Raw genomic sequence first — 61,864 nt, 5'->3', positions numbered from 1 at the left:
CATTGCAGCGTTATCAGAAACGCTATTGATTTTCACTGCTATGCAGACGATACACAACTTTACATTTCTGTGTCACCAGAGGATTTTAGCTCCACTGATATATTTATTAGACTATATTAGTGATGTAAATACTTGGATGGCTCACACCTTCCAACCAGCTAACTCAAGACAAGACCGAGGTACTTATTGTTGGAGCCAAAGCACAGAGAGAGAATCTGGCCGCACATTTTAATTCACAGGTTTAATAATAAAGATAAAACACCAGGTAAAAATCCTAGGTGTCATTTTAGATTCTGAACTCAATTACGAATCACACATTAGGAATGTGACCAAAATAGCTTTTGACTACCTGAGGAACATTGCCAAGGTGCGGCCGTTTCTCTCTCAGGCTGATACAGAGAGACTCATCCATGCTTTTATTACAAGCAGGCTTGACTACTGTAATGGTCTCCGAATAGCACACATTACAGTTCCGTATGGAACAGCGGGGACTGTGGAGCGACACAAACATACAAACACGCAATAACATACGCACTATACACACACGCATACATGGATTTTGTGTTGTAGATATGTGGTAGTGGAGTAGGGGCCTGAGGGCACACACTGAAGGTGTTGTGAAATCTGTTGTGAATGTATTGTAATGTAAAAAAATATATATACAGTGGGGAGAACAAGTATTTGATACACTGCCGATTTTGCAGGTTTTCCTACTTACAAAGCATGTAGAGGTCTGTAATTTTTATCATAGGTACACTTCAACTGTGAGAGACGGAATCTAAAACAAAAATCCAGAAAATAACATTGTATGATTTTTAAGTAATTCATTTGCATTTTATTGCATGACATAAGTATTTGATACATCAGAAAAGCAGAACTTAATATTTGGTACAGAAACTTTTGTTTGCAATTACAGAGATCATATGTTTCCTGTAGGTCTTGACCAGGTTTGCACACACTGCAGCAGGGATTTTGGCCCACTCCTCCATACAGACCTTCTCCAGATCCTTCAGGTTTCGGGGCTGTCGCTGGGCAATACGGACTTTCAGCTCCCTCCAAAGATGTTCTATTGGGTTCAGGTCTGGAGACTGGCTAGGCCACTCCAGGACCTTGAGATGCTTCTTACGGAGCCACTCCTTAGTTGCCCTGGCTGTGTGTGTCGGGTCGTTGTCATGCTGGAAGACCCTGCCACGACCCATCTTCAATGCTCTTACTGAGGGAAGGAGGTTGTTGGCCAAGATCTCGCGATACATGGCCCCATCCATCCTCCCCTCAATACGGTGCAGTCGTCCTGTCCCCTTTGCAGAAAAGCATCCCCAAAGAATGATGTTTCCACCTCCATGCTTCACGGTTGAGATGGTGTTCTTGGGGTTGTACTCATCCTTCTTCCTCCAAACACAGCGAGTGGAGTTTAGACCAAAAAGCTATATTTTTGTCTCATCAGACCACATGACCTTCTCCCATTCCTTGTCTGGATCATCCAGATGGTCATTGGCAAACTTCAGATGGGCCTGGACATGCACTGGCTTGAGCAGGGGGACCTTGCGTGCGCTGCAGGATTTTAATCCATGACGGCGTAGTGTGTTAATGGTTTTCTTTGAGACTGTGGTCCCAGCTGTCTTCAGGTCATTGACCAGGTCCTGCCATGTAATTCTGGGCTCATCCCTCACCTTCCTCATGATCATTGATGTCCCACGAGGTGAGATCTTGCATGGAGCCCCAGACCGAGGGTGATTGACCGTCATCTTGAACTTCTTCCATTTTCTAATAATTGCGCCAACAGTTGTTGCCTTCTCACCAAGCTGCTTGCCCATTGTCCTGTAGCCCATCCCAGCCTTGTGCAGGTCTACAATTTTATCCCTGATGTCCTTACACAGCTCTCTGGTCTTGGCCATTGTGGAGAGGTTGGAGTCTGTTTGATTGAGTGTGTGGACAGGTGTCTTTTATACAGGTAACGAGTTCAAACAGGTGCAGTTAATACAGGTAATGAGTGGAGAACAGGAGGGCTTCTTAAAGAAAAACTAACAGGTCTGTGAGAGCCTGTGAGAATTCTTACTGGTTGGTAGGTGATCAAATACTTATGTCATGCAATAAAATGCAAATTAATTACTTAAAAATCATACAATGTGATTTTCTGGATTTTTGTTTTAGATTCCGTCTCTCACAGTTGAAGTGTACCTATGATAAAAATTACAGACCTCTACATGCTTTGTAAGTAGGAAAACCTGCAAAATCGGCAGTGTATCAAATACTTGTTCTCCCCACTGTATTTGACCCAAGTCTGAATCACACATATAGCCTCATCTACAAATCTACCCCCTCAATGCAAGATCCTACTGTACATACTGTACCTTCCTGGACATGAACTGTAGCTGGACCAACCGGTTCTTCAGCTGCTGTCTCAACTCACCCTGCTGGCCTTTAGCAGTGTTCTGCTCTCCTTTCTTTATGGACAGAGTTCTACACAAGGAACTCACTGTACCTGCAGAGTACAAATACAGTATTGATTGGGATAACATACAATAAGAGTGTCGCCTTTTATTGACAGGATTGTTCACACCTATCCAAACCTTTCAGTTCTCAGAGTACATAGGGGTTAAGGGGAAAGGGGCAAGGGGGAGATTTGGGATTGGGGGCTCCTCCTCCCACAGTTTAGGCTCTAAAGCTGTGTTTGATATTGTATCTCCTCTCCTACACACCAGAAGAGATCACATGATTCTTCCTGGCCTCCTCTAAGTCCCTCATCAGTTGTTCATTGGTTCTCTCCACTTCTCTCATCTGTTCAGTAAGTGATACTCTGTTGTCTTCCTCCTCACTGTCCACAGCATTCTCTGTATATCTGAAGAGCTGTGTTTGAGGCCATGTTCCAAGACTCAGACAAGGCCACCATGCAAGATTAGATCAGTTTTAGGTCTTATACCAGATGGTAACATTACGTGTAGTCTTTATATCAATTATATCAAAACCGACCAGCAATTGATTTGATTGTGCCGGGCTGGTATCAGACTTGTTTAAAAAAAAGACAGCGAGTAACCCGCATCTTTTGTTGTCTCTCTCCTCCCTGCTGCAGCAGCCACCAGTGTTTATTGTGCTGTTACAATATCATTTATCTGACCGTTTGGAACAATGTAAACACTAAATAAATTATAAGTGTACCAGAGAGTCTGTTGTAAAGTTTTTTTGTTAAGCCTTTATTACAGCAAAGACTAAAAACGGTCACATTCGTGAATGTAATTTCTGTAATAGAAGGGTTTATTTATTGTTTAAGCTAATTATTCAAGGCTCGCTTTATTTTATTTTAAAACTAAAATGCTTGATTGCATTTCAAATCATGAATGACTCGTATGCTGTGTGATGACATGAACGAATGAATGATTGATACAGTAGCCTATATAAGTATTGAAATATAGGCCTAAGTAAGTTAAGGTATTAAGACTAAACAGGAGGTGCTCTTAGGCCTACAGTGATGGTGGTTATAACAGGCTGCTATACTAAGCCTACTAATGATAATGACATTACATATTATTATAATGATGATCATAATAATAACAATAAGGAGATCAAGAAAAATGAGGATTATTTGTAACTCAGCTGGTAGAGCACGGCGCTTGTAACGCCAAGGTAGTGGGTTCGATCCCAGGGACCACCCATACACAAAAATGTATGCATGCATGACGGTAAGTCACTTTGGATAAAAGCGTCTGCTAAATGGCATATTATTTATTTATTTATTATTATTATTATAAATATGATTTCCGACAGTTGGGAACAGTGTAAACAACACTAAATCAATTATAAATAATACCAGAGAGGCTGTTCTAACGAAAAAAAAAAGTGTAAAGCCTTAAATTACAGCAAAGCAAAGATTAACAACAAACAGACGCAGGATCGGTCTTATTTCTGTAGATATAAATGGATGCTGTATAAAGCCAGGCCCATTTAACAGTTAGGCTATTGATTATAGACCTAATTAAGTTGGGGTTTCCTCTCTCCTCACTTTTCTTAGACAATAAGGCAAGAGCTTTTTTCTCATCTCCTCATTCTGCTGCTGCCTCCGCAGCATTGTTCTCAACACCAATAAGCTGGTTAACTTTGCTATTATACACACAGCAACTTGGTCTAGGAAAAGGCACCAATTCAACAGCGCACTGATGTGTTTCAGAACCGCAGACAGCAACCACTAGCCAATGCGGGAGAAGGCGCATGTTATAAAATAATATTATTTTGATTAGTGTTGCACCATTTGTTCATATGTAATATAACCATATACAATTTCAGTAGCACATATCTTAGACTGATGGACTGTGCCATCCCCACGGCCTCCACAATGGATCAGTCCACTCAGAAAGGCACGAATCCTTGGTTGACCAACAGCCTATCGACCAGTCGACTAAATGGGGTCAGCCCTAATAGCAAATAGGGACGCACGATATATCGGTAAGCATATCGGAATCGGCCAATATTAGCTAAAGATGCCAACATCTATGTCATCAACAGCTCTATGTATAGTTTAACGCCGATGTGCAAAACCGATGTCAAAGCTGACGTGCATACCTGTATAACGTAGGTAGATTACGTAATGGCGCAACGAAAAATACAGCGCTACACGTGCAACACAGCATTCCTAACCTAGCCCACAATGTCTGCTGTGTGGATCTATTTTGAAGTTTCAAAGGAAGATAACAGAAAGGCCATATGCAACGTTTGTGCTGCTATTGTTTCCTGAGGGGAAAAACACGTTTTAATGACTCCAACCTAAGTGTTTGTAAACTTCCGACTTCAACTGTAGAAATCCATAATGCAAAAAAGGCTCAAACAAAGCAGAACAATGCAAAATAAAAGGCTACTTTTAAAAACAAAACTTAGATGGGTTTTTATTTTATTTTTAAGCAAAGTAAAAGGGAGTTGTACTCCAGTCTAGTAGGTGGCGGTAATGCAACATTTATTGGATGCCAACCGCCGTTAAACCTCATCGAAGAAGACATTGTTGTTTTGTCTGGCGACATCCGGGGGTTTCCCACCTTGACCTCGCTCTCGTTTCAAATGGCGCCTGTGTGACTAAAACATATACCACAGAAACAACAAATATTTGCGTATACTCCCGAGGTTTCCACAGCCACAAAGTCAATATTGGCTATTTCATAAAATGTCATAAAAAAATAAAAAATGAATAGGTTAATTTAAGGTTAGGCATAAAGTTAGCAGTCTGGTTAAAGTTAGGTTTACAATCACATTTTAAGAAGATAATTGTAGAAATAAGCTGCATTAGTGACTTTGATAACTATTGACGAACATACTCGGTCGCCATATTGGGCTGCAGCTACTCAAATGGTATCCACGGGTTCATCTGACTCGGGTAGTAGATAAAAGGGCTTCGTTGTCAAAATCCCGAAGTATCCCTTAACCATTTAGAGTTAAAACATGCTCTCAAACACAATTTAAGGCGCTCTAGATTATAGCCTCCATAGTTATACTGTAGCCTACAGTGTAGGGCTTTCACTCACTGCTGTACGGTATATACAGCAGCCGTTCGACGTCGCTAAATCCAGTCAACTCACAAAATTATTGCATGGCAGTGTTTGACGACAGAACAAACAAAAATAATGTTGCAAAATACGACATTATGCACATTCAATCAATATTGAATAATTTCACCACACACTGCAGTCTTACCTGATTTAAGGACTAGTTGGCTATCACTTTCGTTTGAGGGCAGGGTTGCCAATGAATAAATGACTAAAATGTAAAATGTTGCCAGGTCTAGCTAAAAATCGGGTGCAATGAAATGTGTTCAATTTAAAATTGAACAATTGAAAGCGAAAAGTATAAACAAAAATAATTACATCAAAAGCAAAACCCAAAAACTTGCAAACAACTAATTTTAAAGCGAGAGCAAAACTATATGACAAATGATTTTATTTTATAACTCGTTTTCAGTTAAACTTGCCCCAAAACCAATCCTATTGAATTAATTTTGCCTACGTTCTTGCATTTACTACCTTTTGTTTACGCTACTCGTATCTTTTCTTTCGACGTCAGATTTTTCTTCTTCTTCGTCTTCAGTGGGGTTTATCGACGGTTGGCATCCAACATTATGGTGCATTACCGCCACCTACCGTACTGGAGTGTTGGCCAGAGGCAGGGATAAACTAAATCCTACCTGCCAACCCCGTTTCTCTTAAAAAATATAATATTTTAGACTATATCTAATGACGCTCTACTCAATATACTCTTTAAACTAATTTCCTGTATCCCCTTCTCCCTCATACTAAATCTAATCCTCTCTTTCCCTCTGATACTGCCCACACTGTACGAATACATGCTCCACAGTCTCTATTTCCTGACAATAATCACACTTTCCTGATGGATGCATTCCTATCACGTTTAATGTCTTATTCAACTGGCTGTGTCCCACTCTTAATCTTGTAAAAATAGCCTCCTCTCTTCTGTCCCTTCCTGCTGTCCTCCCCTCCCCGACTTTCCTATGTACTTGAAATAAATGCCTTCCCTTATTATCTCTATTCCACTGCTCCTGCCATCTCTTCACCATCACTGTATATATCAGTCTTTTTGCCTCTGCCTTGCTCATTGACACTTCAACATCAACATCCCCACTACTAAGTGCTTGTTTAGCCTGTTCATCTACCGCCTCGTTCCCCTCCACCCCCACATGGGCTGGAACACAAGTAAATCTTATCTGAATACCCATCTGTTTAATCCTGCCATGGGTTTGTAGCACCTCATAAAGCAGGTCTTGTCTGGTCTTAACACTGCACATGAATCAGAGCAAATAACTACTCTGTCTGGCTTAAGTTCCTCCACCCAGTGCAAGGCCAACAGTATGGCCATCAGCTCCACCCACTGCAAGGCCAACAGTATGGCCATCAGCTCCACCCACTGCAAGGCCAACAGTATGGCCATCAGCTCCGCCGTATATACAGCCAGATGATCTGTAATACGTGACTTCCACCCCACATTCCTGCACTACAAATGCTGACCCAGTACGTCCTGTCCTTGGATCTTTTGAACCATCTGTGTAAGTGGCCACAAAATCCTGATACAGTTTCCAGACGCCTCTTAAAGAAATCAGCTGGATCAACACCCTCCCTATCTTTCTGTGGTCTCTCTAACACTTCTAGCTCAACTACTGGAGGCGGGAGTAGCCATGGTGGATTTACAGGAATAACTACCGTTGGACTAAACTCCCTTCCATACAGTCCCATCTCCTTCGCCTGGGTATTACCCACCCACCCAAAGCTCGTGTTCTGTCTTCGCTCATGTTCCCAGCATGCCTGTAAAACCCCTTTCGCAGGATGAGACACCCTATGTCCTTGTAGGTTGACCCAGTAATTCATTGCCAACCGCTGTCTCCTAATCTGCAATGGCATATCCCCCATCTCCACCTGTAATGCAGCCACTGGGGATGTCCGAAACGCCCCACTACATATTATGAGTCCTTGCCCCTGTATGACATCTAGCCTTTCCAGTGAGGTCCGGGCTGCCGAACCATATGCTATACTTCCATAGTCTATTACAGATCGGATCAATGCAACATAATGGTCTTCAATGAGGAACGCCCAGCCCCCAGGGCGGTGTTTTGGAGTGACGGTTCATCTTAACCCAATCAATGAACATGATAGACAGGATTTTATGTATCGCGAACTTAAGCCAGCAGACTAAACTATGTAGTTAAGTAACATACTTCAAAATTGTTACGGGTCAATATACACTGAATAAAAATATAAATGCAACATGTAGTGTTGGTCCCATGTTTCATGAGCTGAAATAAAAGATCCCAGAATGGTTTTTATCTCAAATTTTGTGCACAAATTTGTTTACATCCCTGTTAGTGAGCATTTCTCCTTTGCCAAGATAATCCATCCACCTGACAGGTGTGACATATCAAGAAGCCGATTAAACATCATGATCATTACACAGGTGCACCTTGTGCTGGGGACAATAAAAGGCCACTAAAATGTCCAGTTTTGTCAGAAACACAATGCCACAGATGTCTCAAGTTGAGGGAGTGTGCAATTGGCATGCTGACTGCAGGAATGTCTACCAGGGCTGTTGCCAGAGAGTTGCATGTTCATTTCTCTACCATAAACCACCTCCAACATTGTTTTAGAGAATTTGGCAGTACGTCCAACCGGCCTCACAACCGCAGACCACATGTATGGCATTGTGTGGGCGAGCGGTTTGCTGATGTCAACCTTGTGAACAGAGTGCCCCATGGTGGGGTTATGATATGGGCAGGCATATCTTAAGGACAACGTGCATTATTGCATTTTATCGATGGCACGTTTGAATGCACAAAAATACCATGACGAGATTCTGAGGCCCATTTTTTTTAAAGGTATCTGTGACCAACAGATGCATATACAGTGGGACATTTTTTATTTAGTCAGCCACCAATTGTGCAAGTTCTCCCACTTAAAAAGATGAGAGAGGCCTGTAATTTTCATCATAGGTACACGTCAACTATGACAGACAAATTGAGGAAAAAAAATCCAGAAAATCACATTGTAGGATTTTTTATGAATTTATTTGCAAATTATGGTGGAAAATAAGTATTTGGTCACCTACAAACAAGCAAGATTTCTGGCTCTCACAGACCTGTAACTTCTTCTTTAAGAGGCTCCTCTGTCCTCCACTCGTTACCTGTATTAATGGCACCTGTTTGAACTTGTTATCAGTATAAAAGACACCTGTCCACAACCTCAAACAGTCACACTCCAAACTCCACTATGGCCAAGACCAAAGAGCTGTCAAAGGACACCAGAAACAAAATTGCAGACCTGCACCAGGCTGGGAAGACTGAATCTGCAATAGGTAAGCAGCTTGGTTTGAAGAAATCAACTGTGGGAGCAATTATTAGGAAATGGAAGACATACAAGACCACTGGTAATCTCCCTCAATCTGGGGCTCCACGCAAGATCTCACCCCGTGGGGTCAAAATGATCACAAGAACGGTGAGCAAAAATCCCAGAACCACACGGGGGGACCTAGTGAATGACCTGCATAGAGCTGGGACCAAAGTAACAAAGCCTACCATCAGTAACACACTACGCCGCCAGGGACTCAAATCCTACAGTGCCAGACGTGTCCCCCTGCTTAAGCCAGTACATGTCCAGGCCCGTCTGAAGTTTGCTAGAGTGCATTTGGATGATCCAGAAGAGGATTGGGAGAATGTCATATGGTCAGATGAAACCAAAATCGAACTTTTTGGTAAAAACTCAACTCGTCGTGTTTGGAGGACAAAGAATGCTGAGTTGCATCCAAAGAACACCATACCTACTGTGAAGCATGGGGGTGGAAACATCATGCTTTGGGGCTGTTTTTCTGCAAAGGGACCAGGACGACTGATCCGTGTAAAGGAAATAATGAATGGGGCCATGTATCGTGAGATTTTGAGTGAAAACCTCCTTCCATCATCAAGGGCATTGAAGATGAAACGTGGCTGGGTCTTTCAGCATGACAATGATCCCAAACACACCGCCCGGGCAACGAAGGAGTGGCTTCGTAAGAAGCATTTCAAGGTCCTGGAGTGGCCTAGCCAGTCTCCAGATCTCAACCCCATAGAAAATCTTTGGAGGGAGTTGAAAGTCTGTGTTGCCCAGCGACAGCCCCAAAACATCACTGCTCTAGAGGAGATCTGCATGGAGGAATGGGCCAAAATACCAGCAACAGTGTGTGAAAACCTTGTGAAGACTTACAGAAAACATTTGACCTGTGTCATTGCCAACAAAGGGTATATAACAAAGTATTGAGAAACTTTTGTTATTGACCAAATACTTATTTTCCACCATAATTTGCAAATAAATTCATTAAATCCTACAATGTGATTTTCTGGATTTTTTTTCTGATTTTGTCTGTCATAGTTGACGTGTACCTATGATGAAAATTACAGGCCTCTCTCATCTTTTTAAGTGGGAGAACTTGCACAATTGGTGGCTGACTAAAGACTTTTTTCCCCCAACTGTAGGTTCATATTCGCGCTAAGAAATAAGCAAGCAGCTTAACTCAGGAATATTATAAATAGCGCAATAACATTTTATTTTATTTATTTATTTGTTTTTATTTTTTATCTGTCAACATAGCTCTCATTTATAAATTCAATGGATCTCAATCAAATAGTTTCATAGGCCCAGTGTTATCAATTCCTATAGACACTCCCCCGTTTGCGTTGTTTCCAACGCAAACAAATTTAGAAATTTAGAACGGATTCTCATCCCACAGCAAATAACAGCAAGGCGCACACACAGGTTCTAAACGGTGCATCCCCTCAACGCACACACAGCCACACGAACTGACCAGCGCCCAAAGTTGTGAGAAAGCCTTATCTTATCTATCTTATCTTATCTTATCACCCTTATCTGCCGGCCTCTGGAGCGAGAGTCAGCTCGGAGCCCATGATGGAACGCTGATACATACGCAACTCGTCCCAAAGTCCTCATCGCCAATTTCTGTGGTGTCAAGACAACGATGCTGATATGCTGCGTTGACAAGGAATCCGCTGACACTGAACTTGATTATAACTTTTATGATATCAAAGATTTCAGCATCAATTTACAGACTTCTGCAGAAATCCGGAGAACAACTAACCCAATCTCAAATATGATTATTCTCCTCGTCCTTTGTTCAAACCTGGTATATATCCTATGTAACATAATATGGCGTGCTTTGAATAGACCAATCCCTGACCTCCACATAGCAAACTCTCCTATGTTTCAGGGGGCCCCTATAGTAATACCTTCCAGATGTTTCAGCAAAGCAGAGTAAAGTTCATCTAACACACAATATGCAACCTCAGCCAAAATTATAGACGGTCAGATACTACAATTGTCTTCTAGCAGACCCTATTTCTATTGACAGGATTAAACAAAACCCAATTATTACTCTTACATTGAAGACATGGAGGGAGGTTCAACGCCAATATTAACATGAGTAATGACATTTATAGACACTGGCCTATATTCACAACCCAGCCTTTCTTCCTGCTACTAAATGTATGTCCTACGGATTAGAGGAATGGGAAGAGAGAGGGCTTTCTAGACTCTCTCAACTATTCAAAGGTTACATTTTTTAAAAATATATAATTTCAAGAAATCCAGGAGGAATTCATTATATCCCAAACAAATTTTTAGTAAGGCAATTCATTGTTAAAAAAGGATTGTTACAAAAAAATGACTGAGCCGATTACTCCTATTGAAGAGATGATTGAATTACTTTATCAAGGGGAAAACATTGGAACCGTTTAAAATTTGTATCACAATATCATTAACATGCTAATATTATCTTTAGATAATCTTCGTAACTCAAATTATATGTGGTTAGGTCTATGCGGGGAACTTGCTGACATGGAGAGAACCACATCAATCTTACAACATAGACAGCATAGGTATGAAGGTATCTGGTCAGAGTTCCTGGTCTTATTCTGTAAATTCTGTTTTTTTGTTTGTTTCTGTTGTTTTTCTTTGGCTTTATCCAAATTGTATTCTTATTCAGACTCTTGAAGTATTTGCTCTATACAGCCAAAATGTACCCTTTACATGTGAATGTAAATACGCTCCTTTGTAAAGACAGCAAAGATATGTTGTGTATGTATGGTACATGTTCTTGAATACAAATTAATTTTAAAAAACAAACTAAAAAAACAATCCCAATATGAATGAAGAAAAGATCCATGGAAGGGTGATCCAAAAGGGAATGTTAGTTGGGTGTATCTATACAGTGAAAAACATATCCACATTTGGCTTTGTATTCACACTCATTATTCCCTGCTCTTAAGCAAGATGGCTGAGCTCATTACATTTTCCATGGTCTTAATAACTTTTATGGAATAAGTTTTGACCAGTTCAAAGCCAGGCTGAAACTATCCCCCAAAAGAGTCTTTATCAACAGGATCATATTACCCTTTCAGGTTAGAACGGGCTTTAAACATCAAGGAGTAAAACTGTGGGTTAACTGAGACGTCTATGGGTTAACTGAGACCTATTCTTAGTTTTTCTAGGAACGGATCTGCATGTAAGTCCGTCTCTCGTGAGGTATTAGCTACAATATCTGTTGTACAGAAACTATTCCACAATGGGTGGTCCCACATACACATAGTTGTGCAGTAGACTCATCATTCTATAAAAACACCTGTTGCCAGTCAACATGCATGAGGACCTGTCTAATCTAGTCTGCCTGTCCTCTGATCATGCGGGTAACATCAGTGGATAAATCCTCTATATGTTGTCAAGGGGGAAGGATAACGATAGAAACAGAAATACAGAGTGTAGCGGATCCTTGAGTCCTTCTCTATCAGGTGGACTAGAAAGTCTTTAGCTAAAAAACACCACAGGGACACACACACAATGATTTATTTCTCTCTCATCTGAGAGTGGAGGACTACCGTACCTGAGTCGAAGATATCGTCGAGAAAGGGGGTGGAGAGAGAGGAACATGTGAAATGTCAAAATAATGATAGACGAATGCTGCCAGTTAAACAAGATGTAAAAGGCTGATGTCATAATTGGAAAAAACAGGAGTAGTGATAAAAAAAAAAAAGATAGTTACATATAGGGATATAATTTTTGAATATACACTACCAGTCAAAAGTTTGGACACACCTACTCATTCAAGGGTTTTTCTTTATTTGTACCATTTTTTACATTGTAGAATAATAGTGAAGACATCAAAACTATGAAATACAGTGGCTTGCGAAAGTATTCACCCCTCTTGGCATTTTTCCTATTTTGTTGCCTTACAACCTGGAATTAAAATGGATTTATTGTGGGTTTGTATCATTTGATTTACACATGCCTACCACTTTGAAGATGCAAAATATTTTATTGTGAAACAAACAAGAAATATGACAAAAAAACAGAACTTGAACGTGCATAACTATTCACCCCCCCAAAGTCAATACTTTGTAGAGCCACCTTTTGCAGCAATTACAGTTGCAAGTTTCTTGGGGTATGTCTCTATAAGCTTGGCACATCTAGCCACTGGGATATTTTCCCATTCTTCAAGGCAAAACTGCTCCAGCTCCTTCAAGTTGGATGGGTTCCGCTGGTGTACAGCAATCTTTAAGTCATACCACAGATTCTTAATTGGATTGAGGTCTGGGCTTTGACTAGGCCATTCCAAGACATTTAAATGTTTCCCCTTAAACCACTTGGGTGTTGCTTTAGTAGTATGCTTAGGGTCATTGTCCTGCTGGAAGGTGAACCTCCGTCCCAGGCTCAAATCTCTGGAAGACTGAAACAGGTTTCCCTCAAGAATTTCCCTGTATTTAGCGCCATCCATCATTCCTTCAATTCTGACCAGTTTCCCAGTCCCTGACGATAAAAAACATCCCCACAGCATGATGCTGCCACCACCATGCTTCACTGTGGGGATGGTGTTCTCGGGGTGATGAGAGGTGTTGGGTTTACGCCAGACATAGCGTTTTCCTTGATGGCCAAAAAGCTCAATTTTAGTCTCATCTGATCAGAGTACCTTCTTCCATATGTTTGGGGAGTCTCCCACATGCCTTTTGGCGAACACCTATTTTTTTCTTTAAGCAATGGCTTTTATCTGGCCACTCTTCCGTAAAGCCCTGCTCGGTGGAGCGTACGGCTTAAAGTGGTCCTATGGACATATACTCCAATCTCCGCTGTGGAGCTTTGCAGCTCCTTCAGGGTTATCTTTGGTCTCTTTGTTGCCTCTCTGATTAATGCACTCCTTGCCTGGTCCGTGAGTTTTGGTGGGCGGCCCTCTCTTGAAAGATTTGTTGTGGTGCCATATTCTTTCCATTTTTTAAATAATGGATTTAATGTTGCTCCGTGGGATGTTCAAAGTGTCAGATATTTTTTATAACCCAACCCTGATCTGTACTTCTCCACAACTTTGTCCCTGACCTGTTTGGAGAGCTCCTTGGTCTTCATGGTGTCGCTTGCTTGGTGGCGCCCCTTGCTTAGTGGTGTTGCAGACTCTGGGGCCTTTCAGAACAGGTGTATATATACTGAGATCATGTGACAGTTAGATTGCACACAGGTGGACTTTATTTAACTAATTATGTGACTTCTGAAGGTAATTGGTTGCACCAGATCTTATTTAGGGGCTTCATAGCAAAGGGGGTGAATACATATGCACGCACCACTTTTCCGTTATTTATTTTTTAGAATTTTTTGAAACAAGTTATTTTTTTCATTTCACTTCACCAATATGGACTATTTTGTGTATGTCCATTAAATGAAATCCAAATAAAAATTAATTTAAATTACAGGTTGTAATGCAACAAAATAGGAAAAACGCCAAGGGGGATGAATAGTTTTGCAAGGCACTGTAACACATATAGAATCATGTAGTAACCAAAATATATTTTATATTTGAGATTCTTCAAATAGCCACCCTTTGCCTTGATGACAGCTTTGCACACTCTTGGCATTCTCTCAACCAGCTTCATGAGGTAGTCACCTGGAATGCATTTCAATTAACAGGTGTGCCTTCTTAAAAGTTAATTTGTGGAATTTAATTCCTTCTTAATGCGTTTGAGCCAATCAGTTGTGTTGTGACAATAGATAGCCCTATTTAGTAAAAGACGAAGTACATATTATGGCAAGAACAGCTCAAATAAGCAAAGAGAAACGACAGTCCATCATTACTTTAAGACATGAAGGTCAGTCAATACGGAACATTTCAAGAATGTTTAAAGTTTCTTCAAGTGCAGTCGCAAAAACCATCAAGCGCTATGATGAAACTGCCTCTCATGAGGACCGCCACAGGAATGGAAGGCCCAGAGTTACCTCTGCTGCAGAGGATAAGTTCATTAGAATTACCAGCCTCAGAAATTGCAGCCCAAATAAATGCTTCACAGAGTTCAGGTCACAGACATCTCAACATCAACTGTTCAGAGGGAACTGTGCAAATCAGGCTTTCATGGTCGAATTGCTGCAAAGAAACCACTACTAAAGGACACCAATAAGAAGAAGATACCTGCTTGGGCCAAGAAACACAAGAAATGGACATTAGACAGGTGGAAATTTGTCCATTGGTCTGGAATCCAAATTGGAGATTTTTGCTTCCAACCGCCGTGTCTTTGTGAGACGCGGTGTGGGTGAATGGATTATCTCTGCATGTGTAGTTCCCACCGTAAAGCATGGAGGAGGAGGTGTTATGGTGTGGGGGTGCTTTGCTGGTGACACGGTCTGTGATTTATTTAGAATTCAAGGCACACTTAACCAGCATGGCTACCACAGCGATACACCATCCCATCTGGTTTGGGCTTATTGGGACTATCATTTGTTTTTCAACAGGACAATGACCCAGCACACCTCCAGGCTGTGTAAGGGCTATTTTACCAAGAAGGAGAGTGATGGAGTGCTGCATCAAATGACCTTGCCTCCACAATCCCCCGACCTCAACCCAATTGAGATGGTTTGGGATGAGTCGGACGGCAGAGTGAAGGAAAAGCAGCCAACAAGTGCTCAGCATATGTGGGAACTCCTTCAAGACTGTTGGAAAAGCAATCCAGGTGAAGCTGGTTGAGAGAATGCCAAGAGTGTGCAAAGCTGTCATCAAGACAAAGGGTGGCTGTTTGAAGAATATCAAATATATTTTGATTTAACACTTTTTTGGTTACTACATGATTCCATGTGTTATTTCATAGTTTTGATGTCTTCACTATTATTCTACAATGTAGAAAATAGTAAAAATAAAATAAAAACCCTTGAATGAGTAGGTGTGTCCAAACATTTGACTGGTACTGTATATCATATCGTATCATTTTGACAATAACGCAATATTATTTTTGTGCTAGATAGCTGTCCCTGCACCTTCATAGCTTGTTCTCCATCATCTTTTTAAAATAGGGAGCCAATTCGTTTTCAGCACTTTTATTTCCATGACTGATCAAAACTAATTTTCTCATGGCTCTCTGTTGTCTCTCTGCAGCAGACATATGGTGAGCAATATGTTTGGGACATCGAATCGCAATACATTTAGTATCGGCACCTAAATATCGTGATAATATTGTATCGTGAGGTCCCTGGCAATTCCCAGCCCTAACCAGGAGTGGACAATCTTAGGCCCATTTCTGACTAGTCCACAATCTTTATCAATTTCTCTCATCCAATCATCAGTCATTTGTGTAAGTGTCGTGCATGTTGAATGCCCTGCTCTAGAAGCGTGCTGAAAGTCTATTACATTTATTTACTGTAAAATAGCATTGTATCTGCTCAAACAATTTTCACTCCAAAAGTTTACTAAGGGTTGGTAACAGGCTGATTGGTCGGCTATTTGAGCCACTAAAGGATGCTTTACTACTTCCCTCCAGCTCTGAGGGCACACACTTTTTTGTAAGCTTAGATTGAAGAGATGGCAAGTAGGAGTGGCAATATCGTCCGCTATCATCCTCAGTAATTTTGCATCCAAGTTGTCAGACCCTGGTGACTTGTCAATGTTGATAGACCCCCCAAAAAATTAACCTCTTCCACACTCACTTTATGGAATTCAAAATTACAATGCTTGTCTTTCATAATTTGGTCAGTTATACTTGGATGTGTAGGTTCGTGTTTGTTGCTGGCATGTCATGCCTGAGTTTGCTACTCTTGCCAATTAAAAAAATAATTGAAGTAGTTGGCAATATCAGTGGGTTTTGTGATGAATGAGCCATCTGATTCAATGAATGATGGAGCTGAGTTCACCTCCAAAGCTTTTAACTAACATTCTTTATATCATTTATTTGTTTCATAGTATTAGTTTATTTTTGTTATGTTTAGTCACATGATTTCTCAATAATGTAGTAGGTTTGCCAATCGGTTATGCAGCCAGACTTATTTGTCATTCCTTTTGCCTCATCCCTCTCAATCATAACATTTTTCAAATTCCTCATCAATCCACCAGGGATTTAACAGCTTTTACAGTCATTTTCTTAAATGTTGCTTGCTTATTAGTAAGTGGAGTAGTGATTTCATAAATGTGTCAAGTGCAGCGTCTGGTTGCTCCTCATTCCATCAGGCATGAGGGTTAACCTAATTCTCCTAACCTGCTGCATACATTCTTCTAACCTGCTTCTAGTTGTAGCTGTGTCGACGTGGTATGTTTTTAGGGAATCTCAAACGCATTTGGGTCACAAACATCACATCCGGTTGGGCCTCCCTAGTGGCAAAGTGGTCTAAGGCACTGCATCGCAGTGCTAACTGTGCCACTAGAGATCCTGGTTCGAGTCCAGGCTCTGTCGCAGCTGGCCGCCCATGGGAGACCCATGGGGCGGCGCACAATTGGCCCAGCGTCGTCCAGGTTAGGGGTGGGTTTGGCCGGCAGGGATGTTCTTGTCCCATCGCGCACTAGCGACTCCTGTGGCGGGCCGGGTTTAGTACACGGTCGCCAGGTGTACAGTGTTTCCTCCGACACATCGGTGCGGCTGGCTTAAGCGGGCATTGTGTCATCGGGAGAGGCGAAGGTCGAGAGCCGTGCGTCCTCCGAAACACAACCCAACCGAGACGCACGGCTCTCGACCTTCGCCTCTCCCGATGGACCTAGACTGTAACTACCAATTGGATACCATGGAAAAAGAGGAAGCGAGACACCCCACTCCCGCAATATTTTATCTTTACATTACAGTAAATTATCTAAGCAGCCCAGACCAAGCTGCTATTGCACTGGTGTCTCAGGGAGAACCCCCCCATTAAGCAGACCCCAACTAACAATTTTTTCCAGTGGTAAACAGTGAACTATGTTCATTTATCCACCATCCATCTTTGCTGTCAGTGTCAAATATTGGCCCCGTTGAAATTCTTTAAATGTGCATCCTTCCATAAAACCCATGTGGAGCATGGAAGGACTGTCCAATCAGTAAGTCTTCAAGGAAGGATGCACTTCTTTTAAGGAATGTAAACATAATCCTTCTAGTTTGGAATATCTGAAGAAATTCTGAATTGTTTTGGTCCCATTGAATTTAGTCTATAATACACGTCTGAAATATCAGGAGGTTCAGTATACAAATGAACTTAACTGGCCCTTGCAGTTTTCACATTTTGCTTCAATCAATTTGCTTTATTCAATTGCATTTTTACAATGTAGCTAACGTCATTGGGACACGTGAACATAAGAACATTACGAAAGTTAAAGTTAGCTGGCCTAATTCTATTCATTTTATTGCGTATCCTTACAGTGCATTCGGAAAGTATTCAGACCCCTTTACTTTTTCCACTTTGTGACGTTACAGCCATATTAAAAAAAAATGTCTTCTTCAATGTACTCAATCTACACACAGTACCCACTAATGACAAAGCAAAAACATGTTTAGACATTTTAGCACATTTATTAAAAATAAAGAAAACGGAAATATATTACATTTATATAAGTATTCAGACCCTTTACTCAGTACTTTGTTGAAGTACCTTTGGCAGCTATTACAGCCTCGAGTCTTCTTGGGTATGACGCTACAAGCTTGGAACACCTGTTGTTACGAACCCAGTGGCTTTAAACGTCTAGGGTGGATGGACATGAGACCCGTAACATAATTCATGCAAATTAGGATGATGACATGGAACAGTGAGAACAAAAACTACACGACAACCATAAACTACCGTCAAACATAAAATGTTAATTTTTAAACACATGGTAAAGGTTTGGGAAAAAGGGCTGAGCAGGACCCAAGAAATGAAACAATAGTGTAAAAAAAACCTAAACTGATCTTGCCTGCCTCAAGAACCGCTAAGCTACTGCTAATCATACAAAAGTACAGTGGGTGGTCCGCTCAGGTCTAACTAGTGTTTTTAGACAGATTTCTTCCTACGGGTAATGTACGCCCAAGGGCAACTTGCTTAAACTCCCCTTTTCCCAGAAACACAAAGTTACCAAACAGAGTAATCAGCAAATGAGTGAGTACACATAAACACAGGATACCACAGTATCCATACTCACATACGGAAATAGTCTCTCTAACAACAAACACAACTGACCGGCTTTTAAACAATGGGATGTGTGATTGAAAAACCAGCAACAGGTGGTGCAATGCAGAGGAATGTTCACTGATTGGTCCACCTTAGCAATCAGCTGACACCTCAACGACCACCAATCAGGAACATACAGGACACCTGTGATTAGGGCAGAAGGAGAGGAAAAACACAAAAAGACACAGGATTCCTGTATCCGTAACACCTGTATTTGGGGATTTTCTCCCATTTTCTCCCCTTCTCTGCAGATCCTCTCAAAGCTCTGTCAGGTTGGATGGGGAGCATCACTGCACAGCTATTTTTAGGTCTCTCCAGAGATGTTCGATCAGGTTCAAGTCTGGGCTCTGGCTGGGCCACTCAAGGACATTCAGAGACTTGTCCCAAAGCCAATCCTGTGTTGTCTTGGCTGTGTGATTAGGGTTGTTGTCCTGTTGGAAGGTGAACCTTCGCCCCCAGTCGGAGGTCCTGAGCGCTTTGGAGCAGGTTTTCATCAAGGATCTCTCTGTACCTTGATTTGTTTATTTTTTTTTATTTCACCTTTATTTAACCAGGTAAACCAGTTGAGAACAAGTTCTCATTTACAACTGCGACCTGGCCAAGATAAAGCAAAGCAGTGCGATAAAAACAACAACACACAGTTACATATGGGGTAAAACAAAACAAAGTCAAAAATACAACAGAAATACATATATACAGTGTGTGCAAATGTAGCAAATTATGGAGGTAAGGCAATAAAATAGGCTATAGTGCAAAATAATTACAATTAGTATTAACACTGGAATGATAGATGTGCAAGAGATGATGTGCAAATAGAGATACTGGGGTACAAATGAGCAAAATAAATAACAATATAGGGATGAGGTAGTTGGGCGGTCTAATTTCAGATGGGCTGTGTACAGGTGCAGTGATCGGTAAGGTGCTCTGACAACTGATGCTTAAAGTTAGTGAGGGAGATAAGTGTCTCCAGCTTCAGAGATTTTTGCAATTTGTTCCAGTCATTGGCAGCAGAGAACTGGAAGGAATTGCGGCCAAAGGAGGTGTTGGCTTTGGGGATGACCAGTGAGATATACCTGCTGGAGCGCAGACTACGGGTGGGTGTTGCTATGGTGACCAATGAGCTAAGATAAGGCGGGGATTAGCCTAGCAGTGATTTATAGATGGCCTGGAGCCAGTGGGTTTGGCGACGAATATGTAGTGAGGACCAGCCAACAAGAGCGTACAGGTCACAGTGGTGGGTATTATATGGGGCTTTGGAGACAAAACGGATGGCACTGTGATAGACTACATCCAATTTGCTGAGTAGAGTGTTGGAGGCTATTTTGTAAATGACATCGCCGAAGTCAAGGATCGGTAGGATAGTCAGTTTTACGAGGGCATGTTTGGCAGCATGAGTGAAGGAGGCTTTGTTGCGAAATAGGAAACCAATTCTAGATTTAACTTTGGATTGGAGATTCTTAATGTGAGTCTGGAAGGAGAGTTTACAGTCTAACCAGACACCTAGATATTTGTAGTTGTCCACATACTCTAGGTCAGACCCGTCGAGATCCTGATCCTGATCCTGACTAGTCTCCCAGTCCCTGCCCCTGAAAAACATATCTGGATGGTGCCAGGTTTCCTCCAGACATGACACTTGGCATTCAGGCCAAAGAGTTCAATCTTGGTTTCATCAGACCAGAGAATCCTGTTTCTCATGGTCTGAGAGTCCTTAGGTGCCTTTTGGCAAACACCAAGCAGGCGGTCATGTGCCTTTTACTGAGTTATTGGCTTCCGTCTGGCCAATCTACTATAAAGGCCTGATTGGTGGAGTGCTGCAGAGATGATTGTCCTTCTGGAAGGTTCTCCCATCTCCACAGAGGAACTCTGGAGCTCTTTCAGAGTGACCATCGGGTTCTTGGTCACTTCCCTGACCAAGGCCCTTCTCCCCAGATTGCTCAGTTTGGCCGGGCGGTTGTTCTAAACTTCTTCCATTTAAGAATTAACAAATGTGCCAGCCTCCAAATGTCTAGATCACGTCTAGAGTCTAGATCACATTTCCCATGTAGTGGACATAAATTGGGCCCTACTGCCTAGTCTAGTTTTCAAGCCAATGAACCACACATTAGACTGGATTGTTCTGATGAATGTCCTGGAGGGTTGAATCTGGTAAGCATAATATTCATAAGTAGTCAAGTTTACAAAAATATGTAAAGTAATAAATTGGTTCAAATCTGGCTGAAATTCATGAACTCAAGCATATGATTCCGATAAGTTATGATTCCTTACCAGTTCCCACAAACAGCATTGATGTTCCCTCTGTGTCTGATACCTAGTAAAAAGAAACCTAAACTCAATAAAACATAAAAAACCATTGGGGTAATATAAATTCCTGTCAGCCATCTCCTTACCACATTGAGTATGATAGAAAATACTGTGGGTGTTACTCATTGACATACCTCTGTAGGGCTTTGTGTCTCTGGAATGGTCCTCTCTGGAAAGGTACAAGAATTAACATTGAGACAAAAACTAATTTAGAAATCGATAACATACACTGTATGGCATTGTCATGATTTTCAAAACATTCTTGTGTATTTCATTAATCTTGTGTGCTCTAATATTTATTTTAATTTATTTCAGTCAGTCATATGCCAAGATGGCGTAGCAGTACGGTCGTGTTCTCTTGTGTGTCCATGTAAATAGCCTGTTTTTTGTATTTTTTTGTATTTTACGTATATATTTCCCTATCACACTTTTCATCCTTCTACTAAATATACTTTCCTGCAACCCGCCTCACTCAATGTGGAACGGATTATATTATTTACTCACCTTTATCTAGAATCTCCAGTTGAAACTAGCCAGCCAGCTATCTAGCTACTTGCTATTAGCCACCGTTAGCAGTTTTTCACCATTGTCCATGGCCTACAATACCTACCAGCCAGCTCTAGCCTGGACTATTATCGGCCAGTCTGCACAGCGCGTTATCGACCCAGAACCTATCGGATTTTCTGCCGGAATCACTGGACCTTTAACACTGGATAATCGCAACTAGCTAGCTGCAACCAAATGAACGTTGTTGTTGGCTAATCAGCCTTGAGCTAGCCTTGAGTCAGGCACATCTCCCGGCTATCTACCTCTCTGTCAACCGGACGGGACCTCCTAGAGTCGACACGGAGCCCCGCCGATCCATCACGACTGGTCTGCCGACGTAATCGTCTGTGGTTTCAACAGGCTTCCCGTTGCGACGACCACGAAGATCCATCTGCTAGCCCCGGCCCGCTAGCACACGCAAACAACAACCGTGCTTCCTGCTCGCTGTGCTGTAGCACCAATTCGAACTGCTCTCGGACTCACATATTGCTGTTCACTGGACCTTATGATCACTCAGCTGCACAGCTGATGCCTGCTGAACTGTTCCTTTACACGGTACCCTGTCCTGTTTCTGTTTAGCCTCAGCCCAAACTTTATCGCCATTACCAGTTGTTGTCTTAGCTCTCTCTAATAACACCTGTGATTGCTTTATGCCTCTCTCCCATGTCAATATGCCTTGCCTATTGCTGTTCCAGTTAGTTCTTATTATACAATTTCACTGTAGAACCCCAAGTCCCTCTCAAACTGCCTCAAATAGTTCCTTTGTTCCACCCACCTTACACGCGGAGACCGGCTCAATCGGTGCCTCCAGTGATGCTCTCTTTCATTGTTACCCAACGCTTAGGTTTACCGCCACTGTACTCATATCATATCCTTGTCTGTACATAATGCCCTGAATGTTTTCTACAACGCCCGGAAATCTGCCCCCTTTATTCTCTGTACCCAACGCACTAGAAGACCAGTTCTTAAAGCCTTTAGCCGTATCCTTATTCTAGTCCTCCTCTGTTCCTCTGGTGATGTAGAGGCTAACCCAGGCCCTGCAGCCCCCAGTATCACTCCTACTCCCCAGGAGTTATCATTTGTTGACTTCTGTAACCGTAAAAGCCTTGGTTTTTTGTAACCGTAAAAGCCTCCTTCCTAAGTTTGAGTTATTCACTGCGTTAGCACACTCCGCCAACCCTGATGTTCTAGCAGTGTCTGAATCCTGGCTTAGGAAGGCCACCAAAAATTCTGAAATTTCCATTCCCAACTACAACATTTTCCGTCTAGATAGAACTGCCAAAGGGGGTGGAGTTGCAATCTACTGTAGAGATAGCCTGCAGAGCTCTATCATACTATCCAGGTCAGTGCCCAAACAGTTTGAGCTTCTACTTCTTATAATCCACCTTTCCAGAATTAAGTCTCTCACTGTTGCCGCCTTGCTACAGATCCCCCCCCCCCCCAGGTACCTGGCCCAGGTATCCTGGATGGATATCGATCTCATTCTGTCAGTAGAGGATGCCTGGTTGTTCTTTAAAAGTAATTTCCTCTCAATCTTAAATAAATATGCCCCATTCAAAAAAATACAGAACTAAGAACAGATATAGCCCCTGGTTCTCCTCAGACTTGACTGCCCTTGACCAGCACAAAAACGTATTGCGGCGTACTGCATTAGCATCAAATAGCCCCCGCGATATGCAACTTTTCAGGGAAGTTAGGAACCAATATTTACAAGCAGTTAGGAAAGCAAAGGCTAGCTTTTTCAAACAGAAATTTGCATCCTGTAGCACTAACTCCAAAAAGTTTTGGGACACTGTAAAGTCCATGGAAAATAAGAGCACCTCCTCCCAGCTGCCCACTGCACTGAGGCTATAAACACTATCACCACCGATAAATCTACAATAATCGAGAATTTCAACAAGCATTTTTCTACGGCTAGCCATGCTTTCCACCTGGCTACCACTAACCCGGCCACCAGCTCTGCACCCTCCGCTGCAACTTGACCATGCCCCCCCCCCCCCCGCTTCTCCTTCACACAAATTCATTAAAAAAAAAAAAAAAAATATATATATATATATATATATATATATACACACATTTTAGCAGGCGCTCAAACCCACAATCCTGACATTGCCATGCTCTACCAACTGAGCCACACGGGAACTTTACTGATACTCCCTGTATATAGCTCTATTCTTCTGGATTTTATTCTTGTGTGTTACCAAACTGCATCGTTTGGAAGGGCTCGTAAGCAAGCAAGTCTACACTCGGTGTATTCGGCGCATATGACAAATAACATTTGATTTAGTGCTGGATATTTCTCACTTGTTCATCTGGGCAATTAAAACAATAAATGAAACTACAATTCCCCCAAATAATCTCACCATATACATGATATTTTCTTTTTTTCCTTCTAGTTTTCATAATAGCCGTCACTGCTGCTATCACAGCTAGTACCACCACCACCACCACCACAACAGGATATATTATTGCAGCTATGGGAAGGGAGGTCTGTGGTCCACATTCAGAGTTGGATGAATGAGTTCCAGGTTTAATTTGCTGAAGCTTCAAGGTATCACATCTATAATAAGAGAAACAGACCACTGGTAACTGACAATTTGGTCACCAAACTTTCAGTTTTACATTCCTATGTGAGCATATTATTGTAGTATTTAGTTTATATTTTGAGGGAAATAACCATTTACTTACTGTGTGTATGGCTGGCAGGATGTAAATGATCCATCTGAATAAGTATCACCAGTGCAGTCAGCACACACAGTATCTGCAGATGTTGTTCCTGCACAAATACATGTTGAAACGTTAATGAAAAATTTGCATTCGGTTTTTCCCCCAACTTCTTTAATTCCATTAACTGTTAGTGATTATTCACACTGAAGTTAACAACTTGACTCAATTGAATTATGACAACACAATTAGTATAATGAGTGAGACAGAAGACCAACCTGTGTGGCTGATGTATTGACCAGGTTTACAGCTGCTGTGTCTCTGGGCTGCTCTACAACCATCCTTAGTTGGGTCTAGACAGTAGAACCCCTCCAGTGTCCCACAGACAGTGTCTGATGAAGGTCTACATGGCTGCTTTACCTTCAAACCCAAACCTATGGAGAAAACATGTCACCTGTTATCTGAAGCTAAATGTAAAGCCTGTTGTATTTCATTAAAACAACAGCTGATATAGTAAAGTAGCTCAGTGTTTACACCCAGAACACAGAATTCTCACCTGGATCACATGTGGTACAGTTGTTGCATGTTGTTTTCCCACTGGGCTCATCAAGGAATGTGGAGTCAATACAGGGCACACAGGAAGGTGTACGTGTAGATTTAGTACAATGACTATTTACACGATATCCTGTTGAAAAGAAAACCAGAAAATAATTACGTTTTGTTATTATTATTATCATAATTATTATTGTTTATTATTATTGTTACATTTTACATTTTTTGTATTGTCATTATTATAATTAACCCCTCATAAAAATACGCAATGTCCTTACCAGGCCAACACATTATGCAATCTCTATCGCCTAATTTATAGATGGGGCGATCATATGTGAAACAGGGTTCAATGTTTAGAAGTATAGAAGTTATATGTTGGTGTTGATTATGTATTAATGTCTGGTGATTCATATGATGTAAAGAGACGGTCCTTACCTGGCCAACACATGGGACAACATTCATCCCCTATTCTGTACTTGGCTCTACCACATGAGATACAGGATCCAATGATTCCAAGCACCAATATAATATGTACCTGGAAGTAGAGAACATTTTAGAAATAAAATCGCAAAAATCTAAGCTGATGGTGTTTATTCATAAAACCTACAGAAGTAGATAACAGAATTCTAACCTAAATATTCCCATTTCAAATATAATTATTGTAATTATGTGGGACCATTTTAAACAGGCTTTTGTGAGTGTGGTGGCACCCCCTGGTGTGCTTATTTTGTCTTTAAAGGTGTGACACCAAAGATAACCTAGGTCAGCGTTGAAAATGTACTTCTCTCCCCCACATTTTTTCTACGAAGGTTTCAGTAAAATGGACATAACTAGTAGGCTAATAATAACTGATTTATATTTTATAGAGGAAATATTTAAATAGAGAATTGGTTTTAAAACATGCCAAGCCACAACATGTGATAATCAGAAATGTTTCACTTACAGTCCATATAAAGCTTTGAAACGGTTCCATGGTTCCTCAATCATCACCAACTCACTGGAAGACCCACACACTGGATTTATGAAGTTCTTAGGAGTTTTGAAGTATCGAGATGAACTGACCTGTAGAATTAATGTATTTTAATACATGTCAATATAATCCTTTCAATTTGTAAATTATGATATCTTACTGAATTGAATCACTGAAAAAATAACTAATAAGCTAGTTATCAACTTTGAAGAAGAAGTATGAAACAGAATTAGGCAAGTAGTTATTAGAGAATGCTGCCATCTTTGACACTTGATACAGCTAAGACTGGAAGTTTTTGTAGCAGGTAAGGAGAGCATTTTCACTAACCCTAACCCCTTTCCTAACCTACCTCTCCTAACCTGCTGCGTGTACCAGTGACTGAAGGAACACGGTCTTCTTCCCTTTTTAACCAGCTCTTTTTAACCAGCTCATATTTAAAACAAATACATGTTAAAACACACTGGAGTCTGGCGATACAACTCACCACTATAACTGGGCCTCTGAGTCTGTTTTCTCCCTGTCGTGCTGTCTGTCTATGCATCTCTGCTGTCACTGTCTCTCTGTCTGTGATTCTCCTTGTTCTCCTCTAATGTCACTCTGTCTGTCTGTGATTCTCCTCTGCTGTCTCTCTGTCTGTCTGTCTGTCTGTCTGTCTGTCTGTCTGTCTGTCTGTCTGTCTGTCTGTCTGTCTGTCTGTCTCTGTTTCTTCTTGTTCTCCTCTGCTGTCACTCTGCCCTCCCTACCCTTTTGTCAGCTGGCATCACAGCAGTTCTTCTCTGCCACCCTGTCAATGACATCATCTGTATCCAGGACCATAAGGATTTCCTTTTCAGTTGTCATCAGCATAATGCCTCCAAGTGATCGTAGGATCAGGGTGCTCCTGAGTCGATGTTTTATGAATTTGAGAGTAGAGAAGCTCCTCTCACAGGTTACCTGGATGACAGACAGGGTGAGTAGGAACTTGTACCCCAGGCCTATAACATGGTAAGCCTCTGTCAACAAGATATACCACCATAGAAGTTGATAACAACATACAGAACAGTTCTTACATGTTGAACAACTTTTATTCATCCTCTCCACTTGTTCTTCATCATGTCCATCCGCTGGTATCTCACTCACATTCCTGGTTGTGTCCTTCTCCACTGCTGATGTTTTCACGCTCTCCCACTGACTGGTCAACTCACAATGCAAAGTGCTGACAGCTGCTCGGCTGGCAAACTTAAGCAAGAGTTTGCTTAGTTTAGCAAGTGATGTCTGGGGCAATCCATTATATTTTATCTCTGAGAACCTGCTGGGATCCAGATAAGCAAAGTCTGTGTACAATGTGCCTTGTGTCAGAAAGCGCTGATGGATGCTCTCAGTGTCTGTATCTATGATGACAAAGTGCACCTTAGTCTTGTAGACCCTCTCTGCATCTCTGTCAGTCTCATCCTGAGCCAACTCCCCAGGCATGGGCTTCCCCAGGCATCTCAGCTTACACTTCCTGTTCGGTGTCTTCATCCTGTTCTTGCAGCTTGTCAGTGTCTGTGGCCCTCTTCACAGCACACCAGTGTTTTTCTCCTATAGGAGAGAGCCGTCTGTGGCGAGTGTCCAGGCTTTTTCCCTCCACACATTAATTATTGTGTAGGACTCTGGAATTAACACTGCCAGGTTATTTAGTAGAGAACAGCAACACACTTGCTATAACTACTCCTATTGCTATAACGACTCCTATTGCTATAACTACTCCTATTGCTATAACTACTCCTATTGCTATAACTACTCCTATTGCTATAACTACTCCTATTGCTATAACTACTCCTATTGTTATAACTACTCCTATTGCTATAACTACTCCTATTGCTATAACTACTCCTATTGTCTGCCATCACAAGATTCAGGATGTGTGTAACACCACATGTACTTTGATTGACAGCAGTCCCATATAGATTGCAAAATAGTTGGGAAGAGATCTTTGACGTACCGATCCCATGGCATAGTGTTTATGAACTGACACGCAAAACGACACCGGATTCAAAAATTAGAATCTTTCAATTTAAATTATTATATAAAATTCTTGCTACCAATAGAATGTTATTTATATGGGGGATACAATCTTCCCAGCTCTGCAGATTTTGCTGTGAAGAGATAGAATCATTAGATCATTTGTTTTGGTTCTGTCCATTTGTAGCTTGTTTTTGGACACAGGTCCAGGAATGGCTAAAGGATTGCAATATTTACCTGGAACTAACCTTGCAGATAGCATTACTGGGTGATCTGAAAAGTCATAGTCAATCAATCAATAATATAATAATACTTTTAGCAAAAATGTTTATTTTTAATTCACAATCTGTAGAAGCAATGAGAATAGAAAGGTTCAGAACTTTTGTAAAACATCACAGTATGGTTGAAATATATATGGCAAATAGAAATCCTATATGGATGGTGTTAAGAGATAGATGGGAGGTATTGAATAGAGTTGAAGGATGGGACTAATAACAAATAACAACAAATAATAACAAAGATAGCTAATAATGTAAGCATACTGTGTCCATAATAAGTATATAGGTTGTATGTTGGGAGCTTTTGGGAAGGAGCACAGTTAGAAAGATATGGCATTTAGAGGCAAACCGGATGGACATCATGAAGATGATCGGAGAGGTTGAGAGTAGAAGAAGTTCAGGAGAAAAAAAATAAATAGATGTGTATATGTATATATATATATATATATATATATATATATATATATATGTATATGTGTGTGTATGTATGTATATATATATATATATATATATATATATATATATATATATATATATATATATATATATATATATATATATATATATATATATATATATATATATATATATATATATATATATATATATAGATATAGAATTATTGTAAAATTAACTCTGTCCATAAGGTGTAGATAGTGAGTATGGACCGGAAGTAGAGGCCTGGGCGTTGTTGTTCACTAATTTACTCCAAGTAGGGAAAGGATGGTGGGGTTGAAAAGTAATAAAGGGGAATATATATATATATATAAAAAATAAAAATAAAATATGGGGGATTGGAAGTGATGCAGACAATTACATTGATAGAAGATACAATCTATCTGCAATATTAAGCTGATCCTTCCCCCCAAGAATTTTTTTTTTTAAAAATTAAAAAAAAAAAAAAAAAAAAAAAAAAAAAAAAAACACCACATGTACTTGGTTGGGAGAGTTTGCGGATAGCAAGGCAGAGAAACCAAAGTCCAGTTGTAGTGTTTCAATGACGTCTTTAACTAACTGAACAAAGTACACGATGAATACAAAAGTATGTGGACACCCCTTCAAATTAGTGGATTAGTCTATTTCAGCCACACCCGTTGCTGACAGGTGTATAAAATCAAGCACACAGTCATGCAATCTCCATAGACAAACATTGGCCGTTGGAATGGCCTTACTGAAGAGGTCAGTGACTTTCAACGTGGCACCATCATAGGATGAAACCTTTCCACAAGTCAGTTCGTCAAATTTCTGCCCTGCTAGAGCTGCCCCGGTCAACTGTAAGTGCTGTTATTGTGAAGTGGAAACGTCTAGGAGCAACAACGGCTCAGCCACAAAGTGGTAGGCCACACAAGCTCACAGAACTGGACCGGCGAGTGCTGAAGCGCATAGCACGTAAAAATCGTCTTTCCTCGGTTGCAACACTCATTACCGAGTTCCAAACTGCCTCTGAAAGCAACGTCAGCACAAGAACTGTTCGTCTGGAGTTTCATGAAATGGGTTCGGACTAGGTGCCTTAGTTCCAGTGAAGGGAAATCTTAACGCTACAGCATACAATGACATTCTAGACGATTCTGTGCTTCCAACTTTGTGGCGACAGTTTGGGGAATGCCCTTTCTTGTTTCAGCATGACAATGCCCCCGTCGAGATTGGTGTGAAAGAACTTGACTGGCCTGCACAGAGCCCTGACCTCAACCCCATCGAACACCTTTGGGATGAATTGGAACGCCGACTACGAGCCAGGCCTAATGGCCCAACATCAGTGCCTGACCTCACTAATGCTCTTGTGGCTGAATGGAATCAAGTCCCCCACAGCAATGTTCCAACATCTATAATAATATAATATGCCATTTAGCAGACGCTTTTATCCAAAGCGACTTACAGTCATGCGTGCATACATTTTTTGTGTATGGGTGGTCCCGGGGATCAAACCCACTACCTTGGCGTTACAAGCGCCGTGCTCTACCAGCTGAGCTACAGAGGACCACATCTAGTGGAAAGCCTTCCCAGAAGAGTGGAGGCTGTTATAGCAGCAAAGGGGGAACCAACTCCATATTATCCAGTTTATCCAAATAAAATATTGAAATATTGATAATTTATTTGACCAAGACGCACACAGACAGAAAGACGCATCAATCTCAGATAAAGCATCCGAGCAAGTGAAACAGCGCCCCTCTGTCTCTGTAAGTGTAGACCATGTATCTGATGCTGTCTGGACAAAAGGAGTATGGCATGTCAAACTTTTTCTGTCCAGACAGCATCAGATACATGGGCTTCATCTAGTAAAACAGACAGCCGCTGTTTCGCTCACTAGTTTCAGGAAAAGGCGAAGCAAGAGGGCTCACTCTCGCCCAAATCTGTCCTGAATAAGCCCAATGCGTTTATATGGGCATAATATGCAGACCTAAGCTTGTCACCTGCATTCTCGCCTTTGGGACAACGACATAGGCATCTCATCATTATATACAGATCTCTGGTTTCAGCCACTTGCGAATTAGAAAAGAAAGTTGGCGGGTGCACTGTTCGGATGCTGGCTTCCCCTAAAGTAAATTGATGTTTTGCCAAAATTGTATAGTTACTCCTTTCTAAATAAAATCATTCAAAATACTTTACCAGAGAGCTTGACTTAACCACAGCTTTTTTTTTGTTTTATGCTGTGGGTTGTTTTAAATCACAAGTGCACAGGCCTATGCCTATTTGGGAAGACAGCAAGTTGGGCAGCGAGAGTGGCAATAGGCCTAGCTGATTATTGAGTTTCGGCTGTCAGTGAAAAGCATCTAAAATGTGTGAAGATAATGTGTCTTGAGTATAATTTAAAGTGTTTAGACAAGAAGAAGGGGAGGGTGTGTGGTGAAGATATGGGCGTCTCTCTCCAGAATGAATGCACTCAGCGCTCCAGAATGTGCTCTGCTGTCTCCTGACAATTCTTGAACATTCATTGTTTTATTGTGTGAATTGTTTGCCCTTTGATTATTTATTTGTATCGATTCCCCATTACATATGCAACCAGTAGGCCTAGTAAATGTACTGTTAATCCCTGTCATTTGGTTACATTAATTACTGTTAATGCATGCATTACAATAATTTACCGTTCTCATTCTCAGAGTGGAAACGTTGTTTGCAGAGTTTACAACCTGCTACACTTGTGAGAAACAAGTTTTGGTTCATTTCATAACCATCATTTAGGAGTTTTGTCCATTTTTTATTGTCTTTTGTTTGGAGTGCTCCATGTGAGCATGTGTGGTTTCTCTGTGCTGATAACGTTGAGGGAGCACCTGTGGCTGAACACACCAACCTCCTGAGTTGATATAATGTTGCACTTCACTAGTGACAGCTCAAGTCAAGACCAATAGAAAGGGAGGCAGACAGGCGGAGTAGAGATTAATGCGATTGAAAGAATCTGCATTTTCTTCAGGATATTGTCTACTGTTTTTATTTGTTGGCCTTAGGCCTATGTATTTTACTTAGTTGACGATGGAAGTTATAGGCCTACTGCTGAATTGGCCTATAGGCTATCTCTAAGTTCCATGTGCTAATGTCTTTAGACGCCAATGGCGGCTAAAGAAAAAATATATACAGTGGGGAGAACAAGTATTTGATACACTGCCGATTTTGCAGGTTTTCCTACTTACAAAGCATGTAGAGGTCTGTAATTTTTATCATAGGTACACTTCAACTGTGAGAGACGGAATCTAAAACAAAAAAACTGAAAATCACAGAAAACAACAAACATAAGAGGATAAAAAACCTAAAATAATAACAATAAAAACTGAACGTCTAAAAAGCACCCTAAGAAAAAGCAAAGCTAAAAACGTACGTTTTAAGATCTCTTTTTAAATATGTCTACAGTTTCGGCCCCCCTCAGGTTCTCTGGCAGGCTATTCCAGAGGCTGGGGGCATAATAACTACAGGCTGACTCTTCATGCCTAATTTGCTAATAAATTCATTAAAAATCCTACAATGTGATTTTCTGGATTTTTTTCCCTCATTTTGTCTGTCATAGTTGACGTGTACCTATGATGAAAATTACAGGCCTCTCTCATCTTTTTAAGTGGGAGAACTTGCACAATTGGTGGCTGACTAAATATTTTCTTTCCCCACTGTAACTTAAAAGCATGTCTGACATGTGTTGGGGTGCACAATCGTGAATTGATTTAAAAACCAATAGAATAATCTTAAAATGAATTCTAAAACTCACAGGTAGCCAGTGAGAGACCTTAAAACCGGTGTAATATGTATTTGTATTTATTATTGGTTCCTGCCAAGGCAGCAGCTACTCTTCCTGGGGTCCAGCAAAATTAAGGCAGTATATATATATACAGTGGGGAGAACAAGATTTTGATACACTGCCGATTTTGCAGGTTTTCCTACTTACAAAGCATGTAGAGGTCTGTAATTTTTTATCATAGGTACACTTCAACTGTGAGAGAATCTAAAACAAAAATCCAGAAAATCACATTGTATGATTTTTAAGTAATTCATTTGCATTTTATTGCATGACATAAGTATTTGATACATCAGAAAAGCAGAACTTAATATTTGGTACAGAAACCTTTGTTTGCAATTACAGAGATCATATGTTTCCTGTAGGTCTTGACCAGGTTTGCACACACTGCAGCAGGGATTTTGGCCCACTCCTCCATACAGACCTTCTCCAGATCCTTCAGGTTTCGGGGCTGTCGCTGGGCAATACGGACTTTCAGCTCCCTCCAAAGATTTTCTATTGGGTTCAGGTCTGGAGACTGGCTAGGCCACTCCAGGACCTTGAGATGCTTCTTACGGAGCCACTCCTTAGTTGCCCTGGCTGTGTGTGTCGGGTCGTTGTCATGCTGGAAGACCCAGCCACGACCCATCTTCAATGCTCTTACTGAGGGAAGGAGGTTGTTGGCCAAGATCTCGCGATACATGGCCCCATCCATCCTCCCCTCAATACGGTGCAGTCGTACTGTCCCCTTTGCAGAAAAGCATCCCCAAAGAATGATGTTTCCACCTCCATGCTTCACGGTTGGGATGGTGTTCTTGGGATTGTACTCATCCTTCTTCTTCCTCCAAACACAGCGAGTGGAGTTTGGACCAAAAAGCTCTATTTTTGTCTCATCAGACCACATGACCTTCTCCCATTCCTCGTCTGGATCATCCAGATGGTCATTGGCAAACTTCAGACGGGCCTGGACATGCGCTGGCTTGAGCAGGGGGACCTTGCGTGCGCTGCAGGATTTTAATCCATGACGGCGTAGTGTGTTACTAATGGTTTTCTTTGAGACTGTGGTCCCAGCTCTCTTCAGGTCATTGACCAGGTCCTGCCGTGTAGTTCTGGGCTGATCCCTCACCTTCCTCATGATCATTGATGCCCCACGAGGTGAGATCTTGCATGGAGCCCCAGACAGAGGGTGACAGGAGGGCTTCTTAAAGAAAAACTAACAGGTCTGTGAGAGCCGGAATTCTTACTGGTTGGTAGGTGATCAAATACTTATGTCATGCAATAAAATGCAAATTAATTACTTAAAAATCATACAATGTGATTTTCTGGATTTTTGTTTTAGATTCCGTCTCTCACAGTTGAAGTGTACCTATGATAAAAATTACAGACCTCTACATGCTTTGTAAGTAGGAAAACCTGCAAAATCGGCAGTGTATCAAATACTTGTTCTCCCCACTGTATATACAGTGGGGAAAAAAAGTATTTAGTCAGCCACCAATTGTGCAAGTTCATAGTCAAAACATAGTCAAAGATACAACAGAAAATATATATACAGTGTGTGCAAATGTAGTAAGTAATGGAGGTAAGGCAATAAATGCAAAAGGCCATAGTGCAAAATAGTTACAATTTCGTATTAACACTGGAATGATACAGTGGGGGAAAAAAGTATTTAGTCAGCCACCAATTGTGCAAGTTCTCCCACTTAAAAAGATGAGTGAGGCCTGTAATCTTCATCATAGGTACACGTCAACTATGACAGACAAAATCTGCAGACCTAAAATCCAGAAAATCACATTGTAGGATTTTTAATGAATTTATTTGCAAATTATGGTGGAAAATAAGTATTTGGTCAATAACAAAAGTTTCTCAATACTTTGTTATATACCCTTTGTTGGCAATGACACAGGTCAAACGTTTTCTGTAAGTCTTCACAAGGTTTTCACACACTGTTGCTGGTATTTTGGCCCATTCCTCCATGCAGATCTCCTCTAGAGCAGTGAAGTTTTGGGGCTGTCGCTGGGCAACACAGACTTTCAACTCCCTCCAAATATTTTCTATGGGGTTGAGATCTGGAGACTGGCTAGGCCACTCCAGGACCTTGAAATGCTTCTTACGTGGCTTCCACTCCTTCGTTGTTTGGGATCATTGTCATGCTGAAAGACCCAGCCACGTTTCCTCTTCAATGCCCTTGCTGATGGAAGGAGGTTTTCACTCAATCTCACGATACATGGCCCCATTCATTCTTTCCTTTACACGGATCAGTCGTCCTGGTCCCTTTGCATAAAAACAGCCCCAAAGCATGATGTTTCCACCCCCATGCTTCACAGTAGGTATGGTGTTCTTTGGATGCAACTCAGCATACTTTGTCCTCCAAACACGACGAGTTGAGTTTTTACCAAAAAGTTATATTTTGGTTTTATCTGACTATATGACATTCTCCCAATCCTCTTCTGGATCATCCAAATGCACTCTAGCAAACTTCAGACAGGCCTGGACATGTACTGGCTTAAGCAGGGGGACACGTCTGGCACTGCAGGATTTGAGTCCCTGGCGGCATAGTGTGTTACTGATGGTAGGCTTTGTTACTTTGGTCCCAGCTCTCTGCAGGTCATTCACTAGGTCCCCCCGTGTGGTTCTGGGATTTTTGCTCACCGTTCTTGTGATCATTTTGACCCCACGGGGTGAGATCTTGCGTGGAGCCCCAGATCGAGGGAGATTATCAGTGGTCTTGTATGTCTTCCATTTCCTAATAATTGCTCCCACAGTTGATTTCTTCAAACCAAGCTGCTTACCTATTGCAGATTCAGTCTTCCCAGCCTGGTGCAGGTCTACAATTTTGTTTCTGGTGTCCTTTGACAGCTCTTTGGTCTTGGCCATAGTGGAGTTTGGAGTGTGACTATTTGAGGTTGTGGACAGGTGTCTTTTATACTGATAACAAGTTCAAACAGGTGCCATTAATACAGGTAACGAGTGGAGGACAGAGGAGCCTCTTAAAGAAGAAGTTACAGGTCTGTGAGAGCCAGAAATCTTGCTTGTTTGTAGGTGACCAAATACTTATTTTCCACCATAATTTGCAAATAAATTCATTAAAAATCCTACAATGTGATTTTATGGAGAAAAAAATTCTCAATTTGTCGGTCATAGTTGACGTGTACCTTAGATGAAAATTACAGGCCTCTCTCATCTTTTTAAGTGGGATAACTTGCACAATTGGTGGCTGACTAAATACTTTTTTTCCCCCACTGTATATGCCCTGTGGTTATATGGATGTATTCTGTATAAATTATGTGGGTATTTTGTTAGCAATGAGCCGTGTGGATGCATTATACATTCAAGTTCATGCAGTTGTGTGAGGATGATGGTGCTGCTCAGTAGTGCTGTGTAGTTGCACTCCTCTGATCATTCATTAGTGAAGTCACAGCCATGTTAGGTTGTATTGCCCTGTGCAGCAGATAACCTATAAATAATATGGCTACAATAGGTTATGTAATTGGAGGTTGTATTAAGCCTATACCTGCCATTTACTATTGTATTTCATTTCCCCTTTTTCAGAACCACACACAAACTCTTGGTTAACACAATTGTCAAGCCATACACTGTACTGTGGTCCTCTGTAGCTCAGCTGGTAGAGCACGGCGCTTGTAACGCCAAGGTAGTGGGTTCGATCCCCGGGACCACTCATACACAAAAAAAAAAATGTATGCACGCATGACTGTAAGTCGCTTTGGATAAAAGCGTCTGCTAAATGGCATATTATATTATTATTATTATTATTATTACTGTGCCGTTACTGCTCTGTGAATCAGCGTCATTAAACAACCTCAACTGGAATCATACCGGTCTGTTATCTGCGCCCTTACAAGCACCTGGGAGAGAACACATAGTGCTAAGTAAAACCTAACCCTACAGAATATACAGTCCACCAAGTCCTCAATGTGTTGTTATGTGTTAATCACATGAAGACTACGTTACCCAGCAGGCTATGCGAGGGGGGGAAGTTGAAGTATGCCTTGCATGGCTACACAAGGAGATTGCTAGCTGAAGTATCAGTTTATTAAAAGTAGTTCAACCTACGCCCCGGTTTGTCATTAGTTAAAGGAACAAACATAAGATGGTGTCAGATTGATAGTCGCTATGACGAGACAGAGAAAAGAAAGGAGTAACTCTGCAAATTTCCACAACGAAAATTGAACATTCTACCACAAGTCAAGTGAAATGAGTAGTCGAAGATGCTAGCTTGCAAGAGCGATGCCAACGAGCCACAGCAGCACTGGAATCTGTTGACGAGCAAGTTGACGAGCAACCTACTGAAGTAAGAGAAATTGAAACGGTTCATGTTTCCCGTCACGGATAGGCTTAGTCCTCCTACTCTTATGCAGTTAACAGGCAATCTAACTGACAATTGGAAACGTTTCAAGCAGAGATTCAATATCTACCTAGCAGCCAGTGGAGCAGGGGGAGATGACGACAAATTGAAAGCTTCAATTTTTCTGCATGTTAAATGGAGAGGATGCATTGGACATTTACAATAGCTTTCAGCTAGATGACGCAAACTTGACATTGACTGTACCAAGCCAGAACGTCACGTTTGAGAGATACAAGTTTTTCCCTCTCATGATCAGAAACAGGGAGTCAGTTTTGACCAGTACTTGGCTGAGCTGAACACACTGAGCAAAACGTGTGAATTTGAAAATCTGAAAGACTCACTAGTGAAAGACAGGATAGTCTGTGGCATACTTGATAATGGACTCAAGGAGAGATTGCTGCATAAGCAAGATTTAACTTTGGATAAAGCAGTGAATGTGTGGAGCAGCTGAAACCACCAGAGCACAAGCTAAAGAGCTGAGCAGGGATGAGACGTCAGTACAATAAAAAGAGAGGAGCAACACAACACTTTACAAAACAAAAACAAGCAAAAGAGAAATGAAAACACTACGTGTGGATAATGGAGTTACCCACAAGCCCAAAAAATTGCCCTGCATATGGTAAATCGTGTAACAACTGTGGGAAAAATAATAATTTCTCAAAATGCTGCAAAGCTGAGGCTACAAAGAAAAAGAGGAGACTGAAGGATTCTTTGTTGATTCTGTGGAAATATGCAATGCAGTAAAAGCTGAATGGATTGTGCCATTGACTGAATGAAACTATAATACCATTCAAGCTCGATACTGGAGCTCAGGTAAACCTGTTGTCGCTGGATGACTACAAAACACTGAAAGTGAAGAGCAAAATACACCCTGTGAAAATCAAGGTTACTGGTTATACTGGGGAGAACGTACCAGTTAAAGGAAGGTTAGTGGTTATACTGGGGAGAACGTACCAGTTAAAAGGATGGTTAGTGGTTATACTGGGGAGAACGTACCAGTTAAATCAAGGTTAGTGGTTATACTGGGGAGAACGTACCAGTTAAAGGAAGGTTAGTGGTTATACTGGGGAGAACGTACCAGTTAAAGGAAGGTTAGTGGTTATACTGGGGAGAACGTACCAGTTAAAGGAATCTGCATAGTAACTTTACAGCACAAAGGAAAACAGTTCAAAGAACAGCTGCTGATCGTGGAAGAGAGTGTACAGCCTATTCTAGGAATCAGAGCATGTGAAAAGCTCAATTTGGTGAAAAGAGTATGTAGTGACATCAGACTGAAAATGACCAAGAGTCGCTACTGGCTGAGTACGAGGACGTGTGTGAGGGTCTCGGATGTTTACCTGAAGAACACCCGAGTGGCGCAGTGGTCTAAGGCACTGCATCGCAGTGCTAACTGTGCCACTAGAGATCCTGGTTCGAATCCAGGCTCTGTCGCAGCCGGCCGCGACCGGGAGACTCATGGGCGGCGCACAATTGGCCCAGCGTCGTCCAGGGTAGGGGAGGGAATGGCCGGCAGGGATGTAGCTCAGTTGATAGAGCATGGCGTTTGCAACGCCAGGGTTGTGGGTTCGATTCCCACGGGGGCCAGTATAAAAAATATATATATATATATATATATATATATTAGGGGTGTAACGATCCATCTACTACATCGATGTATCGATTTATATTCATATGATCCAACTACATCGATCTGTGCTCGGCGAGGTGGCCTTTTGGACAACATATATCGATCTAACATCGTTTTAAAATGTAATAAATCGATTGTATCGATACTAGGAAATAACCCATTGGATTTAAGCACGTCAGACTTTATATGCAGGGGTGCACATAACTGGTACGCAGATACGCAAGCGCGACAAAAATCAGGAATGCGTAATGCCACTTGTGTTACTACGCGCCTTTGCGTACTTGACCGATCTTCTCATCTAACCTTACACATGACATGTTGCTTGTCAACTACTGTCAGGGATGTCCAAAAAGCAACAGACATTAAGCAGATTCTTTGGCGTTTCGCCACCTACAAAGAAACGCCAACTGGAGCCAGAGCCGAAGAAAATACTTTTTTCGGAAAAGTGGCTTGAAGCTAACGATGAGCGCACTGAAATGTGGTGCAAGATTTGCCGCTCAAATCCACATCTAGCAGACAAAACAGGTGCATTTTATAAAGGCTCAAAGAATTTCAACCATCCTTTATTTGACAAACATGAAAAGAGCAAGGAGCACACGAATGTGGCGCAAGCCATTGCTAAAAGCTAGCCGAGAATAAATGTCCAGTCGCCGAGACAAGCTGAATGAAGAACAGCGGCAAGCTCTGTTTAATATTTTTCTCTTTCCATAAAGCTAAACACGCACGTCCCATGTCTTCCTATTCTGAGGATGTTCCTTTACTGAATGCTTTTTGATGGATCTGAGGACATCACAAAAACTGAGCAGGAAATAGTTTACATTGTGTCTGTGTCCAGCAACGGAGAGTTTACTTCGGACTTTATTGGACTGATTGAATTGGGTGCTGACCGAACCGCACAGGCCATAACAGACGGACTTGTGAGACTTTTGGTAAGTTTCATAATACCAGATGGTCTGCATGGAGTCATGAAACACTGTTAAAAATATCAAGACTATTGCCAGCCATTAAAATGCAACTGGTTACCAGGTATTTATTTCAGTCACACTGGTTGAATTTTTGGCTAAAAGGTTACTGAATCGATTTCAAGTCACTGAATCGTTTCGGATCGTATCGTTCTAAATGAACCAATATCGTCCTTGAATCGTATTGACAACCACGAATCGTGATACAAATCGAATCGTTGTTAAAACGAATCGTTACACCCCTAATATATATGTATTCACTAACTGTAAGTCGCTCTGGAAAAGAGCGTCTGCTAAATGACTAAAATGTAAATGTAAATGTACTGATGACAAAAATTACTCCAGTTGTACATGCGTGCAGGAAAGTTCCATTTGCACTGAGGAAAAAGCTCAAGGAGGAACTCAGATGCATTGGAAAAGATGGACGTCATCACAAAAATGTATGAACCTACAGATTGGGTAAGCTCACTGGTTATTGTGGTGAAAAAGAACAGCGATCTCAGGATATGTCTAGACCCGAGAGATCTCAACAAAGCTATCAAGCATTTCAAGATGCCAACCAGAGAAGAGAATGTTGCAGTTTGTTGGAGCAAAGTGGTTCAGTAAGCTTGACTCATCAGGATTCTGGCAAATGAAGCTAGATGATGCAAGCTCAAGGCTATGCACATTCAACACACCTGAGGGCAGGTACAGATTTCTTCGTCTACCATATGGGATTCTCTCAGCACCAGAGGTCTACCACAAGACTATTCACATGATCTTCGAGCACATTCCAGGAGTAGAGACCATGATGGACGACATTATTGTCTGGGGGGGGGGGGGGGTCCACAAAAGAAGAACACAACGCGCGTGCGTGTGAGACAAGTGCTGGACCTGACACGGAAAGTCAACCTGAAACTAAACAAGGACAAATGCGAGTTTGGTGTGAAAACACTTACAGTGAGGGAAAAAAGTATTTGATCCCCTGCTGATTTTGTACGTTTGCCCACTGACAAAGAAATCATCAGTCTATAATTTTAATGGTAGGTTTATTTGAACAGTGAGAGACAGAATAACAACAAAAAAATCCAGAAAAACGCATGTCAAAAATGTTAAATTGATTTGCATTTTAAATTAGGGAAATAAGTATTTGACCCCCTCTCAGAAAGATTTCTGGCTCCCAGGTGTCTTTTATACAGGTAACGAGCTGAGATTAGAAGCACACTCTTAAAAAGGGAGTGCTCCTAATCTCAGCTTGTTACCTGTATAAAAGACACCTGTCCACAGAAGCAATCAATCAATCAGATTCCAAACTCTCCACCATGGCTAAGACCAAAGAGCTCTCCAAGGATGTCAGGGACAAAATTGTAGACCTACACAAGGCTGGAATGGGCTACAAGACCATTGCCAAGCAGCTTGGTGAGAAGGTGACAACAGTTGGTGCGAATATTTGAAAAGGGAAGAAACACAAAATAACTGTCAATCTCCTTCGGCCTGGGGCTCCATGCAAGATCTCACCTCGTGGAGTTGCAATGATCATGAGAACGGTGAGGAATCAGCACAGAACTACACGGGAGGATCTTGTCAATGATCTCAAGGCAGCTGGGACCATAGTCACCAAGAAAACAATTGGTAACACACTGCGCCGTGAAGGAATAAAATACTGCAGCACCCGCAAGGTCCCCCTGATCAAGAAAGCACATATACAGGGCCGTCTGAAGTTTGCCAATGAACATCTGAATGATTCAGAGGAGAACTGGGTGAAAGTGTTGTGGTCAGATGAGACCAAAATCGAGCTCTTTGGCATCAACTCAACTCGCCGTGTTTGGAGGAGGAGGAATGCTGCCTATGACCCCAAGAACATCATCCCCACCATCAAACATGGAGGTGGAAACATTATGCTTTGGGGGTGTTTTTCTGCTAAGGGGACAGGACAACTTCACCGCATCAAAGGGATGATGGACAGGGCCATGTACCGTGAAATCTTGGGTGAGAACCTCCTTCCCTCAGCCAGGGCATTGAAAATGGGTCGTGGATGGGTTTTTCAGCATGACAATGACCCAAAACACATGGCCAAGGCAACAAAGGAGTGGCTCAAGAAGAAGCACATTAAGGTCCTGGAGTGGCCTAGCCAGTCTCCAGACCTTAATCCCATAGAAAATCTGTGGAGGGAGCTGAAGGTTCGAGTTGCCAAACGTCAGCCTCGAAACCTTAATGGACTTGGAGAAGATCTGCAAAGAGGAGTGGAACAAAATCCCTCCTGAGATGTGTGCAAACCTGGTGGCCAACTACAATAAACATCTGACCTCGGTGGCAAAACCCTTGTTGGCAATCACAAAGTACTAAGTCATGTTTTGCAGAGGGGTCAAATACTTATTTCCCTCATTAAAATGCAAATCAATTTATAACATTTTTGACATGCGTTTTTCTGGATTTTTTTTTTCTCTGCATACTTTTTACTAAACAGTATGTGCTAAATAGTAAGCGACGATGAGTACATAGTATGGGTCTTCGGACAAAACCAATGCCTCCCATTTACTGCAAGAGGCCTACTGAAATATTGTAGTGTGTGAGATATTGTAGGCTACCTGTAGAAATGTGCCTGCCTCTTGTTTACTGGTAATATGTAATTGTTGTACAACATTGAAAAAGCTCATGTAAAAAAATGAACATTACCTTTATTACACATTGGGCAGCACTGCCCATCAGATGTTTTGTATTCTGCTGGACCACAATCCTTTCCAAATACAAGCATAAAATGAAAACCTGAAACAGACAACAAAAAGATGCATAGGTTAAGTGCCAGTCTCTCTGTGCTCTCTTGACAACTTCTTAATTCTCATACCATGCCCTTGACAATGACATAGGAGTTAAATAGTACAAACTGACAGGAACTTATTAAAACGTTAATTATGACTTTGTGTCTTCCTTCCCCTAATAAGTGGAAATCTACAGGATGGTGGCCGACTGTCAGACTGACTAAAGACGACATCGATCTGTCGACTTCGAGTCAGGGGAGCTGCCCACACAGAAATAGTGACCATGTAGCCTACCCTACAGGGGAGCTGCCCACACAGAAATAGTGACCATGTAGCCTACCCTACAGGGGAGCTGCCCACACAGAAATAGCGACCATGTTTCCTATCCTACAGGGGAGCTGCCCACACAGAAATAGCGACCATGTAGCCTATCCTACAGGGGAGCTGCCCACACAGAAATAGCGACCATGTTTCCTATCCTACAGGGGAGCTGCCCACACAGAAATAGCGACCATGTAGCCTACCCTACAGGGGAGCTGCCCACACAGAAATAGTGACCATGTAGCCTACCCTACAGGGGAGCTGCCCACACAGAAATAGTGACCATGTAGCCTACCCTACAGGGGAGCTGCCCACACAGAAATAGCGACCATGTTTCCTATCCTACAGGGGAGCTGCCCACACAGAAATAGCGACCATGTAGCCTATCCTACAGGGGAGCTGCCCACACAGAAATAGCGACCATGTTTCCTATCCTACAGGGGAGCTGCCCACACAGAAATAGCGACCATGTAGCCTACCCTACAGGGGAGCTGCCCACACGGGAATAGCGACCATGTAGCCTATCCTACAGGGGAGCTGCCCACACAGAAATAGCGACCATGTAGTTTATCCTACAGGGGAGCTGCCCACACAGAAATAGTGACCATGTAGCCTATCCTACAGGGGAGCTGCCCACACAAAAATAGCGACCATGTAGCCTATCCTACAGGGGAGCTGCCCAAACAGAAATAGTGACCATGTAGCCTACCCTACAGGGGAGCTGCCCACACGGGAATAGCGACCATGTATACTACCCTACAGGGGAGCTGCCCAAACAGAAATAGTGACCATGTAGCCTATCCTACAGGGGAGCTGCCCACACAGAAATAGCGACCATGTTCCCTACCCTACACTTGCGTAGCACGATGCGCAATCCATTTCTGGTCAGAAATACTGTAACATCAGATGAGTACGCTAGACTAATCACAAAGTAACTCTGAATATTTAGCTAAGTCCGTCATAAAACGTTAATGTAATCATCATTGGGGGTTTTATCTCAGTCATCAGACTGAAACTTCTGAATGTACCACAGGACTTCCTCAGCTCCCCACAACCTTATTGCATGTTTTTCTTCTCATATATTGTCTAGCTAATGACGTAAACCAGATTGTTGTAGCTAGCTATAACGTTACATGCCGACTATTTTAAGGGATAGTGCTACCAAATATAAATTGTTCTGTGGTGCAACTGCTCGGCAAGGAAGGATGAATTAAACACAGATGAAAGCATTTGGAGTCAACATGATCGCTAGCGTACGTCTTATTGCTTCAGCAACATGCCATGGGTGTGGTGGTGGCTGCAAAGTCAGTTAGTTACTAGCTAGCTCGCTAGCATCGTTAGCTAATTAAATCTCAAATCTGATAGTTGGACAATTTCATTTGTCAGGACACTAACTAGCTAGCCAATTTATATCACACTTTTGTAAAACCTAAATGTAGCTATACCAGCCAACTTACCAATGAGGAAATACTGTTCAGACGAAAGGCCTACCATTTTGACTTGATAAAGACGTCAGAACGCTCTACGCTGTGACGATAAATTAATAGTTGGCAAGTATCAGTATTATGCCACATGCTTTTTAACACTTATTTGTACATTCTGTCCCTCTGTTGGTTTGCAACTTCTTATTCTTCTCCAGTGGGGTTTATCAGCGGTTGGCGTCCAACGTTATGGTGCATTACAGCAACCTACCGTACTGGAGTGTGGAACAGAGACTGGGAGAATCTAAATCCTACCCATCAACCCCGTTGCTCATGACAAGCATATCAAGCAGGGTGAGGTCACAATCATATCCGGTGTAATGCTCACAATCATATCCGGTGTAATGTCATATTGGCCCCGTTAAAATGATTTTAAAATGCATATTTTCTTCCATAAAGTATGACTGGAAACCATTGAATTTAGTATAATCGGTCTGAAATATTAGGAGGTACAGTATACAAATGAACTTACCTGGCCTACTCACACCCTTGCAGTTCACATTTTGCTTTAATACATTTTTACAATGTAAGGTCATTGGAACACTTGAACATAACATTTTACTGCAGATCCTCTACTTATTAATCCCACGATTGGACAATGGAGATGTCTCCATACTTACACAGAAACATCATACATCAGAGAGACTGAGCACTGATGGCTGGTGAAACAAGCACAACCCATGACTTCCATAGAAGCAAATGGATTCAATAGAATAGACTTTAAACCCATGGAATCCAAAAACAATACATGATCAAAAGTCCAATGCAAAGTCAGTTATGTGAATAATCCGATAAACACTATAATACAATATGTACAAAATATGCATCAAAAGCAAAGGAACTATACAATCATGGAGGTCTGTAAGAAAAGCCATGAAGTGTATATCATTAATTGGGGTCACACACTGGAAATAGCCTCTCTCTTTGCACCATTGCCCCTTGTGGGACATGGGAATATACAAATCCATGGTCACACAAGTCATTTTTTTTCCAAACCAGTGTCCAGGCCATGTTATCCAAAGGTCCTTTGCACAGTTTGTATCAACAGAATCTACAGTACACCATCACCAGAAGCACAAGTTCCATGAGGATGTTGTGGGATCATCTGTAGATTTTCTCAGTTCAAGGACAATTGCTCCAAGATGCTATTGTATCCTGTACCATCTTCCAAAGACCAGGTGCAGTGTCATACAAAACTCATTTAGTTCCAGTTATGCTCAAATGACTTGGACTGACCATTAAAATGTAGGCCATCTGACATTACCCTGGACAGAACAGACCTGGCTCCTACTAAGGTTTACATCTTTGTCCCCAGTATTGGAATATTTAACCAAACAAAAGTTTCCTTGGAATTGTGTTTTAGGGTTTTTAGGCCTTGTATCAAGTTCATAGTCGGTTTCATCTGTACACCACAAAACAAATGTGCCAGCCTCCAAATGTTATTTAACAATAGAGTCTAGATCACATTTCCCATGTAGTGGACAGAAATTGGGCCCTACTGCCCAGTCTAGTTTTCAAGCCAATGAACCACACATTAGACTGGACTGTTCTGATGAATGTCCTGGAGGGTTGAATCTGGTAAGCATAATATTAATAAGAAGTCAAGTTTACAAAAATATAAAGTACTATAGTCACGAGAACTCATGCATACCATTTTGTACATATGTTAACAAAACCTTTACCTGTTCTTGGTCCCACAAACATCGTTGTTCCCTCTGTGTCTGATTCCTGCAAATGAAACCTCAACTCAATAAAACATCAAGTGGAACCCTCGAGTCAATAGAAATAACTGAACAATTTCTGTCATCTATCTCCTTATCACAGTGAGTAATATATAAAATACAGAGGGGGGGGGGGGGTGCACATGAACATACCTCTGTAGGCATTTGTAGGCCATTATCTCCATATGTAGGTCGTTGTGTCTCTGTAGAAATACAAGAATTAGCGTTGAGACAAAATAATCAATATCGTCATATGATCGGTAGGCAGTGGTATTGTCAGAATTGACAAAAACGGGATATTTCTCACTGTTCATCTAAGCCAGGGATGGGCAACTGGTGGCCCTCGGATCAATTTCCCCAAAAAACTAACTTTGAGGGTGTTGCCCATCAAAGTTGCCCATCCCTGATCTAGGCAATTAAAACAATAACTATTAGAACTGATAAAATTCCCCTCCCTCCAAAATAATCTTACCAGATAGATATTTTCTTATAAATATAGTTACTGCAATCACAGCTAGTACCACCACCACAACAGGAGATATTATTGCAGCTATGGGAAGGGAGGTTTGCAGTCCACATTCAGAGTTGGATGAATGAGTTCCAGGTTTAATTTGCTGAAGCTTCAAGGTATCACATCTATAATAAGAGAAATGGACCATTGGTAATCGACAATTTGATAATCTAACTTTGTTTTACATTATGAAAACTGTTAGCGTATTGCAGTATTTCGTTTATATTTTGAAGGAAATAACCATTTGCATGAGCCACACTTACTGTGTGTATGGCTGGCAGGATGTAAATGATCCATCTGAATAAGTATCACCAGTGCAGTCAGCACACACAGTATCTGTAGATGTTGTTCCTAAATCAACACAGGGTGAAACTCAGGGTCCTAACTTGAGATGTGCTTAACTCACAACTGCATAAATCATGCACTGATGTCAATGGAAGACTTACATGAATACATACCTGTGTGGCTGATGTATTGACCAGGTTTACAGCTGCTGTGTCTCTGGGCTGCTCTACAACCATCCTTAGTTGGGTCTAGACAGTAGAACCCCTCCAGTGTCCCACAGACAGTGTCTGATGAAGGTCTACATGGCTGCTTTACCTTCAAACCCAAACCTATGGAGAAAACATGTCACTTGGTATCTGAAGCTAAATGTAAAGCCTGTTGTATTTCATTAAAACAACAGCTGATATAATTCTCACCTGGACCACATGTGGTACAGTTGTTGCATGTTGTTTTACCACTGGGCTCATCAAGGAATGTGGAGTCAATACATGGCACACAGTAGGTGATTGTAGATTTAGTACAATGACTATTTACATGATATCCTGTTGAAAAGAACACCAGAAAATAATTACGTTTTGTTATTATTATTACCATAATTATTATTATTGTTACATTTTACATTTTTTGTATAGTTATTATTATAATTAACCCCTCATAAAAATACACAAGGTCCTTACCAGGCCAACACATTATGCAATCTCTATCGCCTAATTTATAGATGGGGCGATCATATGTGAAACTGGGTTCAATGTTTAGAAGTATAGAAGTTATATGTTGGTGTTGATGATGTATTAATGTCTGGTGATTCATATGATGTAAAGAGACGGTCCTTACCTAGCCAACACATGGGACAACATTCATCCCCTATTCTGTACTCGGCTCTACCACATGAGATACAGGATCCAATGATTCCAAGCACCAATATAATAGGTACCTGGAAGTAGAGAACATTTTAGAAATAAAATCGCAAAAATCTAAACTGATGGTGTTTATTCATAAAACCTACAGAAGTAGTTAACAGAATTCTAACCTAAATATTCCCATTTCAAATAAAAGTATTGTAATTATGTGGGACCATTTTAAACAGGCTTTTGTGAGTGTGGTGGCACCCACTGGTGTGCTTATTTCATCTTTAAAGGTGTGACACCAAAGATAACCTAGGTCAGCATTGAAAATGTACTTCTCTCCCCCACATTTTTTCTACGAAGGTTTCAGTAAAATGGACAGAACTAGTAGGCTAATAATAACTGATTTATATTTCATAGAGGAAATATTTAAATAGATAATTGGTTTTAAAACATGCCAAGCCACAAAATGTGCAAATCAGAAATGTTTCACTTACAGTCCATATCAAGCTTTCAAACTGTGCCATGGTTCCTCAATCCTCTCCAACTCACTGGAAGACCCACACACTGGATTTATGAAGTTCTTAGGAGTTTTGAAGTATCGAGATGAACTGACCTGTAGAATTAATGTTATATATATATATAATATATATAATATAATCCTTTCAATTTGTAAATTATGCTATCTTACTGAATTGAATCACTGAAAAAATAACTAATAAGCTAGTTATCAACTTTGAGAAGTATGAAACAGAATTAGGCATGTAGTTATTAGAGAATGCTGCCATCTTTGACACTTGATACAGCTAAGACTGGAAGTTTTTGTAGCAGGTAAGGAGAGCATTTTCACTAACCCTAACCCCTTTCCTAACCTTAACCTAACTCTCCTAACCTGCTGCGTATACCAGTGACTGAAGGAACATGGTCTTCTTCCATTTTTAACCAGCTCTTTTTAACCGGCTCATATTTAAAACAAATACATGTTAAAACACACTGGAGTCTGGCGATACAACTCACCACTATAACTGGGCCTCTGAGTCTGTTTTCTCCGTCGTGCTGTCTGTCTATGCATCTCTGCTGTCACTCTGTCTGTCTGCGATTCTCCTCTGCTCTGTCTGTCTGTCTGTCTGTCTGTCTGTCTGTCTGTCTGTCTGTCTGTCTGTCTGTCTGTCTGTCTGTCTGTCTGTCTGTCTGTCTGTCTGTCTGTCTGTCTGTCTGTCTGTCTGTCTGTCTGTCTGTCTGTCTGTCTGTCTGTGATTATCCTCTGCTGTCTGTCACTCTGTCTGTCTGTGATTCTCCTCTGCTGTCTGTCACACTCAGCAAGAGTTTGCTTAGTTTAGCAAGTGATGTCTGGGGCAATCCATTATATTTTATCTCTGAGAACCTGCTGGGGTCCAGATAAGCAAAGCATGTGTACAATGTGCCTTGTGTCAGAAAGCGCTGATAGATGCTATCAGTGTCTGTATCTATGATGACAAAGTGCACCTTAGTCTTGTAGACCCTCTCTGCATCTCTCTCAGTCTCATCCTGAGCCAACTCCCCAGGCATGGGCTTCCCCAGGCATCTCAGCTTACACTTCCTGTTCGGTGTCTTCATCCTGTTCTTGCAGCTTGTCAGTGTCTGTGGCCCTCTTCACAGCACACCAGTGTTTTTCTCCTATAGGAGAGAGCCGTCTGTGGCGAGTGTCCAGGCTTTTTCCCTCCACACATTAATTATTGTGTAGGACTCTGGAATTAACACTGCCAGGTTATTTAGTAGAGAACAGCAACACACTTGCTATAACTACTCCTATTGCTATAACTACTCCTATTGCTATAACTACTCCTATTGCTATAACTACTCCTATTGCTATAACTACTCCTATTGCTATAACTACTCCTATAACTACTCCTATTGCTATAACTACTCCTATTGTCTGCCATCACAAGATTCAGGATGTGTGTAACACCACATGTACTTGGTTGGGAGAGTGTGCGGATAGCAAGGCAGAGAAACCAAAGTCCAGTTGTAGTGTTTCAATGACGTCTTTAACTAACTGAACAAAGTACACGATGAATACAAAAGTATGTGGACACCCCTTCAAATTAGTGGATTAGTCTATTTCAGCCACACCTGTTGCTGACAGGTGTATAAAATCGAGCACACAGTCATGCAATCTCCATAGACAAACATTGGCCGTTGGAATGGCCTTACTGAAGAGCTCAATGACATTCAACGTGGCACCATCATAGGATGACACCTTTCCACAAGTCAGTTCGTCAAATTTCTGCCCTGCTAGAGCTGCCCCGGTCAACTGTAAGTGCTGTTATTGTGAAGTGGAAACGTCTAGGAGCAACAACGGCTCAGCCACAAAGTGGTAGGCCACACAAGCTCACAGACCTGGACAGGCGAGTGCTGAAGCACATAGCACGTAAAAATCGTCTTTCCTCGGTTGCAACACTCTTTACCGAGTTCCAAACTGCCTCTGAAAGCAACGTCAGCACAATAACTGTTCGTCTGGAGTTTCATGAAATGGGTTCGGACTAGGTGCCTTAGTTCCAGTGAAGGGAAATCTTAACGCTACAGCATACAATGACATTCTAGACGATTCTGTGCTTCCAACTTTGTGGCGAGTTTGGGGAATGCCCTTTCTTGTTTCAGCATGACAATGCCCCCGTCGAGATTGGTGTGAAAGAACTTGACTGGCCTGCACAGAGCCCTGACCTCAACCCCATCGAACACCTTTGGGATGAATTGGAACGCCGACTGCGAGCCAGGCCTAATGGCCCAACATCAGTGCCTGACCTCACTAATGCTCTTGTGGCTGAATGGAATCAAGTCCCCCACAGCAATGTTCCAACATCTATAATAATATAATATGCCATTTAGCAGACGCTTTTATCCAAAGCGACTTACAGTCATGCGTGCATACATTTTTTGTGTATGGGTGGTCCCGGGGATCGAACCCACTACCTTGGCGTTACAAGCGCCGTGCTCTACCAGCTGAGCTACAGAGGACCACATCTAGTGGAAAGCCTTCCCAGAAGAGTGGAGGCTGTTATAGCAGCAAAGGGGGAACCAACTCCATATTATCCAGTTTATCCAAATAAAATATTGAAATATTGATCATTTATTTGACCAAGACGCACACAGACAGAAAGACGCATCAATCTCAGATAAAGCATCCGAGCAAGCTAAACAGCGCCCCTCTGTCTCTGTAAGTGTAGACCATGTATCTGATGCTGTCTGGACAAAAGGAGTATGGCATGTCAAACTTTTTCTGTCCAGACAGCATCAGATACATGGGCTTCATATAGTAAAACAGACAGCCACTGTTTCGCTCACTAGTTTCAGGAAAAGGCGAAGCAAGAGGGCTCACTCTCGCCCAAATCTGTCCTGAATAAGCCCAATGCATTTCTATGGGCATAATATGCAGACCTAAGCTTGTCACCTGCATTCTCGCCTTTGGGAAAACGACATAGGCATCTCATCATTATATACAGATCTCTGGTTTCAGCCACTTGCGAATTAGAAAAGAAAGTTGGCGGGTGCACTGTTCGGATATTGGCTTCCCCTAAAGTAAATTGATGTTTTGCCAAAATTGTATAGTTACTCCTTTCTAAATAAAATCATTCAAAATACTTTACCAGAGAGCTTGACTTAACCACAGCTTTTTTTTTTTTTATGCTGTGGGTTGTTTTAAATCACAAGTGCACAGGCCTATGCCTATTTGGGAAGACAGCAAGTTGGGCAGCGAGCGTGGCAATAGGCCTAGCTGATTATTGAGTTTCGGCTGTCAGTGAAAAGCATCTAAAATGTGTGAAGATAATGTGTCTTGAGTATAATTTAAAGAGTTTAGACAAGAAGAAGGGGAGGGTGTGTGGCCAAGATATGGGCGTCTTTCTCCAGAATGAATGCACTCAGCTCTCCAGAATGTGCTCCTCTGTCTCCAGACAATTCTTGAACATTCATTGTTTTATTGTGTGAATTGTTTGCCCTTTGATTATTTATTTTGATCAATTCCCCATTACATATGTAACCAGTAGGCCTAGTTAATGTACCGTTAATCCCTGTCATTTGGTTACATTAATTACTGTTAATGCATGCATTACAATAATTTACCGTTCTCATTCTCGAAGTGGAAACGTTGTTTGCAGAGTTTACAACCTGCTACACTTGTGAGAAACAAGTTTTGGTTTATTTCATAACCATCATTTTGGAGTTTTGTCCATTTTTTATTGTCTTTTGTTTGGAGTGCTCCATGTGAGCAGTGAGCATGTGTGGTTTCTCTGTGCTGATAACGTTGAGGGAGCACCTGTGGCTGAACACACCAACCTCCTGAGTTGATACAATGTTGCACTTCACTAGTGATAGCTCAAGTCAAGACCAATAGAAAGAGAGGCAGACAAGCGGAGTAGAGATTAATGCGATTGAAAGAACCTGCATTTTCATCAGGATATTTTCTACTGTTTTTATTTGTTGGCCTTAGGCCTATGTATTTTACTTAGTTGACAATGGAAGTTATAGGCCTACTGCTGCATTGGCCTATAGGCTATCTCTGAGTTCCATGTGCTAATGTCTTTAGCCGCCAATGGATCATGGTGTATCAATGTGTCACGCCCTGGCTCGGGGGACTCTTAAATGTTGAGCCAGGGTGTGGAGTTTCTGTTACATTTTCTATGCTTTTGTTCTAGATCGTTTATATCTATGTTGGCCAGGGTGGTTCCCAATCAGAGACAGCTGTAGCTCATTGTCTCTGATTGGGGACCATACTTAGGCAGCCTGTTTGGCACTAGTATTTTGTGGGATCTTGTTCCGTAGGGTTTTGTGTATAACCTAGGACTTCACGTATCGTTTGGTTTATTGTTTTGTTTCGTGTGCAGTACGGTCAATAAAGAATGTACGCTTATCACGCTGCGCCTTGGTCCGCTTCATCTGTCGACGATCATGACACAATGTCCACTTCTAAATTGGTTTACGACCTATTTAACCGGTTGAGAGTTTTTTGTCACCTTGGTGAACATAACTCAGAAAAAATAGGATATCACATGTGGTGTTCCACAAGATTAGATTTTTGTTCCGGTACTGTTCAGTTTATATATGTTACCCCATTGCAGCGTTATCAGAAACGCTATTGATTTTCACTGCTATGCAGACGATACACAACTTTACATTTCTGTGTCACCAGAGGATTTTAGCTCCACGGATATATTTAGACTATATTAGTGATGTAAATACTTGGATGGCTCACACCTTCCAACCAGCTAACTCAAGACAAGACCGAGGTACTTATTGTTGGAGCCAAAGCACAGAGAGAGAATCTGGCCGCACATTTTAATTCACAGGTTTAATAATAAAGATAAAACACCAGGTAAAAATCCTAGGTGTCATTTTAGATTCTGAACTCAATTACGAATCACACATTAGGAATGTGACCAAAATAGCTTTTGACTACCTGAGGAACATTGCCAAGGTGCGGCCGTTTCTCTCTCAGGCTGATACAGAGAGACTCATCCATGCTTTTATTACAAGCAGGCTTGACTACTGTAATGGTCTCCGAATAGCACACATTACAGTTCCGTATGGAACAGCGGGGACTGTGGAGCGACACAAACATACAAACACGCAATAACATACGCACTATACACACACGTATACATGGATTTTGTGTTGTAGATATGTGGTAGTGGAGTAGGGGCCTGAGGGCACACACTGAAGGTGTTGTGAAATCTGTTGTGAATGTATTGTAATGTAAAAAAATATATATACAGTGGGGAGAACAAGTATTTGATACACTGCCGATTTTGCAGGTTTTCCTACTTACAAAGCATGTAGAGGTCTGTAATTTTTATCATAGGTACACTTCAACTGTGAGAGACGGAATCTAAAACATCCTTCAGGTTTCGGGGCTGTCGCTGGGCAATACGGACTTTCAGCTCCCTCCAAAGATTTTCTATTGGGTTCAGGTCTGGAGACTGGCTAGGCCACTCCAGGACCTTGAGATGCTTCTTACGGAGCCACTCCTTAGTTGCCCTGGCTGTGTGTGTCGGGTCGTTGTCATGCTGGAAGACCCTGCCACGACCCATCTTCAATGCTCTTACTGAGGGAAGGAGGTTGTTGGCCAAGATCTCGCGATACATGGCCCCATCCATCCTCCCCTCAATACGGTGCAGTCGTCCTGTCCCCTTTGCAGAAAAGCATCCCCAAAGAATGATGTTTCCACCTCCATGCTTCACGGTTGGGATGGTGTTCTTGGGGTTGTACTCATCCTTCTTCTTCCTCCAAACACAGCGAGTGGAGTTTAGACCAAAAAGCTATATTTTTGTCTCATCAGACCACATGACCTTCTCCCATTCCTTGTCTGGATCATCCAGATGGTCATTGGCAAACTTCAGATGGGCCTGGACATGCACTGGCTTGAGCAGGGGGACCTTGCGTGCGCTGCAGGATTTTAATCCATGACGGCGTAGTGTGTTACTAATGGTTTTCTTTGAGACTGTGGTCCCAGCTGTCTTCAGGTCATTGACCAGGTCCTGCCATGTAATTCTGGGCTCATCCCTCACCTTCCTCATGATCATTGATGTCCCACGAGGTGAGATCTTGCATGGAGCCCCAGACCGAGGGTGATTGACCGTCATCTTGAACTTCTTCCATTTTCTAATAATTGCGCCAACAGTTGTTGCCTTCTCACCAAGCTGCTTGCCCATTGTCCTGTAGCCCATCCCAGCCTTGTGCAGGTCTACAATTTTATCCCTGATGTCCTTACACAGCTCTCTGGTCTTGGCCATTGTGGAGAGGTTGGAGTCTGTTTGATTGAGTGTGTGGACAGGTGTCTTTTATACAGGTAACGAGTTCAAACAGGTGCAGTTAATACAGGTAATGAGTGGAGAACAGGAGGGCTTCTTAAAGAAAAACTAACAGGTCTGTGAGAGCCTGTGAGAATTCTTACTGGTTGGTAGGTGATCAAATACTTATGTCATGCAATAAAATGCAAATTAATTACTTAAAAATCATACAATGTGATTTTCTGGATTTTTGTTTTAGATTCCGTCTCTCACAGTTGAAGTGTACCTATGATAAAAATTACAGACCTCTACATGCTTTGTAAGTAGGAAAACCTGCAAAATCGGCAGTGTATCAAATACTTGTTCTCCCCACTGTATTTGACCCAAGTCTGAATCACACATATAGCCTCATCTACAAATCTACCCCCTCAATGCAAGATCCTTCTGTTCATACTGTACCTTCCTGGACATGAACTGTAGCTGGACCAACCGGTTCTTCAGCTGCTGTCTCAACTCACCCTGCTGGCCTTTAGCAGTGTTCTGCTCTCCTTTCTTTATGGACAGAGTTCTACACAAGGAACTCACTGTACCTGCAGAGTACAAATACAGTATTGATTGGGATAACATACAATAAGAGTGTCACCTTTTATTGACAGGATTGTTCACACCTATCCAAACCTTTCAGTTCTCAGAGTACATAGGGGTTAAGGGGAAAGGGGAAATGGGCAGATTTGGGATTGGGGGCTCCTCCTCCCACAGTTTAGGCTCTAAAGCTGTGTTTGATATTGTATCTCTTCTCCTACACACCAGAAGAGATCACATGATTCTTCCTGGCCTCGTCTAACTCCCTCATCAGTTGTTCTCTCCACTTCTCTCATCTGTTCAGTAAGTGATACTCTGTTGTCTTCCTCCTCACTGTCCACAGCATTCTCTGTATATCTGAAGAGCTGTGTTTGAGGCCATGTTCCAAGACTCAGACAAGGCCACCATGCAAGATTAGATCAGTTTTAGGTCTTATACCAGATGGTAACATTACGTGTAGTCTTTATATCAATTATATCAAAACCGACCAGCAATTGATTTGATTGTGCCGGGCTGGTATCAGACTTGTTTAAAAAAAAGACAGCGAGTAACCCGCATCTTTTGTTGTCTCTCTCCTCCCTGCTGCAGCAGCCACCAGTGTTTATTGTGCTGTTACAATATCATTTATCTGACCGTTTGGAACAATGTAAACACTAAATAAATTATAAGTGTACCAGAGAGTCTGTTGTAAAGTTTTTTTGTTAAGCCTTTATTACAGCAAAGACTAAAAACGGTCACATTCGTGAATGTAATTTCTGTAATAGAAGGGTTTATTTATTGTTTAAGCTAATTATTCAAGGCTCGCTTTATTTTATTTTAAAACTAAAATGCTTGATTGCATTTCAAATCATGAATGACTCGTATGCTGTGTGATGACATGAACGAATGAATGATTGATACAGTAGCCTATATAAGTATTGAAATATAGGCCTAAGTAAGTTAAGGTATTAAGACTAAACAGGAGGTGCTCTTAGGCCTACAGTGATGGTGGTTATAACAGGCTGCTATACTAAGCCTACTAATGATAATGACATTACATATTATTATAATGATGATCATAATAATAACAATAAGGAGATCAAGAAAAATGAGGATTATTTGTAACTCAGCTGGTAGAGCACGGCGCTTGTAACGCCAAGGTAGTGGGTTCGATCCCAGGGACCACCCATACACAAAAATTTATGCATGCATGACGGTAAGTCACTTTGGATAAAAGCGTCTGCTAAATGGCATATTATTTATTTATTTATTATTATTATTATAAATATGATTTCCGACAGTTGGGAACAGTGTAAACAACACTAAATCAATTATAAATAATACCAGAGAGGCTGTTCTAACGAGAAAAAAAAGTGTAAAGCCTTTATTACAGCAAAGCAAAGATTAACAACAAACAGACGCAGGATCGGTCTTATTTCTGTAGATATAAATGGATGCTGTATAAAGCCAGGCCCATTTAACAGTTAGGCTATTGATTATAGACCTAATTAAGTTGGGGTTTCCTCTCTCCTCACTTTTCTTAGACAATAAGGCAAGAGCTTTTTTCTCATCTCCTCATTCTGCTGCTGCCTCCGCAGCATTGTTCTCAACACCAATAAGCTGTTTAACTTTGCTATTATACACACAGCAACTTGGTCTAGGAAAAGGCACCAATTCAACAGCGCACTGATGTGTTTCAGAACCGCAGACAGCAACCACTAGCCAATGCGGGAGAAGGCGCATGTTATAAAATAATATTATTTTGATTAGTGTTGCACCATTTGTTCATATGTAATATAACCATATACAATTTCAGTAGCACATATCTTAGACTGATGGACTGTGCCATCCCCACGGCCTCCACAATGGATCAGTCCACTCAGAAAGGCACGAATCCTTGGTTGACCAACAGCCTATCGACCAGTCGACTAAATGGGGTCAGCCCTAATAGCAAATAGGGACGCACGATATATCGGTAAGCATATCGGAATCGGCCAATATTAGCTAAAGATGCCAACATCTATGTCATCAACAGCTCTATGTATAGTTTAACGCCGATGTGCAAAACCGATGTCAAAGCTGACGTGCATACCTGTATAACGTAGGTAGATTACGTAATGGCGCAACGAAAAATACAGCGCTACACGTGCAACACAGCATTCCTAACCTAGCCCACAATGTCTGCTGTGTGGATCTATTTTGAAGTTTCAAAGGAAGATAACAGAAAGGCCATATGCAACGTTTGTGCTGCTATTGTTTCCTGAGGGGAAAAACACGTTTTAATGACTCCAACCTAAGTGTTTGTAAACTTCCGACTTCAACTGTAGAAATCCATAATGCAAAAAAGGCTCAAACAAAGCAGAACAATGCAAAATAAAAGGCTACTTTTAAAAACAAAACTTAGATGGGTTTTTATTTTATTTTTAAGCAAAGTAAAAGGGAGTTGTACTCCAGTCTAGTAGGTGGCGGTAATGCAACATTTATTGGATGCCAACCGCCGTTAAACCTCATCGAAGAAGACATTGGTGTTTTGTCTGGCGACATCCGCGGGTTTCCCACCTCGCCCTCGTTTCAAATGGCGCCTGTGTGACTAAAACATATACCACAGAAACGACATTTAAAAAAATCTTATCGTATCCTCCCGAGGTTTCCACAGCCACAAAGTCAATATTGGGAATTTCATAAAATGTCAAAAAAATTTAGAAAAAAAGGTTAATTTAAGGTTAGGCATAAAGTTAGCAGTCTGGTTAAAGTTAGGTTTACAATCACATTTTAAGAAGATAAATTGTAGAAATAAGCTGCATTAGTGACTTTGATAACTATTGACGAACATACTCGGTCGCCATATTGGGCTGCAGCTACCCATACTTGTACATACAAATGGTATCCACGGGTTCATCTGACTCGGGTAGTAGATAAAAGGGCTTCGTTGTCAAAATCCCGAAGTATCCCTTAACCATTTAGAGTTAAAACATGCTCTCAAACACAATTTAAGGCGCTCTAGATTATAGCCTCCATAGTTATACTGTAGCCTACAGTGTAGGGCTTTCACTCACTGCTGTACGGTATATGCAGCAGCCTTTCGACGTCGCTAAATCCAGTCAACTCACAAAATTATTGCATGGCAGTGTTTGACGACAGAACAAACAAAAATAATGTTGCAAAATACGACATTATGCACATTCAATCAATATTGAATCATTTTACCACACACTGCAGTCTTACCTGATTTTAGGACTAGTTGGCCTATTTGTAAGTCGCTCTGGATAAGAGCGTCTGCTAAATGACGTAAATGTAAATGTTGGCTATCACGTTCGTTTGAGGACAGGGTTGCCAGGTGTAGCAAAATCGGGTGCAATGAAATGTATTGAATTTAAAATCAAATCAATCGTAAACATTAAAAATAAAGTTAAATGTAAAGATGATATTTTCGAGGAAGGGTGAAAAAATTACTGGAATAACTACCGTTGGACTAAACTCCCTTCCATACAGTCCCATCTCCTTCGCCTGGGTATTACCCACCCACCCAAAACTCGTGTTCGGTCTTCGCTCATGTTCCCAGCATGCCTGTAAAACCCCTTTCGCAGGATGAGACACCCTATGTCCTTGTAGGTTGACCCAGTAATTCATTGCCAGCTGCTGTCTCCTAATCTGCAATGGCATATCCCCCATCTCCACCTGTAATGCAGCCACTGGGGACGTCCGAAACGCCCCACTACATATTATGAGTCCTTGCCCCTGTATGACATCTAGCCTTTCCAGTGAGGTCCGGGCTGCCGAACCATATGCTATACTTCCATAGTCTATTACAGATCGGATCAATGCAACATAATGGTCTTCAATGAGGAACGCCCAGCCCCCAGGGCGGTGTTTTGGAGTGACGGTTCATTTTTATCCCAATCAATGAACATGATAGACAGGATTTTATGTATCGCGAATTTAAGCCAGCAGACTAAACTATGTAGTTAAGTAACATACTTCAAAATTGTCACGGGTCAATATACACTGAATAAAAATATAAATGCAACATGTAGTGTTGGTCCCATGTTTCATGAGCTGAAATAAAAGATCCCAGAATGGTTTATATCTAAAATTTTGTGCACAAATTTGTTTACATCCCTGTTAGTGAGCATTTCTCCTTTGCCAAGATAATCCATCCACCTGACAGGTGTGACATATCAAGAAGCCGATTAAACATCATGATCATTACACAGGTGCACCTTGTGCTGGGGACAATAAAAGGCCACTAAAATGTCCAGTTTTATCAGACAACACAATGCCACAGATGTCTCAAGTTGAGGGAGCGTGCAATTGGCATGCTGACTGCAGGAATGTCTACCAGGGCTGTTGCCAGAGAGTTGCATGTTCATTTCTCTACCATAAGCCACCTCCAACATTGTTTTAGAGAATTTGGCAGTACGTCCAACCGGCCTCACAACCGCAGACCACATGTATGGCATTGTGTGGGCGAGCGGTTTGCTGATGTCAACCTTGTGAACAGAGTGCCCCATGGTGGGGTTATGATATGGGCAGGCATATCCTAAGGACAACGTGCACAATTGCATTTTATCGATGGCACGTTTGAATGCACAAAAATACCATGACGAGATTGTGAGGCCCATTTTTTTAAAAGGTATCTGTGACCAACAGATGCATATATGTATTTCCAGTCATGTGAAATCCATAGACTAGGGCCTAATGCATTCATTTAAATTGAATGATTTCCTCATATGAACTGTAACTCAGTAAAAATCAATGACATTGTTACATGTTGCGTTTATATTTTTGTTCAGTATATTAAGCGTATCTTTATACAATACATTTCATGGTATCAAGCAAGATTGGGTCTAGGCTTCAGGTATTGTTATGGGAATAGCTATTTAGGGTTGTCGCTGTTTTATCTCACTCACGCACGCACGCACGCTCACTCACTCATGCACGCACGGCAAACATACGGACAAACCTTTCACTGGCAGTGGCTAGCTGTACCGTGACAGGCATGCAGTCTTGCGTTTCATTCCATTTCCATTTGGCTAGCTAGTCTGACACCAAAGCCAGCCAACTAAGCTAACGTACTTCAAAATTGTCAGTCACGGGTCAATAATGTACGGATATTACAAGCGTGTCTATCTAATACTTTTAATGACAAACCATGTAACTACTTAGGTAAACATATTAAATACCTGTTGCTCAAAGTTCAGCGCAGGTGTTGGTAGCTGGTCAGCCATGTTCAGAACATTGGGCCACTGGGGGAAAGAGTTGGCGTGTAGTCACCTGGAATGCATTTCAATTAACAGGTGTGCCTTGTTAAAAGTTAATTTGTGGAATTTCTTTCCTTAATGCGTTTGAGCCAATCAGTTGTGTTGTGACAAAGTAGGGGGGTATACAGAAGATAGCCCAATTTGGTAAAAGACCAAGTCCATATTATGGCAAGAACAGCTCAAATAAGCAAAGAGAAATGACAGTCCATCATTATCTTTAAGACATGAAGGTCAGTCAAGCCGGAAAATTAGGAACGTTGAAAGTTTCTTAAAGTGCAGTCGCAAAAACCATCAAGCGCTATGATGAAACTAGCTCTCATGAGGACAGCCTCAGAAATTGCAGCCCAAATAAATGCTTCACAGAGTTCAAGTAACAGGCACATCTCAACATCAACTGTTCAGAGGAGACTGAGTGAAACCACTACTAAAGGACACCAATAAGAAGAGACTTGCTTTGGCCAAGAAACACGAACAATGGACATTAGACCGGTGGACATCTGTCCTTTGGTCTGATGAGTCCAAATTTGAGATTTTGGTTCCAACCGCCGTGTCTTTGTGAGACGCAGAGTAGTTGAACAGATGATCTCTGCATGTGTGGTTTCCACCGTGTAGCATGGAGGTGATGGTGTGGGGTTGCTTTGCTGGTGACACTGTCTGTGATGTATTTAGAATTCAAGGAACACTTAACCAGCATGGCTACCACAGCATTCTGCAGTGATATGCAATCCCATCTGGTTTGCGCTTAGTGGGACTATCATTTGTTTTTCAACAGGACAATGACCCAACACACCTCCAGGCTGTGTAAGGGCTATTTGACCAAGAAGGAGAGTGATGGAGTGCTGCATGAGATGTCCTGGCCTCCACAATCCCCCGACCTCAACCCAATTGAGATGGTTTGGGATGAGTTGGACCACAGATTGAAGGAAAAGCAGCCAACAAGTGCTCAGCATATGTGGGAACTCCTTCAAGACTGTTGGAAAAGCATTCCTCATGAAGCTGGTTGAGAGAATGCCAAGAGTGTGCAAAGCTGTCATCAAGGCAAAGGGTGGCTACTTTGAAGAATCTAAAATCTAAAATATATTTTGATTTGTTTAACACTTTTTTTGGTTACTACATGATTCCATATGTGTTATTTCATAGATTTGATGTCTTCACTATTATTCTACAATGTAGAAAATAGTAAAAATTAAGAAAAAACGTGGAATGAGTAGGTGTGTCCAAACTTTTGACTGGTACTGTATGTCTGCAATGGGCTGTCTTGCGTTAGATGGCGGTGGTGCTGTATTGTTCAGTATATTAAGCGAGATGGCTGTGGTGCTGTATTGTTCAGTATATTAAACGAGATGGCGGTGGTGCTGTATTGTTCAGTATATTAAGCGAGATGGCGGTGGTGCTGTATTGTTCAGTATATTAAGCGAGATGGCAGTGGTGCTGTATTGTTCAGTATATTAAGCGAGATGGCGGTGGTGCTGTATTGTTCAGTATATTAAGCAAGATGGCTGTGGTGCTGTATTGTTCAGTATATTAAGCGAGATGGCTGTGGTGCTGTATTGTTCAGTATATTAAGCGAGATGGCAGTGGTGCTGTGTTCAGTATATTAAGCGAGATGGCGGTGGTGCTGTATTGTTCAGTATATTAAGCGAGATGGCAGTGGTGCTGTATTGTTCAGTATATTAAGCGAGATGGCGGTGGTGCTGTATTGTTCAGTATATTAAGCAAGATGGCTGTGGTGCTGTATTGTTCAGTATATTAAGCAAGATGGCTGTGGTGCTGTATTGTTCAGTATATTAAGCAAGATGGCTGTGGTGCTGTATTGTTCAGTATATTAAGCGAGATGGCTGTGGTGCTGTATTGTTCAGTATATTAAGCGAGATGGCAGTGGTGCTGTGTTCAGTATATTAAGCGAGATGGCGGTGGTGCTGTATTGTTCAGTATATTAAGCGAGATGGCTGTGGTGCTGTATTGTTCAGTATATTAAGCAAGATGGCTGTGGTGCTGTATTGTTC

The 61,864-nt window shown here is 41.6% G+C and overlaps 2 protein-coding genes across 4 annotated transcripts; both read right to left on the bottom strand.

Moving 5' to 3' along the window:
- Positions 1 to 18,007: 18,007 nt before the first annotated feature.
- Positions 18,008 to 44,142, bottom strand: LOC311148026 (tumor necrosis factor receptor superfamily member 5-like). Of its 3 annotated transcripts, none has more exons than XM_084184912.1 (10): positions 43,887 to 44,142; positions 42,026 to 42,115; positions 25,425 to 25,524; positions 24,994 to 25,122; positions 24,716 to 24,871; positions 24,462 to 24,549; positions 24,137 to 24,333; positions 21,362 to 21,396; positions 21,192 to 21,234; positions 18,008 to 19,520 (listed from the first exon to the last, which is right to left on the bottom strand). In XM_084184912.1, the coding sequence occupies exons 2-10, from the start codon at positions 42,053 to 42,055 to the stop codon at positions 19,504 to 19,506; spliced, it is 795 nt and encodes a 264-aa protein (XP_084041038.1). In that variant the 5' UTR covers positions 42,056 to 42,115; positions 43,887 to 44,142; the 3' UTR covers positions 18,008 to 19,503. The 3 variants fall into 3 exon arrangements, with proteins under 3 accessions (XP_084041038.1, XP_084041036.1, XP_084041037.1); XM_084184910.1 differs by having other exon boundaries at positions 18,559 to 21,068; XM_084184911.1 differs by lacking the exons at positions 42,026 to 42,115; positions 43,887 to 44,142 and adding exons at positions 25,933 to 26,892; positions 27,009 to 27,340 and having other exon boundaries at positions 18,559 to 21,068.
- A 1,876-nt stretch (positions 44,143 to 46,018) lies between these two features.
- Positions 46,019 to 57,990, bottom strand: LOC311148181 (tumor necrosis factor receptor superfamily member 14-like; the record flags this gene model as incomplete). The annotated part of the gene is made up of 9 exons (XM_084185065.1): positions 57,823 to 57,990; positions 54,555 to 54,626; positions 47,770 to 47,888; positions 47,262 to 47,361; positions 46,844 to 46,969; positions 46,601 to 46,756; positions 46,406 to 46,493; positions 46,135 to 46,267; positions 46,019 to 46,039 (listed from the first exon to the last, which is right to left on the bottom strand). Exons 3-9 carry the CDS (start codon positions 47,797 to 47,799, stop codon positions 46,019 to 46,021), a joined length of 654 nt encoding a protein of 217 aa, XP_084041191.1. The 5' UTR covers positions 47,800 to 47,888; positions 54,555 to 54,626; positions 57,823 to 57,990.
- Between the last annotated feature and the right edge of the window lie 3,874 nt (positions 57,991 to 61,864).

This window comes from Coregonus lavaretus (assembly GCF_964263955.1).
Source record: "Coregonus lavaretus genome assembly, chromosome: 20".
NCBI classification, from domain to species: Eukaryota; Metazoa; Chordata; class Actinopteri; order Salmoniformes; family Salmonidae; genus Coregonus; species Coregonus lavaretus.
Note: the sequence above shows the minus strand (reverse complement) of the source record. Positions and strands in the feature narration are given on the sequence as shown.

Excerpts from the sequence above, each read along its gene's own strand:
- LOC311148026 (XM_084184910.1), bottom strand. The coding sequence starts at position 42,055 with ATGGGCAGTGCTGCCCAATGTGTAATAAAG. Across the intron at positions 24,334-24,461 it reads TCCTGCCAGCCATACACACA|ATGTGATACCTTGAAGCTTC; the intron begins GTAAGTAAATGG and ends CTCTTATTATAG. Across the intron at positions 21,069-21,191 it reads AATGCTGTTTGTGGGAACTG|ATTCAACCCTCCAGGACATT; the intron begins GTAAGGAATCAT and ends TATGCTTACCAG.